This window comes from Malus domestica, chromosome 03 (assembly GCF_042453785.1).
Source record: "Malus domestica chromosome 03, GDT2T_hap1".
Classification (NCBI taxonomy): domain Eukaryota; kingdom Viridiplantae; phylum Streptophyta; class Magnoliopsida; order Rosales; family Rosaceae; genus Malus; species Malus domestica.
This window is the reverse complement of record NC_091663.1, coordinates 4,899,008-4,970,627: the sequence shown is the minus strand read 5'-3', so window position 1 is coordinate 4,970,627 and position 71,620 is coordinate 4,899,008. Positions and strand designations below refer to the sequence as shown.

Sequence of the window (71,620 nt, the reverse complement as noted above, 5' to 3'; positions counted from 1 at the left end):
CGTCAATATAAGACTAAAAAAAAAAATGTTTTCAAGTCTTTAAGGATATGTATAAGTAATGAATGAACACTAAATTAAACCTTTTGATGACACATAATATTATTTGCAAATTTGGCATTTAGTCTACGCGTTACTCTTTGTTGAAGATTAGACTTAAATTGGAATGGATATTTAAAAATAGCAACCCACATAGCTACTAGCTAGTAAATAAATTAACAACCAAACAAAAATTTATAAAAATTGAAAAAAAATAAACTTGCACATAGCATTTCAAACTTAGGACCTCTCGTTAATTTTAAACAACAAAAGCCATTGCTTCTAATTAAACTTCTTGATCATTTAGCCAAATTGTATAAATTTATACTGTTATGAAAAGAAATTTGTAAAAAATGGAATGTAAATAAGCACACATGGTGTTTTGAACTTAAGACCTCCTTATTAATTTTAAACAACAAAACCACCAGTTCTAATTAAATTTCTTTGTCACTAAACCAAATTTTATAAATTTATACTCTTATAAAAACATATATAAATATACCACCCTAATAATTTCGGTACCCCGAATTTTTTTGAGCCCCAAACGGTCGCCCTGCCCGCACTGAGCTTAGGCCGGGCCTGACTCTCTCACTCTCTGCCACCTCACAATTTTACGTAAATTTCTATGTCGACGTTATGAAATATTATAAAAAGAAGAAGAAGTTGCAGTCACACTTTTAAAAACCTCAAAGAATTTTTCTTCTTTATAAAACAAAAATATAAAAATATGTAAAGGACAGTTTTTCTTTTTTCATCACGGTAATGGACATTTTTTCATGACAAGAAATGCAGCTGATCAGAATCTTAATCCTAATCCAAGTGACAAGTCCATCACGAGAGAGTGATTGACACGATTCCTACAACCCACGAATACAATTCCCGCTGAAAAATAAGGTAAAATCTTATCAATCGAGTCATTTCATTTCAGGAGGTCATATCTGTCAATTTACCAGAGAGTGTATGTATATAGTAGGCACATTAAAACTCAAGCAAGACTTCCCTAATTTAGTATGCACATTTGCACACCCCTTGTTATATTCTGACAAAATTCAGGACCACTGCAACACAATATTTCCATAAAAGAAGCTGTTGGAAACATGATTTATGTGGATCAGATGGCCTTGATTGACATTGAACCTTAATTAATTAATAAATGAATAAATTTACTATTGGTTTCTAAAGATAAATTATATGGTACCCTTTACCGAGGATTACCGTTGTCCTTTGATTTGAAAAAAAATTACATTATAATCTTCAAAATTTATTGTTGAAAGTTACATAATTATAGATTTTACTGACATATATTGTTTATCAACGTTGATTATTAAACCATGAATGTCTTGTTACGATATAAATGTAAGTCATTATTAGTATCGTTATTTGCTCGTGGACTCCCTTCCTAGTAATAATGTTACAACATGAAGTCAGCATTCGACGTCTGAATTACAAGACTATCAATGTTACACTATAATTCTAAGAGTATTGTTAACAAGACAAAATGACATTTTATTACTACAATTGATTTTTACATTAAAGTCATACATTGTTAAGGTAAGATGTAATGCGTGGATGTGATTGCATTACAAAAATATGGTTCGATTAAAGGATATTTATACTCTCTTATTTTAGAAGGGTGGGGTAGACTAAGCATTTCTAATATACATATGTGTGAGTGTGTAATTTGAATATCATGAAACCATAAGTATGTTGAATGAAAAGAGAAGATCACAAAGAATACAAAAGTTGGTATAACTGCTACTAAATAATTTTATGGTAGTGGTAGTTATTTCCTTTTTACATTCAACCTAGTATTCATCATTTCTCCATCCTATCAATCATGATTCAACAATTAACTCTCCAAACCCATTATTAATAAAAAAAAATTTGTTAGGTTGTGTGAGAATTGGTAGCCTACAATTCTAATGGACCATTGTAACAAGCTAGGCAAAGTTGTGACTCTATAGAATATTTATCCTCTGAAGCGCTTGCACAAAATTGTTTTATTAGAAACACGTTAAAATAAGAAGCACTCTCAAGTTCTTTATAATCCTAAAGCACTTTTGAAATTTTCTTCCGCACTCAAATATATGGAGTAAAAAATATCATTAATTGTAAAAACACAATTTTAACCTTTAAAACAATCTCAAACATGCTCTTATTCATTTTGAGTACTCACTTTCTGTTGAGATTGAACATAATAATTCAAGGTATGTATTAATGTTTGAAAGCAGCTGCATGGATTATACTTTCACTCTTGAGTGAAGCAAAGATTAAGCACTTTCATGGGCAACCATATAAGCTCCTTAAGTGGGTTTTTCTTTTTTTTTCCCTTCCTGTCCTTATATGGCCTGAAGATGTTTGACCTTACCAAGACCCAATTCTTTGCCATCCACTTCAAGCCAATGCTTACCCTACGCACAAACATTTGATGTTGCAGACACGTAATCATATATATTCATGGAAATTTTAGTTTGTTTATGTTTTTATACTATAGCATTAGTATTTTACGTGCTTTATTACATTTCATTGGCCTTTTCCCCTAATCATAATGATGGAAAAACAGAAGTAGATGACGCTTGTAACATCCCACATCGTCCAGGGGAGTGGATCCTCTAAATCTTACATGTATATTCCTATCTCTACGTAGCATGAGGCCTTTTGGGAGCTTACTGGCTTCAGGTTCCATCGGAACTCTGAAGTTAAGCGAGTTCGTGCGAGAGCAATCCTAGGATGGATGACTCACTGAGAAGTTCTCGTGTGAGTTCCCAGATACAAAACCGTGAGGGCGTGGTCGGGGTCCAAAGCGGACAATATCGTGCTACGGCGAAGTTGAGCCCGAGATGTGGTGGGGGCTCGGGCTAGGATGTGACAATTTGGTATCAGAGCCAATCCCTGGGCGGAAGTGTGCCGACGAGGACGTCGGGCCCCTAAGCAGGGTGGATTGTAACATCCCACATCGCCCAGGGGAGTGGATCCTCTAAGTCTTATATGTATATTCCCATCTCTACCTAGCATGAGGCATTTTGAGAGCTTACTGGCTTCGGGTTCCATCATAACTCTGAAGTTAAGCGAGTTCGTGCGAGAGCAATCCTAGGATGGGTGACCCACTGGGAAGTTCTCGTGTGAGTTCTCAAAAATAAAACCGTGAAGGTGTGGTCGGACCCAAAACGGACAATATCGTGCTACAGTGGAGTCGAGCCCGGGATGTGGTGGGGGCCTGGGCCGGGATATGACAATGCTTCATTGTAGTGGTGAAAATTAATTTTGTGAATGTACCCCGGTGCGGGTCTAGTTCCTGATTCTCCTCTCTCGAATAACTAACTATCTAACTCACTAATGCTATTGCTCTACTTCAAAAAAAATTCTCAAATAAAAAATTATGATATTATGATATACAATAATAATATGAGTTTCAGCCGCATATCCATGATAACTTAACTTGAAATTCGATCGATGGTTTAGCTTTTAGGATTTATGCTTAGGCCATCTCCAACCCTTGCGTTAAAATATAAAATTTTGAACAAAAAAAAATTAGATTTTATTCCAGAAATAGTTTTTCTGCTTAAACCCTTATAGGTTAAATTTTTAGCCAAAGATTATTAAATAATGAATTTAGGCTAATTTTTTTAAAGTAACTTTTAAATAAAAAATTATTTAGGCTATCTTAATTTAATTTTATGAACATTTTAACCTAAAAAATTTAGATTCCAATAAATTTTTAGCCCGAGATTATTTACTGAGTTTTTACATGAATTTTGATTGAAATAGTTTTTTAAAATTATTTTAACAGTTGGATTTAAATTTGGGTTGCTAGATATTTTTTTTTACTATTAGATTTGATCATATCATATCTCAGTTGTTGGATTCAATGAATTTATAAATATAAAATTAAAAATTAACAAAATTTGAATCTGGACGGTAGGATGGAACAAATGGTCCATTGCTCCCCACCATTCGATGAAAGAAAGAGCCATTGGGCTCATATTGCTGGGCGACCCGAGTTGTTAGTGCCTTGCACGTTGAGGGTGTTGGGCGCGTCTGCGCTATGCATGTGTATCCTTCTAGGGAGCGTCCACGAGCAGTAGTGAACCAACCAACTAACCTAATGTTAAATCTTGATAGAAACTTGCCCCAAAAATGAGTTTTAACCCAAAACTCAGTTTTGGCCCAAGGGTTGGAGTAAGTCGGGGTGGGTTTAGAAGCTAAAATTTGAATTTTACTCCAATTGTTGGAGTATGACTTAAGGGCATAGATAAGTGAAACAATGGTAGAGATTGATTTCATGAATCGAGATTTGGTGGAATAGTGGAGAGGTTTCGAGAGTGGTGATTCTATCGGTGGTTTTTTTGGAGAATCTAAAGCGTGTCATATGGACACCACATATGCACTTTTAAATACGTGTCGGCATATTTGACAGCTTTTTGGACAAAATAGACAGAATCAAAGCAAAGTGGAGCAAATATTGAGTTTTAGAGAGTAATGTGAGAACTTTTGAGTTCTAGAAAAAAAAAAGTGAGATTAAAATCGAATATGCATGGTATGAAAAATATGGTAAATGTAGCATTATCTTTTATTGGTGACACATCATTTAATTTGCAAATTTAGTCTCCCTGACATTACCTCTTCTCTAATAGAGGTAGGGCCCCTAACACATGTGGGTTTCTGTTAAATGTCCCACATTGGTGGGTTTAAAGAAACCCAATGGGTTTAAAGAGGATTATCCTACTCTAACTAATACCGATGCCTTTTGTGGTAAAACCCTACACCTGACGGATTGGGCATGCGGTAAAGTTGGGGACAATATCGGTGTCGTTAGAATGGGGTGGGCCCAGCGATCCAAAAATCCAACATGGTATCAAAGCCCACTGTTTGGGCCCGTGCAAGCCAATGAGCTTGTGTGCAAGCCAACGAGCTTGTTACCCAAAAGGAAACAAGTTTGAACTCTTAATATAGAGACAACCGTTGAGTTCCATTGAAAACAAGTGGGCCTAATAGGAGTCGACTTCTGAGTTTCAATTACTGATATGGATCTCCACGTGTGAACCACTAAATGGGGTTACACGTGAATGAGAGTGTTAAAGTCCCACATCGGTGGGTGCAAGAAAACCAAAAGGGTTTAAATATGATGTTGGATTTTTGGATCGCCGAGCCCTCCCCATTTTAACGACACCGATACTGTCCCTAACTTTACCATATGCTCAATCCGTCAGGTGTGGGGTTTTACCACAAAAGACCTTGGTATTAATTAGAGTAAGATAATTATATTTAAACCCATTGGGTTTCTTTGAACCCACCGATGTGGGATATTTAACACTCTCTCGCCGGGCTCGCCCCACTCTAATGACACCGATATTGTCCCTACTTTTACCACTTGCCGAATCAGTCAAGTGTGGAGTTTTACCACAAAAGACATCGGTATTAGTTAGAGTAAGATAATCCTATTTAAACCCACCGATGTGGGACTTTAACACTCCCCCTCAAGTGTAACCCCATTTAGTGGTTCACACGTGGAGATCCACATTGATAATTGAAACTCAGAGGTCGGCTCACATTGGGGCCCATTTGTTTTCAAGGGAACTCAGTAACCGTCTCTATATTAAGAGTTCAGACTTGTTTCCTTAACTCGTTGGCTTGCACACAAGCTCATTGGCTTGCACCGGCCTGAACCGTGGGCTCTGATACCATGTTGGATTTTTGGATCGCCGAGGCAGCCCCACTCCAACGACACTGATACTGTCCCCAACTTTACCAACTGCCTAATCCGTTAGGTGTGGGGTTTTACCACAAAAAACTTCGATATTAGTTAGAGTAGGATAATCCTATTTAAAACCATTTGGTTTCTTTGAACCCACCGATGTGGGACATTTAACACTCCCTCATCGGGCCCCCCCCACTCTAACAACACCAATACTGTCCTCACTTTACCATCTGCCCAATCCGTCAGGTGTGGGGTTTTACCACAAAATGTCTCGGTATTAGTTAGAGTAGGATAATTCTATTTAAACCCATTGGGTTTCTTTGAACCCACCAATGTGGGCCCAATGGGAGCCGACCTGAGTTTCAATTACCGATGTGGATTTCCATGTATGAACCACTAAATGTGGTTACACGTGAGGGGGAGTGTTAAATGTCCCACATCGGTGGGTTCAAAGAAACCCAATGGGTTTAAATAGAATTATCTTACTCTAACTAATACCGATGTCTTTTGTGCTAAAACTCCACACCTGACGGATTGGGTAGGTGGTAAAGTTGAGAATAGTATCGGTGTCGTTAGAGTGGGACGGGCCCGGTGATCCAAATATCCAACAGGTTCTATATCTATTAGAAAGATGGTATAAATATAATAGAAAAAAAATATGGTAGGAGTAGTGTTTGGGTTTACAATCGCCCTGTATAAATGGTAAATTGTATTGGATTGGTCAAGATAGAGAGAGATGAATTAAGAGTGGAGCGGCCAGCAGAAGGCAGGAGGAAGGAATAGTAAACATGTCCTTCCAAAGGGGCCACCCCATGTGAAAATATTGTGAATTCTCCCTTCTGATTACTACAACCATACATACACACACACACATTACTACCGCCATACATACACACACACACACCCCATTTCTCCCTTCCTCTCTTCTTTCTATCTCCTACTCATCCATCCCTCTCATTCTCTCTCTTATTTTCTTGGGTGAGAGAGTGAGAGAGTCTAAATTCATATATTCATTCATCCATCCATCTTACGTCCCATCATCAAACGCTCCTCTCACTCTCTCTCTCCTAAAACCTTCTTCCCTTTCTCACTCATCCAAACAAAACCGAAAAAAAAAAAACCAACAAATTCCCGTGAAAAGAGATTCACAGTATACTCACACCTCCACTCTCTGAACCTGATCACCCCAAATATTCAACCCTCACATGGAGGAGGGTAGAGAGACAAGGACAGAAACAACCCAAAATTCAAAGCCTCAGCTTAGAAACTAGAGAGAGAGAGGAAGAAGTAAAAACCAAAAAAACCTGTCTATATATAAAATACCCAGTTGTAAAATACTTAGCAGAAGAGCCAAAACAATTAGACAAAGAGAGAGTACTTTTATTACACATGGATTCTGCTTCAGGTGGAGCCGGACCGCCCGACCCGAACGCCAGCAGCAGCGAGGGTCCGTCGTCTTCGTCAAGGTCCGCAGCCCCGGCGGCTACTCCTGTAGCGGCCGAGCCCTTGTCAGCATCTCCTGCTCCGCCGAGCCGCTACGAGTCGCAGAAGCGGCGGGACTGGAACACCTTCCTGCAGTACCTCAAGAACCACAAGCCTCCGCTCACGTTGGCCCGCTGCAGTGGGGCCCACGTCATCGAATTCCTTAAGTACCTCGACCAGTTTGGGAAGACTAAAGTCCACGCCGCCGGCTGCCCCTACTTCGGACACCAGAACCCTCCCGCCCCGTGCGCCTGCCCTCTCAAGCAGGCGTGGGGCAGCCTCGACGCGCTCATCGGACGACTGAGGGCGGCGTACGAGGAGAACGGGGGACGGCCAGAGTCAAACCCCTTTGGCGCTCGAGCGGTGAGGATTTATTTGAGGGAGGTGAGGGAGGGACAGGCTAAGGCAAGAGGAATTCCCTACGAGAAAAAGAAACGAAAACGGCCGACGGTCACTGCCACTGCGCTTGTCGGGAATATGTCGGTAGCGTCCACTCAAGGTGGCGGTGTTGATGGTGATGGCGGTGGCGGTGTTGATGGTGGCGGTTCAAGTAAAACCGTTGCTGCTGCTGCTGCTGCTACTAGTACTGCAGTATAGGTTTCTCTCATCACTAATTTCCACCTCTTTTTTTCTCAATTTTTAATTTTTAATCCTTCTATATATTTATATCATTATGAGCTATGTATATCAGGCGATTCTCTTATAATTGAATCGACCAACCCCATGAACAAAAAAATTAGGAATTTCTATCCCTTGCTAGTTAATTTCCAAGCATTTATTGATCTTCGTCGTCATCAGCAGAAAGTGTTATCCCACATGAGAAAGTAAAAGTACGCATACTCATAGTCGTCCTCATTTTAATTTATCTTGTTGAATCATGAACATATAGTCATAAAGAATTTGCAAACTATTCCAAACAAAAAAAATCTCAACTATTATTAATACTTAGATTGTATGATCATTTCTGTTTTGCAAATAATCGTAGTGATAAACAATTAACTAGCTAGTCCAATGTTTAACAATATTATTTATTTGGGTTCATTTGATCTTGTGGATATTTATGTTTGCTTTGATTAGAAACAAATACTACTAGTGTGAAGATCACAAGTCATGAATTTTTTTTAAACACCGGTGTATAGTATATATTGCGCTTTTTAGTCGTTGGATCTTCCCTTACTAAATTTCCGGCCACACATCCAGCTATCTGTCGCTTCGGTGCTTGCCATAACACCAGAGTACAGTCGAATTTTCTCACAAGTCATAGGGAAACCAGGTTACTGGCAATAGGGCAAAAGCATACTTAAAACAGAAACTTTGGCACAACTCTTCGTATCTGGTCCCGGCTTCTTTGCATTGATCCGCTGGGCTTCAAACCCAATCTATCGTTCTATGTATCTGTCCGTGTATATATCTGATATTCTGATTCTATGTGTCATCCTGCCCACGTGCGCTTCTGATTCACTCGGTTTTTGCACTTTCAGTTTCAGGTGTTTAGATTGGGATTTAACTCTCTCTCTCTCTCTCTCTCTCTCTCTCATATGAAAACATCATTTCTTTCTGTGATGAAAAGCAAACAACAAAATGATACAGGGTAAATACTTACAAGCATCAATAAGAAGAAGAAAAAATGGTAAATAAACAATACATTGTGATTGCTGCTCTTATTTTATTTGGAGTAACCTCCACCTCAGTGTGAAAACGACCATTGGCCAAACCCTTTTGCTTCTCATTTTATTTTATGTATAAACGTATACATATATCATATTATATCTCTTGCAAATTATATATATGTACCTATATTTTTATATTGGATTATTTTTTGTTCTAATAGCAGTAGACCACCAATCACTTAAAAACAAGTCCCATTTCTTATTTTCAAAATTAGACCCCCAATATCCAATGGCAATGTCATGATGCTACATGATTGTCCTATTGAAATGTGCTAAAATTATTTTCTATTGTTTTTAAAATTTGTTTGGTTCTCTTTTCCCTTGCTTTATTTTTTCTTATTTATAAACAAGATTGACCCTTAAGCACTCAGCAAAGTGCTTTTTACTTTCTGGCTTTTTGAAGAATTGCAATTGCGATTGTCCCTCTTCTTTCTTTTTCACTTTCTGTTTGCCCCTTTACTCACTCTTTTACTTCTCCTCTTCATATATGGAAGTAATTTGATCCATTTCTGGCAATGGAAAAAAAAATATAGATACACTCCTCACAATGATACAGATTGTATTTCAAGTAATGTTAAAGGAGTTACAATTTGTTTAATAACTAATCATACGGTAAATATAACAAGTACACGTAAACAATTACATGATATGATCGACTAAAATGAACAGGATATTATTTTTTTCATGTTTAGATTGGACTATTTTTCCCTTGCAACAACATTTGTTACTAATTGGACCATTTCATATTGGAGCACTTCGACTCCTAAAAAGCCGCCTTGGCAATAGGCAATTCAATCTTCCCAAATGAATATTAATTGATGAATAGCAAATGTCAAAGTGCATCTCTACCTCTAAACTAAATAGCTTAGACAATTCGTAATTAAAACATTTTTTAATAAAATAATAAAAAATAATTTTATTTTTAATTTCAGATAATAATAAAAGATTGGTTAAAAGTATTTGTAAATACTGAAATGCGGTGTAAGGCAGAAGAACATAGTTAGCTATTTATAGAATTTTTTTTATTTGTATTCTACAAAAAAATTTATGATTTTTTTTGGTATTTTTTATAATATTTAATTAATTTTTCATAATTTTTAATAGTGGCTAACGATACTGTGACGTAAATCTTGCGTCACTATCCCTGGGAGCTGGGTTAGTCAATTATCCACCGGATGAGCAACTGGGCTCCCAGGGAGCCTAGTGAATTGGACGGGCTGGAGTGGTTTTTTTTGTTTTTTTGTTTTTGGGGTGGGGATGGGGGTGGTGGTGTGGGGGGTGGAGGGGATCAGATCAACCATCCCCTAGTTGGAAGTGCTCCTACAAATATAACTTTACCCTAACAGTAGTTTTTTATTTATTGCCTTGAGCGTTGTCATGGCCAGGGGCGAATCTTATTATGGGCCAGAGGGAGCACATACCCCTCTCAAGTTTGTGGTTGGAAAAAAAATGGTCTGAATAGGAATCAGGGTTTCATTAAATCATAATTATTTTCAATCGCTCTATACGATGTTGAATAATAATTAACTCACCACTACCATCAATTTTATCACTCGTTCCTCATCCAAAACCATAAGGTGACAAATATGACACAAAAAAATTTAGTTGCTGAATTGGTTATTGGCAGCTTAGGATGAAGAAGAAGACGACATAGGGGAAAGTCTATAGGTTTTAAGGGTAACAACTTTGGGAAAAATAAAAAATTTAACGTTAGTCATTTTTTCTTAAAATAATAAAGGCTTATTAACCCTCCATCCTCCCATACGTCTTATGAATTTGACCTTCTAGTCCTAACATATGTGATTTATTTTTTAAAACAATATTGACCTAAAGATACATTTAAAATGACACAAATGGTGGGATGTCCGCTAAACACACAACGTGGATGGATTTGCCAAGTCCTCAATAAAATGCCTAGCATAAAAAAAATTGAAAAAAATTGGCGTTGTACGCACTATGTTTGGAATTTCATGAGGACTTACATCTGCCACTGCTCTGTTGTGCTCTCCGTGAACTAACTCTCTAGCTGGCTTCGTCCTGTGGTTTACAGATAAATATCTTTGGGATTTAAAATTGTAGACACACTTTTGTAATAGAAAACTAGGAGTAAAAAGAATGGAAATTAACTAAACATCTTGTTTTTGGCAAAAGTAAATAAAGAACTTGCTAAATCTCTTTCTTTTTCGATCGATCATCTATGTGTGTATTAGAATGCCATGTATATGCTACAGTACGTGGGGCAGAGAATTATGAGTGGAATTTAAGTGCAAAAGGAGAAATGTTCACAAGAATTCGATTGTAGAAAGAGAAAACTCTCTTGCCGTATGCAAGCTTCTGATGCTTTTCTTTCCTTATTTTGTCGTTATACCTAGCTGCCTTCCTTTAATTTTTGAGTGAGAGAGAGAGGTGGGGTTCCGACAGAGACTGAGAGGGCGGGCAATTGGCTTGGCATGGCATGGGAGGGTGAGTTTATTAAGCACCTGCACCGCAGGGTCTTGTCCATCACTACTGAGGGAGTCGGCAGTACTGTATAGTATACGTATTTATGTCAATACCACATATAAATACGCTTATCTGAGATATACATATATTTTGATCTCATAAGGGTTCCTGTGTGATGACATGAAGAAATATCTCGGCAAAATATTGAGAAGGTTTTTTTAGCTAAAATGATTCTTAAGATTTGCATAACTTCTCACTTTGGTCTCTGAGATTTGAAATCCATAGAAGTGTTTCCTGAGATTGTCCACCATCAATCATTTTGGTCATTGGGTGACAAATTATGTTAAATAAGGATCAAAATGACAAAATTACCCTCAATTTAATAAACAATAGGGCAAAATGATTTGACCAAAATTGAGAGTATTTTTATCATTTTATCCTTATTTTATGGAGATTTTTCATGAAAATGCACTACGCCACACTACATCTACCACGGCTAATTGACCACAGACGTATAAAGTCCGTTATAAAACGTCAAATTTAACCACGGACATTTGAAGTTTGTGGTAAATAATTATTATAACAACGGGCATAAACAAACCCGTGGTTGAATTGGTTAAAATAACAATGCGCGTTTAAAACCTGTTGTAATTTAGCTAAATATTACCACGAAGAAAGCCCGTGGTTGCAAAAAGTTTTAATAACATTGCCTTTTTAATTTACGACGAACTATAATTGTTATCTTTGTAATTTAAATTTTTTATTTTTTAATCAACTAGTATCTCTAATCTCTAATCTCTAATAATTAATGAAACCCTCTTTGTCAACCAAAAGAAGGTGAAAAGACTACTTAGTCTTCTATCACACAAAAAAATGATGGGCAATAATGTAATTTCACAATTCCAGATTTTACTGTTTTTCATTGAATCCTCACCTACATGTGATGTTAAAATACCTCCAATATTAAAAAAAAAAAAATAAATAAAAAACCTCCTACTCCCCCACGTTCTCTCTCTCCTTCTCATTTTCTAAAAATATGTGTTCATGCACAAAAAATGTATAGGCAAATGCTAGTATTAGAAAGCCAGAAGTGAGTTTTGGTGTTTCATGACTTCACAAAAAATAATTGGACTAAAACATCCCTCAAATAAAAAAACACTAAAACTGGCCGAAAACACTAAAAAAAATAAAAAGTGGCGTCAAAACCGAAACCACACAAAAAAACTGCCACAAAAAACTGAAATGTACAACATGAGAAGGGAGGATGAAAACGTGCTTTTCCATTGCAAAAAAAAAAAAAAAAAAAAAAAAAAATGATCGTGTTGCTCCAGACCTACAATCCACATACCAGTATTTAAAGAAGACGGGTCTGCGGTACATGCCCCGTCTTGAAGATAGTAACTAATTACTCCATCAATTTTCTTGGTATTTCTTCATTCATTTTTTTTTGCCACTTGACTAATTACTCCATCAAAATTATATTTAATTACTGTATGTATGTGTTTGTATATTTATTTAATTTTTATGTAATTTAATTTTGATTTTAGCATCAAAAGGAGGCTGTGACGAAGAGACTGATAACTCTACAAGATGTCGAAATGGCAGCTACCAATGCTGATGGTAACTCCTCCCAATCTCTCCGTTGAATTTGCTATTGCTATTGTATCTTTAATTGTGTACAACAATGCATTGTTTCTGGCTGAAGGCTTGCAAGTATCTAAAACTGATTCAATTTGTTTCTCTTAGACCGCAATGCAAGACTTCTCATGACTTTTTTTTTTCATGCAGAATTTCGTTTCTCATCAAATCAAGGTTTGATTTGATAGCAGGTGGAATCTTAGATAGGATAAATGTCAAAGCAATGTGGAAGGAGATGACAGGTTAATTCAAAAGTTTTTTGTATTTACATACCTTACTATACATTATGTTTTGTATTAAAGTTGTAGAGAGTTCACATTGTTTAATGCCTTGTGTTTGTAAACCTTGCTTAGAAGAAATCCCTTCATTTGAACTGACTTGCATTTTTTTCCTAACATTTAATTTCTTTTATTTTTTATTTTTCTTGGTACCAGAATTTTAATGACTTTGTGGATTTGAATTTTTCAATATATGGGCCCTGAGTGATGAGTTTTTATTTCTAAGCTTTATATTTTTCCTTGTTTGTCTCATAGGTGGTTAGTTGTACTAATTCATGAGGGATTATAACTCAAATATCAACTACATTTACAGCCACCTATAAATTTAAAGTGTGATTGGCTTGCAGGAGATGTGTGTCTTCTTGAAGAAACAATTGCAGAGAAGACGAATATCATTGGAGGACCAAGGTTGGAACTAGGACTTGAGTTTTGTTTTAGAGTGTGAAGCAAAGTCTCTACATATTTTGGTGATTTGGTATATTTCGTAATATAACTACTCATTTTGTTGTTAATTTTAGTGTAATATTTGAATATATGAATTTTAATAAAGTTAAATTTGCAATTTTGTATATAAATATCTTTATATATATATATATATTATTAAATAATTTTTTTTTTTTACTTTTGGAATTTTTTTTATAACGAGCATTAGCTGGGATCAATTTGTAATCCACAATGACCATAGCACGTGGTGTTAGATCCCAATCTACTACGGGAACAATTAGTGAGGTCATTCTTCTTATTATGCAGTTTAATTTTGGGTGGAATTTTAGTTTTTTAAATGATATCAAAACAAGTTAGTTTATGTCTAAAACCTAACGACCACACCCCCTCTACGTTACTCAATATGTGTTCTTCATGTATTTGCTTGAGTGCGCCATACATGAGTGAAAGGGAAGTAAGAAATCTAGTTATAAGGAGTTGTCGCTCATTCTTGTTGCCAATTAATTTTAGGGTGAAACTTTAACTGCATTCAATTCGATATCGATATCTTCGGTGTTTATTATTTTAAGGACTAAGTACATTTTACACCTTTTAGGTTTGAGGTGTTTTTCAAAATTTGTCATAAGGTTCTAATTTTCCCACATTGCATCTTGAGGTTTTGAAACTGTATCAATTTGTACCTTTTGTCTCTTTGAACATCTAATCTTCCATTAAATCAATGAGTTTTCTTTTGTCAATATAGTGCAAGTGCGGCTTACAATTAGCTCAGATAAAGGTCTCAAGCTCATTGCATCTTCAATTTAATGGATTCTGAAAAATCAATCAACCAATTTAATTTTAATACCTTACAACGCAAATTAAAATAAAAAAAATTAAATTGATCAAAATTTCATTTTAATTTAAAAGGTTTAAAATGTAGTTAACTCTCATTTTCTCCCTTCCAAATTGTCCGGTTATCGTAACTGATTGCAACGCAAGGAATCTGTAGTAATGTCGTATATATTTGGCTTTTAGTGTTATTAATGTTCTCTTCTTGATGAACGTATATAGACTGGGGCTTTTCTCCACAAGCAAGGGTACCCACATGCCTTTGTTTTGTAGGGTAGTCACAAAAACTATACGGACAATACGGTAACACGTGGGACGTTGTCCTAGCATTCACCAATTTGCAGCACCATGTACATGTTTTTATTATTTGGTGGGTGAACACTGAACATATACATCATATGCAGTACATTGCTATTATATTATGTGGTACACTTCTTCGTGATACGAGTACATACGAGATGTCCTCGGATGGTCTAGGGAGCCAAAATGAAAATGAAATAATTAAAGTTAGGGGCCATATGGTATATAAAATATTCAAAAATTTAGAAAGGATATAAATATGAATCGAATAGCTTTTGCTCTATATCTAATCGTAAAATAATGAACATGAGACAAGTGATAAACTCAAAATGAAAAAAAAAAACACTTTAAGTTATATTCTAAGTTATATTTTTCGAACCTCTAAGTTAATATTGCATAGCATGCCGTGACACCTTGTTTTCAATGAACAATTTCACATATTGAAGGTTTACGTAAGACTGCATCCGATGAGGAAGTAAATCGCCAGGGTTTTCTTTTTTATCACTTAAAAAAAAGCTTCCACAATGAAGATAAAACCCCCATTGGGGATGCTCTTAGAGTGCATAATATGATGTCAAACTTCCTTGGCAATTAGTACAGTGCAAAAGGAAAAGCTTGCTTCTAAGTCGGTGAAGACGGCTTTCTTTTTGGCAAATATATGACAAGACTTTCATCAAATTTTGGGGATTGAAGGACACACCCATTTTCCACATTTTCCATTAAAGGCTCTTAGGCTTTTTATTGGCTAATAATTTGTTAATGATATATGCGATCACGACAAACGGCAAATACTATACGACTCTGCACATACAGACAAAAAATTGGACAAATTGTAGAAATTCTATTCGTTTTTATTTTTTATTTTTTATAATCGATCGATATCATTACTTTTAAAATTTAATAAACTGAGGAGAAGTGACTTGAACACTAAAAATAATATGTTGAAATGAAAAACCATATGATAATAAGCCACCACTTCGAGTTAAACCTTGTTAAAATTAGTGAATATCTTCCAAATATAAATTAAATATCAAATCATAATTTGCTATTGTAGTATTTATCATTTTCTGGGGGCTTCTAACACTCATTTGGAGGAGTGCACTCCAAATAGTGCATAAAACTAATGAGTAAAAGTTTAGTACTATCTTATGTACAATGAGTTATTACTTTCTAAAATCCCAAAGAAAGCTGTACTGTTGATTATTTTGTTTGATGTATTTACCCTCTGAGACCGTTTTCTTGCGTAAACATATTAACATCGTATTGGGAAGGGCAAGGTTGGAAAGACAAAATTTTTAGATTAAATTTTGTAACTTATATGACGTTTGATGATTGAATTATTATTTAAGTGTTGATTAACGTGCTTCTTTTTATTGGCATTCATCACATGATTTGTAAATTTGATCTAAAAAATTAGTCTACCTAACATTACTTTAGCTTAATTATACTGTATATATTATGTTAGAAAAGTTTATCTGCAACTTATGCAATATCGTAGTGCAGAAGGTGGAATTAGTAAACACTATGCTGGGGGATTTGTCTGATCCTTTGCACTCCACATGAAATTTTGTCTAATTTAATTAGAATTTGTTTATCACTTAAGGCGTACGTAATCTTTGTCTGGTGACTCCAGTTTCATAACAGGAACTCTTTTTTTAATGGTCATGATCTCACAGATAGAATCCAGAAGTTTTTTTTAAGTATTTGAAGGATCGCATGCGCACACATATAAATCCTTATAAATAAATTAAAACCAACGAATTATGCATATTTTTTCGAATCATCTCAAAAATCAGAATCTACTCTCTCTTGTATTATTCAGGGTTTTCAATCTTATTTTTTCATATGTTCACTTTTATATTCAATCTTGTGATCTTAATCTTTACTATTCAGCAGCAACTACATCAAATGTAACACCTGTTAGGCTGTTTCCCCTCGAATATTCATCCTTATACTTTTCACTGATTTCTTTGTACTATGCGGACTATAACATGTGCTATTTCTCTCGTTCTAGTATTTTAACATGTGGTATTAACATTAGGTTACAATACTGAAAGATGAGTATAATATGGAACTCACGTAACACCAGCAAGGACCCTTATTTCGTATATAGACATAATTCTAATAGGATACGCCCATCATAAGCTTATTAGGATTAATCCTTATATATCTATATACTTCCCTAAATTAAGTCCAAATAGAATATGAAACCCCTTTTGCCCATATTACTCAAATTGATCACTAACCTTAGTGGGCACGTGATATGCTAAGTTAATATTCCAAAACGTAATTGGATTTCCAAGCAATCCATATAAGTGACTAGGAGACCACATTAGGCATCATTGGGATTTCTCCTAATACGTGCGACACATGAAGAAAATATTTCAACATTCTTCCATTTGGTCGAACTGGTCATTTGCTTTCATTAGTGGAAATCGAAATTAGAATTTAACTTAGTGACGTCAACAGGGAATATAAACCAACATGGTTTCCTAACATGTTCGGGCAAATAAGCATTCTCACAATGAACTAACAAACACATTATAGTTTCATAATCACAACTATGAACATACCTATCCACATGAACATCAAGACTTAAACAAAATATAAGTTAAGACATTAACCATAATAGTGATAGACAAATTTAAAATGTCTTTTAAAAAACTTGTGGTCCTTCCTTAGTGAGATTACAAATCTCCATTAGGCTTCTATTGAATCTCCATTAAGCTTCTATGGGTGCGACAAAGCGTGGTGGGCCCATAACCCATAGGTCTCAAGATCAAAATTAAATTCTAATACTATGGAGAAAGTTGATGTTCCGCCATAAAACCAGTTTGCAATATGAAGAATAGTCCAACTCCCGATAAGCCCTTGCAAGAAATGGATATCACCTATATAGGATTTTGTCCTTCACATTCTCACAGTTAATAGTCTTAAAAACAAAGAGAAAAGTTTAGAGTAGTGACCTTATTCCTTTTCCAAAAAATTAAACATGATATTAAAACTAATTAACATTTAATTAAGGTGCAAGGTAACAATTGGTGTTGACTATATATACGTGTTATGATTTGAATGAAGTAACATTATGGAATTGTGTTCATGATACATGAAAAAGTTACTCATACCATTCAACTCTCATCCAATGCACGAGTTTAAATAAGTAGGGTTAAAATTCCTTAAAAAAAACCAGGGTCAATCTAATCACAAACAATGTGATAACACAAATCTAATATAAAAAAACTGGAATAAAATGATCCCTTGCAATAAGTTTAAAAAGAAAATATAAGGGGGTTTGCTTTTCATTTTTCTTGTTCCTCCTTTTAGTTAAGTTGGTAGAGTAAAAATAATTGCATAATACTCGTATATATATACAAGGCATGTTAGAAATAAGGGAAAAACACAACAGTACATAAGATCACAGTTATAAGCATGAATGTATAAAACCATATAGTACTAACCTGAAGCAGCAGACATGATGCTAAGGTTATAGGGTAAGGAAGTTTTCTCCACACACAATCAGAATGTTCTTTACTGATGAATAGGGTAAACAGCACTAAAAGAAGAACGCATACTATGTGTGCAGAAACATCCATATTTATATAACTAGGGTTTCCTACTAATCTGCCTATCAACGAATAGTCAGGAATATCCCATAGCTTATGATATCAATTATGTTTCTTAACATGATATATAAGTCTTACCAAATGAGGCCTCCTAATTAGTTGCATGTGATTAAGACTTCAAATCTCATTCATATCAGGACTCCCACATATTTGGCCGAGAATCAACTTGTTACCAAGTTGATTGTCGTGTAAGTCAACGGATGGGATTTCATTGATACTCAAATAATCTTACAAGGCATCCTTTACAATCATCCCTAGCTTGCTAAAAATACCGATCAAATGAATCACATGACGAATGACTGTGAGAGAAACGTTGTATGCATATGTGACCAAACGCTATCGTTGCATCACACAGATTAATCACCATCATAGTATTCATTGTAATTCATAAGTTCATAATGTGAAACAAGAAAAGGAGTGATGCTTGCTTCTAACTTGTTTTGGGGCAAAATATTGACCGAAGGGCAAAGCTTTGTCATATACTGGTGCTTTCATTGTACAGAGTAGGGCCTTTCACTCTGAAGGAATTGTTGCGTTCACGCATTAGCAGGGTACCTAACCCACAGAAAAATCCAATGGCAGTAGAAGAAGAATAACAATTTGCAAAGATACGACTCTATAGTGATATATACTGATTTATATAATATGCATGCTGGGTCCCTCCCGACGTTTTTGACAAACTGTAGTTTGAGTCTCCGACAGGATATGAAGCGTAGATTTCTTCACAGACAGTGTCCAATCGTCTCTCAGCCTTGGATGCTCCCCAAAACAGCCATCGGAAAAGGAAAATGCTAGTTCCAGTCACGGGATGAGTGATTAATTTTTTGACCATAGATGTATTTGAATCTCCTGTCTATTTAGAGTTAGAATCACTCACGCATAAGTGGATGACTGTGGTCGTGGCAGTTCTCTCTTTTGCACAAAGCTAATCCAACAAGCGAAGTTTGATGCGTTGTAGCTATAGCTTACACTATGTTTGGATGAGGAAACTAAATTTAAATTTGAACAAAAGTCATAGTGTATAAATTGACATTCACCAATTCTTAAGTTTAAATTATGAGTAAACTGTAGTCATTTCAAAATTTTCATAAGTGAGAGTTCAAAAATAAAAAATAAAAAATAAAAAAAACAACTCAATCATGAGTGGCCACCACCACCACCACCACCACCACGCACCATCATCATCACCATCACCATCACACTTGTCGCCACCACCACATACAATTGTCTCACCAGCCATTGCCGCCGCCACCATCCACTGTCATTACCTCCGCCATCACCACCCACCATAATCACCGCCTCACCACCACTACTAGCACCTCTAAACTACTATCTCTCATTTTACATTAATAACTCTACACACACATTGAAAGTTTTATATTTAAATTTCATTATTCTTTTAAGTTAATCAAACAAACAAAATTCATCTATTTAAGAAGCCTTGGTTAAAGGACTGACATAATTGGCTTGATAATTTGTTGATACACATTCAATACTGGAGTAGATATTAACAATATCTTATTTATTCATAGTTTTATAACTTACGCCCCCATTCCTAATTTTTGGGCAACAACTTTGGCCAATGCAACTCCCTTAACAAATGCAGCTACCTTCACCAATTTGAACCACAACTCCAATTCCATATTAGCAAGTAGGAAAAGGATTCTCATATTTTACAAGAAATTTGGTGCCATCTATTTTTCAACCTTCACGTCATATTATTCTTGCAAACATCAATTTAATTTAAAATCAATTACCAATATGATTCTTGATTTCTCGTGATGAAATCTTTATGTTTGTTAAAATACTATCCAAAGGAAAAATGATTGAGGTACTATGCTATGAAACTAGAAAAATAGACAATTTTAATGGTTGAAATTTGAAGAACAAAATTTCATCATTTCAAATTATGTTATTAAGAATTCCATAATAATCTTAAATTTCCTCTTCTACACACAAAATCAACAAGAAATCAATGTGGTAGGACATGGGGTGGTAAGTGTTGGACCATTTGGTTTTGCTTTGGAGTCATGGACCCTAGTGAGTACCACAAGGGTCTGACCCGTGCATTACAAGACAAATTAAAGGAGCAAACTAGAGAGTGGTAAATGCGTTGCTCTAGGTTAATTGGATGAATGTATTATCATTGACCATTCATTCACTTGATGGGTGTGGGTAACTATATGATATGATGTTTCTTGATAGAGACTGAACCTGTAGTCCAGAGTCCCTAGCACCAGATCCTAGAGTGGGATCGGAGATATTGTACCGAGTAACCTGGACATCCTCTTGTATCGGAGATTCTGATTTTACTTTAGGTTCATTGAGGTTCATTGAGGTTTCACGTAATGAGAGTTGTAGATACGAAGAAATATATTTCAATTGTACGTAAGAATATCTTTTAAAGAGAAATGTCTTTGTGATTTGTCTTGAAAAAGGATTAATATAGATTAGTTAAGTTCACCTTAGTGCCAACAATCATGTTAAATGATGGGCCGTTTTTTTCGTATTTAGTAGTTTTCAATTTTTAGTTTTTGAAAACTAAAAACTCTTTCAAGAAAATGAAAAACTGATTATTGAAAGTTAAATTTTGAAAACTCAAAGAATGCAGTTTTCACTTCTTTTGTTTTCATTTTTTATTTTTATGAAAATTAAAAGTGGTTACTAAACGAGTTTTTCAATTGTTAAAAAGGTGAAAACAATAATTGAAAATTAAAAAATAAAATGATTATCAAACTGCTCTCGAGGGTATTATAATTGATTGAAATTTTACCCATTGCTTATCGGAGGAATCGATTTTGTAGACTCAAAACAGAAGATCATCCCCTCTCCCTTCACTTTTCTTTTCTTCTACTTTGCAATCAAGTCCTATCGAAAATCAAACGCCCAATCAGTCCATAACTTTTCATTCCTCCACGTTTCCTTCCTACCAAACATGGTTGTAGAAACGACTATGTGAGATGTAAGTTCTTACCAATTGTTTCTTAATGATTAAATTTTGTTGCTTCATATTTGGAAGATTTGAAGTGACCACTAGCTCAAAATCATTTCTTCTCATAAGATAAATATGGGATTAGATAATTTCTTTGCCAAATTTGAGGGGTTTGTATAGCAAATTATTGTGTAGGGACCCACTATAGCAAATTATTGAGGGCTGCTGCATGGAATATTCTTTTTTGGTCTCAGGATGTGATATGACAACTAGACGTGATAATTTTTTGCACGATCAATTTGTTAACCAATCGGGTTATTAAGAAGTCACTCATTAAAAACTCTTTATAATAACGTGTATGATAAGTAAACACGAAAACGGCCTGTTTACTAGGTCTAGACACTATGTAGTACCTGAAAGACAATGTGTTTTAATATTTATGTGGCAATATGATATTTAATATGTCGTTTTTCATTTAATTATTTATTAAATTACAATATCACAAGAAGAGTGACGTTCCAATTACTCCTTAAGTTTCTAGCCATCTGCAGTGAACCTACTAGCTTTTATTTTCCCAATTTTTAGGATTTTCTTGTAATCAGTTTAAGTGGTTTTAATCTTTTTTATTTCATGTTCATTGATCTATTGTAAATAGGAGTCTTTGTAATGGTTGCTATAATATGGTGAACCATAACATTTTTTATCATTGAGCTAGCATAACATTTTTTATCATTGAGCTAGCATCATTGGTTAATAGAGATGCAATGGGAAACATCTGGCTTCGTGTTTTTTGTGTTAGTGTAGTTTTTGTGTAATACCCATTATCTTAAATAGCGTGTCTTTCATGATTAATATATATTTTATAGGATTTGCACCAGGATTTTCAAAAGTGAAGGTTGCAGGAGAATAATTCTGTCCTGGGTCCAAAAGTTTTGACCCATTGATCAGTGTATTCCACTCTATATTATAGCAACTAGAGTAAAAGTACCATGTAACTAATAGATCAATGAACATGAAATAAAAAAGATTAATGAACATGAACTAAAAAAATGATATAAAAAAGACTCCTATTTATAATAGATCAATGATAAAAAATGTTATGGTTCACCATATTATAGCAACTAGAGTAAAAGTACCATGTAACTAATGCATGACATGAACACTGAAAAGTTTTTCCATACCAAAACCAACGATGCATGCTTAGCATAGTTTTGGGGAGTCTCTTAACTTTGAGCAACTCCAAGAGATTCTATAAAAGAATCAATATGAATTTAAACAAAATGAATAGTCACTCTTTAAATTTACAGAGTAATTATTCATCAACTAAATATTAAAAAAAATAATAAAACTCAAGGGTAGACCCTTGAGCAAGGAGAAAAAGAACAGAGAGAATGATGTTTTAGAAAATGTGTGGGTTGAGTTTGAATTGTTAATAATAAAATATTCGAAGTTTGTTAAAATAGAGAGTATTGTTTGAGATGAAAATTTAACTGATATCTAAATTTTTTTAACAATGTTCATTTACTAGTTTAACAAAAATTTAAAGCTTCTCTTAAAAATGCTCTTATGTAGCACCTGGGAATCCAATCCAGTTTTCAAGTAGGTTGGGAGTTTTTATGGAGCTACTGCGAGTCTGCGACCAGCCCATGAAACCCTATGGGTCCTTCAGTCCACCCAAATAAAGAAAGTGTTTGGCATTGAGGAGTAGATAGAAATATAGCACCACACTTTGAAATGGTAACTTTCTCTTGTCACAGTAGCTGTGAGGATATTCTCATGTTATCAGACATTTGCACCATACATGTACCTAAGCAATAATCAATCTGACACCATACATGGCAAATCTAAGAAATAATCAACTCTTATGAGAAATTTATATTTATAGTCCGGCAACATAAGCGTTACAATACTTAATTTCTTTACCACCTCACTCAAATAGCTAGTGATTTTAAGAGTTAATATGAAGATTTGATTGATACCAGACATCACCAATAACAAAGTACTCGTGACATACAAATTGCTCTCCAACTTTAAAAAAAAAATTCAATATTAAAATCTACTGTGTTATAAATTCAAATTAAATAAACAGACATTCTTTTACACTACATATTTCTATTCCTGTATATTAATTGAGAATAGTAATGCGAAAAACAAATTCCCGGCACAGTGTCTTAGTTCAGCACCAACCAACTCACAAGCATCTGCACTCCACTGGAAACGGGAAATATGAACAAGCTACATGAACTTCAAGCTATTACACCATAAACGTCCATATCAAAATTGCCAGGTTCATTTGACGGATCCACGATGTTATGGTCGATCCTATTCTTCCTCTTACTGCTGCCATATTTCCCTCGTTGTAGCCAACTGAACGCGTAGATTTCGAACTTTCCTTTTGGATGGTACTGAGGGAAAATCTACTGCAAGCCTTGAGCGCAGTGGTGCCGTTACAGGCATTGCAGACATAGCTCAGAAAGTTTTCGTAGTCCTACAACAGGAGAAGAATGTCATTTCCTGAAAATCCCGATAATAGAACGATAATCAAAATAACCATCAGTAGTGCAAATGAAAAAAAACCACATATGCATAACCCAAACTTGGTGACAATCGTAATAGCATTGAGCAATATGATCATGAGGAAGGAACAAACCTCAGAATTTGCACTGTCCTACTCAACAGAACACCATAGGTTGTTCCAAAAATGACATGATCAAGAATCAGTGAAACGTCAAAAAGAAGTTTCAGCGTGATCCCTCCTACGCTTCACCTCTACCTAACGCTGTTTTTGTGCACATGCCTGAATAATTAATGAGCTGAATACAAGAAGCAGAGAAAACTAACCTCTTTACCATGCATGTCCACTGCTGTAGCATTCAGTAATAGGTTTTGAATCCAAGCCCAGTTTCTCGTAACACGACTCCCACTGGGTCTACTTGTGCTCGTAAACCAAACACTTGGCGCAATTAACGAAAGGAAAAGATCATTCTGCACAACAGTGACAGTGAACCAGAAGTTAGCAATTTAAGCTTAAATATTACTTTCTGTTAAGTCCAACATAACTCCATAAATGGCATCCAAATTAAGATACATATCTGTAAAACCAACCGACAACCCTATGTAGTACGAACACTCAATAATCCAAGTTATTGAAACTGACCGGTTCTGAGCATGCTAGAGTTTAGTTGGGTCTATGTTGGAAGGTGTTCAAGGCACATCACAGCTCATCAAAGTTCAAGTTGCAATTTCAATTCTAGCCCTCATTCTTGGGTAGAGTTGCAGCTACTACTAAACCGTCACTTTTGTTACCAATTTGTTTTTTGTTCCAATCCCTTAATTCTAGGGTTAATGTCTTCTAGTATCTTAGTTCTAGATTTCTTGTAACTTGCAACTAGGGCTAGCCTTTTTTTTATCTTTTGGTTTCTTTCTTGTAGCTGTTTGTAATTGTTCAATGGGTTTTTTACCTTGCTCGGCCTCTCTATAAGAGCTCTCACTTGTATTACTACCACATGATGAAATACACAAACGTTTTGTTGAACTGAATTTCAATATCCCATCTCCAAAGCTTTAACCTATCAAAAACTGTTAACATCCTATGCAGCATTTCTCAATCAGTTGTCCACTAATGTTGAACCAAGGAACTTTAATGAAGCTGCTCACATTCAAGTGTGGTAGGAAGCAATGAAAGAAGAGCTCAAAGCACTGAATGACAACCAAACATGAAGTGTGGTTGACCTTCCAAAAGGAAAAAGGGCAGTAGGGAGTAGGTGGATATACAAGACAAAGTTCCATTCAAATGGCAGTATTGAAAGACACAAGGCTCGATTAGTAGCCCGGGGTTTCACACAAACTTATGGCATTGACTACAAGGAGACATTTGCTCCTGTAGCCAAAATGAGCATGGTACGAGTGTTTCTGTCTGTAGCAGTTAATCATGATTGGTCTCTATTTCAAATGGATGTGAAAAATGCATTCCTCACTTGAATAGGAGGTATACATGAAGCTTTGTCTCGGACATCCACAAGAGAATGAAACTAACAAAGTTTGCAAGCTTCACAAAGCTATATATGGACTTAAGCAATCCCCCCGAGCCTGGTACTCGAAGTTGAGCTCCGTCCTTGAAGTTTCAGGGTTCAAAAGGAGTCATGTCGATTATTCTTTGTTTGTTCGCACTGCTACAAGTGGTAAGCTCGTTATCCTTATATATGTTGATGATCTTATTATAATGGGAGATAACATACAAGAAATCAATGCCCTCAAATCCTCTCTTCATCAACAATTTGCTCTTAAGCATTTGGGAATCTTAAAGTACTTTTTTGGTATTGAAATGGCCACATCCTCCAAGGGTTTGTTCTTAAATCAAAGAAGATATGTACTTGACCTATTGGATGAAGCTCGCATGTTGGATTGCAAGCCAGCACGTACCCCTCTTATGAGCAAACTTCAATTAGATGTCCAAAGTAAACCATTGTCAAACCCTAGTGTCTATCAACATATGGTAGGAAAGCTGTTCTACCTCACAATTACATGACCTGATATTGCTTATTCAGTAAGCCTTGTCAGCCAATTTATGCACTCTCCCACACTGATTCACTGGGAGATTGTCAAAATGATACTTAGATACTTGAAGGGGTCAATTGGCAGAGGCTTGCTCATGAAGAAACATGGCTCAAATCACATTATGGCATACACATATGTTGATTGGGCAGGTAATGCCCTCGATCGCAAGTTTACCACTGGTTTCTGTACATTTGTTGGTGGTAATCTTGTGACATGGAAGAGTAAAAAACAAACGGTGATTGTGCGATCAAGTGCTGAGGCTAAGCAAAGAGCCATGGCAGCCACGGCTTGTGAATTAATTTGGTTAAAGAGTCTCCTAGCTGACCTTGGCTACATTGACAAGGAACCTATGTCTTTGTTTTGTGACAACCAAGCTGTCATGCACATAGCTTCGAACCCAAATTTTCACGAGAGAACAAAGCATATTGAGGTTGATTGTCATTAATCCGTGCTCAAGTCCAATCCAAAGTCATCAACACAGTGTACACTCGAAGTTATGATCAACTTGCTGACTTTTCACAAAAGCTCTCGACTCTACTCATTTCCAAAGATTACTGAGCAAGCTTGGATCAATTAACACTCTTGATCCAGCTTGAGAGGGAGTATTGAAACTGACCGGTTATGAGCATGCTAGAGTTTAGTTGGGTCTATGTTTGAAGGTGTTCAAGGCACATCACAGCTCATCAAAGTTCAAGTTGCAACTACAACTCTAGCCCTCATTCTCGGGTAGAGTTGCAGTTGCTACTAAACCGTCACTTTTGTTACCAACTTGTTTTTTGTTCCAATCCTTTAATTCTAAGGTTAATGTCTTCTAGTATCTCAGTTCTAGATTTCTTGTAACTTGCAACTAGGGATAGCCTTTTTTATCTTTTGGTTTCTTTCTTGTAACTGTTTGTAATTGTTCAATGGGTTTTTTACCTTGCTCGACCTCTCTATAAGAGCTCTCACTTGTATTACTAACATATGATGAAATACACAAACGTTTTGTTGAACTGAATTTCAATACAAGTAGATTGAAATACATAATGAATCTACGAAAATTTCTACAAAGAATTCATTAGATAAATCTAAACGGTTTAACTTAACCCCATAAACACCCAATAAGTTCTTCCCTTCTCTTATAAGCACATGCAAGATCCCTCATTTTACGAAGTGACGAATTTTCAAGGCTTACCAGTGCAGGCTAGATCTTTGTTGCACAGGCTTCCACAGTGTTCAATAAACATTCAAATGGACCATGCTGCAACCATCAGAAATAACTAAGTCAATAAATTGAATTAGAAATGCAAATGAAAACCCAAGAAAACAGTATTGGATGAGAGGACCTGGCAAGTGAATGTGTCATTGCTTCTGAGCTTGGCCTTACCCCAAAGAGAAACCTTGAGATCAACAATGGAGATAAACTCGTCTTTGAAGAGCTTGACAAGGTAATTCACAATGAAGTTGGCGCTGTAGGGGCAAAGAGACTCGTAATACAAAGCCAGTGAAACTTTACTAGAATCCGAAGGTGGGGTTCTGTCTGTAGAAGACGAAGGGGGTGTGAACACAGCAACCAAGAAGAGGCAAGACAAAAGAGAAAAAGAAAGGGTTCTACGTTCGAGCCGAGAGGAAGCCATTGGACTAGGAAAGCTGAAAGAGAAAAGGAGAGCTTATTAGGTGTTTATGGGCTGGTAAGTACGAAATCAGTTAATTTTGAACAACGACGAAAGTTTCCATGGCAATAGTATTAAAAACATTGATTTCGTCTTTACGAACAAACTACAAGTTGACACATATTCAAAAGTAATTTCTTCTCTTAGAGCAAAAGAAATTATTTTCACACACACTTCAAACTGTAATTTGTGTGCATAAACGAATTCGATGAGCCAAGTATGATCAGATAGAGAGAGACCTGGTAAGTGATGGTGCTGTTGGATCTAATCCTGGCATTGCCGAAGGGATAGAGCTTTAGATAGGTGATGAAGATGATTCCGGTTTGAAGAGCTTAATTAGATCATTGACAATGGCTGATAACTGTTGGGACACAGTGTTTCGTAGTAGAGCTCCACCATGACTTTGTTGCTACTGCTTTTGCTCTCCGAATAAGTGGCGGAAGTTGGAGAGAGTGAAACGGAGCAGAGGAGGAGGAGGAGGAGGTGGTGAAAGGGGTCACACAAAAATGACAGTTCAATAGAGTTGAAATACAACCATGCCTGGGAGATATTGCAAGTAATATAACCACAACCATTTAGTAGAAGACATACTTAGATCCCTGAGAAGTTTCGTGTCCCTACAGTTTCATTTACGCCCTCAGCAATATCCTTGATAATATGACGATTCGCCATTGACGGTATATTTAGAATCTTGATGTTTGGGATGTGAGAAATCTTGTGCCACTCCTCTCCACTGCCTTCTTTGCAATGTTCGGCAAGTTTCAGACACACAAAAATGGAAAGATTCTGCAGCGGTATTTTGCAGAGGAAGTCTGGCAGCGTTTCTAGCGCATAGCATTGCCCTATTTTTAAGGACGAAAGGCATGTCATGATTGTAATTTCAGAATCCACTTCGTTCCACCATTTCACACCTTCCCAGTCTTTCCAGGACTACATATTGTTAAAGTAGAGTAACTTCAGTTTCGGGAATAACATTGATGAGGATGATTTGAACGGGGAAGATGTTTGATCATCTTCTTCTACTCCCAAGAACTCACCACCAACCTTTCGTACACCCGACATCCCTCATACGTACAGTTTTTCGAAGAACGGCAATCTCCCAATAGGAGGCAATTCACAAGCCGAATTATCCTGCAGAGTAAGGAATCGAAGCTTGTTTAAAGACATCAACCAATTCGGCCAGGTGGAGCCAACGTACCCATAAATCACTAAAGATTCAAGATCATCATGCGGTCGTAAGGCATTCATTATTCTTACGCTGCTTTGTCCAAGCTCGTCGCGCCCTTCACCAAAAGAAAGTACGAGATGAAAAAGTGGCTTCTTGTCCCGCAAATGTGCTTCACTAACTTGGCTCCCATCTTTCACCTTCCCCAATATTCTTATTGTGAGGTTGCCGTGGAGCTGGTTCAAGGTTCTCAAATCCCCAGCTTGAAATGCTTCGCCGTTGTCAATAGAAACTAGAGGACACACGTCTAGTGTGTGCAAATTTGTTAAGCTCCCGATCCCTTTCGGCAAGTACTCCAAACCGCTCAACCCCACGTACAGATGCTTTAAGCTTGTCAACTTTCCCATGTTACCAGGCAATTTTTTAAGTGAATTGCATCTCCAAAGGTCTAAGGTATACAAATTGCATAAACCACAAATGGTGTCCGGTAATTTCCCCAAATTTTGACTCCTGGACAAATCAATATGTCTCAAATGTATTAATTCACCAATCTCCTCTGGGAGTTCTTTGATGGAACTCTGAGACAAATTTATTGTCCTAAGACATTTAAATTGTGAAATAGCGTACACTGTATCAACGTTCAAGTGAATTATTATGAGCGTACGCAGATTTTTGCAATATTCAAAAGTGATAGAACGTAAGGTTAGAATATCAACTACAGACGTTAAGGTCAAATGGCGAACCTTACTGCCCAATACCTCTATTTCACAATTAGCCCCCTTAGCCTTTGTAATCAAACATTCCTTCTTGGTGATAAATTGCATGTAGTCACTTACAATATCATGCATCTTGCAACGCATTACTGTAGCAGTGTTATGGTCTTTTACAAAATCTTGAAAAAAAGACCATGCAACCAAGTTATCAAAAAGTTTGACCCAATTTTTCCTTATCTTTATTCTCTTTTGAATTAAGATAATATTGTGCCATTCAAAGATTAATCAAATTATCCCTGATAAACTCATAATCTTTTGAAAAAATAGCACAACATAAAAGGCAACATCTATCTCTTGGGGCCAAATCATAATAACTTAGAAATAATGGTTGGAAAACTTCTTGCTCCACTTCTTTCCAATCCCATGTTTTAGTATTCAAAACGTTTAACCATTCCCACCTTTTTCTCTTCTTGCGCATCATACTACCTAAAGTCTTTGCAATAAGAGGCAAACCCTTGCACTTCTTTACAATTTCCTTATTGATATCTCCAAACACCTCATGTTGTACTACTTCCCTATTTGGAAATGTCATATGATTAAAGATTGACAAACAATTCTGTTCACTTAACTCTCCAAGATTAATCATGTGAGGAGTTGCTCTCATCATACAAGCAATACTTTGTTTTTGCGTGGTAACCAATATTCTACTATCCTCAGCACCATTTTGCATCAATGAAAAATTTAACTGGTCCCATTTTTTACGGTCTTCAGTCCACACATCATCCAACACAAGAAGAAACTTTTTCCCCTAATGGATTTAGACATGGATTGTAAGACACGATCCAACTCATTTGAACTTGGGGAGGCATCACCACTAATCGCTTTGGCAATCATTATCACATCAAAAGGTTCCGACACACAAACCCATATTCTCTCATGAAAATGGGCTTTAACATTGACATCGTTATAGGCTAGGTGAGCTAAAGTTGTCTTTCCCATACCTCCCATCCCTACAATAGGGATGATAAGGAGCCCCCTCCCTTCTTCACTAGTATCACTCACCAACTTCCTTATCAAACTCTCTTTTTCCTTTTCTCGACCAAATATCTCAGATACATCGACAAAAGACGAAGTTTGCTGTTTTTGAATGACTTTTTCAGCGAGTTGAAAATTATACATTTTTCTTTGCTTATAAATCTCAGCTAACATCTCATTTAGGTCTTTATCTTCACAGCAATTTCACGACGGTTAAGTGCCTCCCTGGCTTGGCCAAGACAAAAACAACGAGCGAAAATAGAGAAACATACCTTTCTCTGAGGAGCAATACGAGTTACACCTTCTCTTTCTTGTTTCTCAACCTGTTGTCTCAGAATCTCAGTATTCCACTCATCCAGCACGTCCACCATCTGGTACGATATTTCCTTTAGGTTGTCCAGCCAGTTTTGTACGTTGGCCTCCTTGATTTGCCTATGCTCTGCATCCTCAAGCACAGATTCAATAGCTTCCAGGTTGCTAGTGAACTCTTCAACTTCTTTCTTTAACGTTCAGAACGAGTTTCACCTCGTCCGCTACATATTGATAAGTTGTTGAAGCCAACTTTTCTAGCAGTGTGGAAACAAGCACATCAACCATTTTCAGGGTTCGAAACTTAGAAAACCAATTGAGAGCGGAGGAGAAGAAGAAATCGGGAAGGGAAGTATGTATGAAGAGGAAATGCAGGATGGTTCCCGTTTCCCTGTCGGCTTTATAAAACAAGATTCTTTGCTTTACCAAGATAGGGAATATGGTGACTTGTTACCATAAAGATTTTAGCTTTGATGCTACTGTTTAGTGTTTACTGTCTGTGGAGGGAAAGGAATAACGAACATTTTAGGAGCGAATGTGAATGCCTAATCCAGCAAGCAACTTAATTTCTTTAGAGCCTAAACATTCTTCTCAGAATCTGAATGTCTTCCTTGGGTGTAGACTTCCTACCGGAAATGAAACCTTTCGTTTGGGTGGCCGTTTGTTAGACTATGAATCTAAATCATTGATCATGTTGATTCTTATCTAAAACTTCGGAGAAGATTCTGACATGAAATAAAACCGTCTACAACTGGAGTTATAAACCCCGCGGCCGTTCATAAATAAATACATAAAGGTCGTACCCAGTGCACAAGGCTCCCGCTTTACGCAGGGTCTGGGAGAGGTGAATGTCGGCTAGCCTTACCCCCATTTATGGAGAGGCTGCTCCCAAGTCTCGAACTTGAGACCTACCGCTCATGGACGAAGGCACTTGCCATAGCACCAAGTGCGACCTCTTCATAAATAAATACATAATACAAAAAATTTAGATTTGTATGTTCGCCAGAATCCCTTGATAAATTTCGGATAAATTATTGGCTGAAGTTGAACCTAAAGCAAAAGCATTTGTATCACCGCAGGGCTCTTCTACTGAATTGTCATATTTCTAGTGTCTGCAAAACTGGGGCAGCACAGGCAACGCGCTCAAACTCAATCATGTCTATCCAAAAACTTCTCTATCAGCACCGAAAATGCAGCAAAGCCGGCACAACCAACACAGGCCGCTTGTGGACCAGCTACAACAGGACAACATGAGGAGGTGTAAGAGTAATCTTAACATGCATGAAAACAAATTATGCAGATTGCAGGACTATAATGAGAATAACACCAACAAGGCCAGTACTTGTCTGATCTACTCATTCTTTTACCCGTGTTATATCACATATATTTCAGGGAGGCTTACTCGATGACTGCCTTCTATACCCAAGTGAAGGCTAGGGCAAGGGAGTGTTCCATCAAAGGAAGTTACCAACATTCTACATAACTAGAGTCATGGGGTCTGGATTCCTGTTTTGACCTCATAAGGAGCGAAAAAATCAGAACCTATGGCTGAACTCAGTTACAGAGTGTTGAACCTCTGATTTTAACTATGATACCAGATTAAGTAAATAGGCATATGCAACCACTTAATATTTTAGGTTATCGTGATGTATTAATAAGTACAACAAAGAATCAACCTATAATTACTTGATTCAAAACGAATCCTTGGACAAGAGAAGAAACCATGTAGCTTCTGCAAGTTAACGTCAAAGATCAGCTCAATATCGATCTAAAACTAAGCACTAACCCCTTAGGCATATGGTTTTAGTTTCAAAAGTTTGCGTTAGGAGGTTTTAGATTATTAATAACACCATTCATCAGCTATGCCAAGCATATTACTTATCTTCCCCACCCCTTGTCTCAATAAAATCAGTTCAAACCAGCAGCTCAAACGAAAATATATTTTCAAACACTGTTAAACAAAAAAATGGACTTTCCAAAGGAGAAGATAGGGAACGCAATAGTCCAAATAGAATCATTATGGTGATATGCCTCAATGCGGAGTTGATAATGCTCATTATATAGACTACGTAAGGCCCTAGATTTACGGATTTCATTTAAAGTATTAGATCTCTATGTCAGTTTAAAGCCTTGTAAATCAACGATGAAAAAATGTAAACTGATGGAAAATTGGTTACCTTTGGCTGAGAGTGCACCACCAGTTACACATCCAGCAACAACTGTATTTGTTGTGTCATGTTTAGCTCGTGCCTGAAAACAATAATCCAGAATTAGTCCCTACATCAAAGAAATTAAACCTCAATGGTCGCATAAAAATTAAGATCATGAATTTTGACATATTCCAAAATACCTTTTCAACAACACACTCAGCTGCTGAGAAAACAAATCCCATAACTGCAAATGCTTTTGCAGAACTCCAACTCCTCCGGCCCATCGACTTTGCTTGATAAATGAATTGCTGTTTACCAGTCATTTCGTCTTGCATTATAGGGTTGTCTAACGCTCCGAGAAGCAAACCCATCATCAACCCAAGCCCACCACCTATAAAATTCCCAAAGCTTAAAGAATTAACGATCAACATAAGTAGATTTTAAGACCCTAAAAGTCTTGGAGAAGTACTGCTCGCAAAGTACATCCGTTTACTATTAATTTCTATACACAAGTAAAAGGAAAAACTCTAGTTGATAAACTTAAAAGCTCTTCTTGGTCATAGAAGCACTTCTTCAGGAAGCACTTCCAAGTGATTCTGGGCCAAAATCAAACTACAATGTCAATGTAACCTTCTGGTAGAGTTTGCTCCACTGAGCAAACCACAATACTCACTTTAAAATAAAGAAATTTAGACCTTTTTCGATACATTCAAACCCCAACAGTAACAAATTGATGTGAACAACTAAATCTATCACATCCTTACTGATACACCACTCTTCTCCACATTCTGAAACCCACAAAAATATAATTCGAGACAACAGACAAACAAAAAGACAGTATCTTTCCCACGTTTTCTCGGCAGCCAAACAGAGATAAAGGAAAAAAAATAAACCCAACAGAAAAAAGGCAGAAACTTTCCCACATTTTCTCAGCAACCAAACAGAGAAAGACGATAAAAGAATCAAAACCCATGTCAGAAAATCCAAAAATTAAGCCGAAGGAATGAGCTTTAGCCATACCCATAACTCCACTAACAACGCTGCGTACGGCGCAGTTGTTCCAAATGTCTTGGCCGCGCATCTCCTCCACCATGGGCAGCCGTATGGGCTCAATCGGTGGCTTCTCGACCTCTCTCGAGGCCGTAGGTTCGTTCTCCGGATTCGAGGCCATTGCTGTAAAGCTTGAATCGGCAGCCAAATCAGCAACAACCCATAAAATTCTCAGTTGATCTGGGAGTCGGACAAGGTGAAAATTTTGGATCGGTTAAAAAGGGTGGGGTTTTGGGTTCGCCGCCGTAGACGTTTTGAGAGAAGTCTGAAACTTATTCGTGCGTGAAAAGAAATTGTAACCTTGATAAGAGCCGTGGTCAACAATTTACCCGCGTTCGGTGCTTTGACTCTGCTTTGTGGTGCTTTGACTATGTTTTTCTTTGGTTTTGGAGTAATCCGACGGTCATGATCTTTTATTCCTTTGGTTGGGGAGTAATCCGACGGTGGTTCTTACTTCCCTCTCCCAGTGGTAACAAAAAGAATGACTGAAGACCTGGTTAGAAACTCTCTAAACTTAGAAACTATAGTAACTCTCCTGGAGAGAGTATGTCTATGCGAATAAGAATTATTGTTTTTCGTTACTGTAACAAAGCATCTTTTAAACTTCTAATGTTTTCTATTAACTTTTGCACAAAATATTGATGTGGTATCTTAAATTTTTTATGTACTTTCACGTAATAATTTATGACAGTGCGTTATCGATTTACTAATCTATAATAAGTTGAAAAAATATAATTTCGCTATATTGATGACACATGGAAAACTTAATTATAACTCTTTTGTTTTGATTCTGATTACGAATTAGTAAACATATTATTAGCAAAAAAAGTGTGACGTAATATTTTTGTTGATGAGGAAAGGAAACAAATGAGTGGCTAGACTACTGGGGTCCCACACCCACAACTAATCAGATCCCCCCAAAGTCCCCGCCTATTCTGAGCTCGACCACACTAAATCTCACTCTCCAATTCCCCAACCCTAAAACCCCATCTCATTTTTCACTCGCCCATATAAATCTTAAGCCTCTCCGCCGTTTCGTCCCTCTGTATCCTCCTCCTCGCCTAGGGTTTCTGCATCCCACTCTGCAAACATGGTACTCTCTCTGTCTATCTCTATCGCTCTCCTCTTCTTTCTCTCTCTAGAGATCTCTGTTGTGTGTATAACTGTTGGTTTTATGTTGTATTTTACAGGCTAGAGGACTGAAGAAGCATTTGAAGAGGCTCAATGCCCCAAAGCATTGGATGCTCGACAAGCTTGGTGGTGCTTTTGTAAGTAAAACCCTAAAACCCTCTTCCTCAAATTTAAAAAAATGAAGAAACTTTCATTAAACCTGCAGTCTCGTCCCTCATTGTGATTTGGGATTAATTTAAATTTTAGTCTCAAATGTGTTTTTTTTAGGCTCCCAGATGAGAAAAAAAAATGAAATTTTTTCCGTTATATCTATAATTTTTGCTTCATTTTGGCTTGGGTTTAATGTGAAATTTGGTTTTAAATGTGTTTATTTGGGACCCCAACTGAAAAAAAATGAAGAATTTCTTCAGTAAATCTACAATATTTGCCTTATTTTGATTTGGGTTTGATGGAAATTTGGTTTCAAATGTGTTTGTTAGGCCCCCAAGCCATCATCTGGTCCCCACAAAGCCAGGGAGTGCCTTCCCCTGGTTCTTATTCTGAGGAACAGGTTGAAGTATGCACTCACATACCGTGAGGTTGTTTCAATTCTCATGCAGCGCCATATTTTGGTTGACGGAAAGGTTAGGACTGACAAGACTTACCCTTCTGGCTTCATGGGTACGTTCTCAACAATTTCATTAAATTTTGTACCAATTCCTTATTTTTCTGGATGATTGTTTTTGCATTGTATCTGTGATGCTTAGAAATGTGCTTAAAGTTATGTTATTTGTCTTCAGATGTTGTTTCGATCCCAAAAACAAATGAGAATTTCCGTCTGCTCTTTGACACCAAGGGTCGGTTTAGGCTCCACTCAATTAGAGATGAGGAGGCCAAGGTTGGTTCTTATGCTCATTGCTTTCTAGTTTTGTGAATGTAATTTTGTTATTACTTGTGTGGAATGTTGCAATTGTGCATCAGGTTTTATTACTGTAGTGTCATTTTGTTAATTAACAGATCTTACGTAACATGTTTCTCCGAAATGTTACATCTTATGTGCAATAAAAAAGATCTTAGATTTTAACAGGAAAAGAACTTCATATGACTTTTCTTGTATTTTTGTTAGATTGGTAGATCATATTGCTACAAAGTGTATTAGTGTTTCAGTTAGCTTACACCGAATAAGAAGTTTTTGATCTTCTGTTTTAATCTTGTGTTTTTTTTTTTTTTTGGAAACGTTTTAATCTTGTTTTTTGTTTTAAATGTTTCTTGAAACCTAGGTTCTTTTAGTTTTATGGTTATTCTGCTTTTGCAATGTTGACATTGTTAATGGCTCAGAGTACATTCTGAAATATTTCTAGCTTAGTTTTGTCGTCTACTTTTGGCAAGATAATTAACTATTTGACTTGGTATTATAAATTCCCTGAGCAGTTCAAGCTCTGCAAGGTTCGATCAGTGCAGTTTGGGCAGAAGGGCATCCCCTATCTTAACACTTTTGATGGACGCACTATTCGCTACCCTGACCCGCTCATCAAGGCCAATGACACTATCAAGCTGGACTTAGAGGCCAACAAGATCACTGACTTCATTAAGTTTGATGTTGGTAATGTTGTCATGGTTACTGGCGGAAGGAATAGGGGGCGTGTTGGAGTCATTAAGAACAGGGAGAAGCATAAGGGAAGCTTTGAAACTATCCACGTACAGGATGCCCTCGGACATGAGTTTGCAACCCGTCTTGGTAATGTGTTCACCATCGGCAAGGGTACAAAGCCATGGGTGTCTCTTCCCAAGGGCAAGGGTATCAAGCTAAGCATCATTGAAGAGGCAAAGAAGCGACAAGCGGCCGCCCAAACAGCTGCTACTGCTTAAACAATATGGCGGCAACTATATATTGTTGTTCCTATAGTTTTAGAATGGTACTTAGTTAAGCAGTTCGACTCTTTTCAGCTTATGCTCGAGGGATTTTATTTTCTTTTGTTTTGTGGCCTGCGTTACGTTATGGATTATGAGATGCTGTACTGGCTTGAATCTTGTTATGTTTTGTGCTGGAATGAGATGTGTATTGAACCATTTTTAATCAGCTTGCTGCCTATATTATGCGGATGTTTGCGTTATCAACTTATCACGTTGTTTGAACAATTTGGCCCTAAAATTTTACCATTTTTATCTATTTTCAAAATAATTTGAACAGTATTGTCTATCGTTAAACATTTTATTTATTCTGTGAAAATTTTCATTAAATTGAAGAAAACACTAGTGTAAGGGGTGAAAATTTTCATTAAATTGAAGAAAACACTAGTGTAAGGGAAGAGGTTGATTTAACAAAATTACTCTTAATATAACAGAGATTTCTCATGATCAAAACGATTGACGGAATGATATTGGGAAAACTAAACGTTTAGAAAATAGCCAAGAAACCAACATTTCCAATGAACATTATTAAGATTAGGAAAAAGACTAAAAAAATGGGAGAATTGTGAAAAGCACACTTGATCTGTTCATTGATGGCAGCTTTTGATTGGGCAGAGTATTTTTGGCGAGAGAGAGATTTTTTTTTTTTTTTTTTTTGTGTTTTTATCTCACTTTGTGTATTTAACCTATTACTCGGCAGTTCAAATAGTGTCATTGGTGTCTTCTTCTAGCTACATAACTTCATTATCGTAGACGATCTCCCAAATATCTTAGCCTTGTAAGACTACATGGATTTTGCCCATATGTATTGTAATTTTGTTGTTGAGCTTCTTGATTCGTCCAACGACTTGAAGATCACTTGTCGTGTAGTGCGATTAAAATGACTCAAATTTTGAGTTATATTGAATCTTGTAAAAATCCTTAAAATTGTCACATCCCAGTTCCGGTTCCATCGTAGCACGATATTGTTTACTTTGGGCTTACCATTCCCTCACGGTTTTGTTTCTGAAAACTCACACGAGAACTTCCCAGTGGATCACCCATCTTAGGAATGCTCTCGCCCGAACTCGCTTAACTTCAGAATTCTAATGGAACCCGAAGCTAGTGAGTTCCCAAAAGGCCTCGTGCTATAGGAGGTGTGCCCCGACCATGCCCTCACGGTTTAGTAGATGTGCTTACGTGTATACGAGGATTTTGGCAAATCTTAGGAGATGGTTACCTTCAGTGGTATAACTCTTATCCTATTCACTATTGTTTGTACCATACTTGGCCAATCCCGAAACTACTGAGCACCAGTCAACGTTATACCGTCAAGGACCCAGAAGAGTTTCCCTCTAACCAGGAGGCCAATCACAGCGCAACACGTGTCGACATCAGAAGCCAATCATAGTGTGACACGTTCAACATCAGAAGCCAATCACAACACGACACGTGTCAATGTCAGAATGAAACTAGAAACTCTCTTCTATAAATAGAGATCATTCTCTCACAATATTTCCTAATGTCATTTGTACTAAATCATTCACTTGTACTCACTAAAGGAGAGCTTGGACCTATGTACTTATGTAAACCCTTCATAATTAATGAGAACTCCTTTACTCCGTGGACGTAGCCAATCTGGGTGAACCACGTACATCTTGTGTTTGCTTCCCTGTCCCTATCCATTTACATACTTATCCACACTAGTGACCGGAGCAATCTAGCGAAGGTCACAAACTTAACACTTTCTGTTGTACCAAAGTCCTCACTGATTTTGTGCATTGACATTTGGCGCCGTCTGTGGGAACGACACTTATTCCCATTCTCTTCAGCTTTGTTAAGCTGGTTTCCATCATTCGTACACTCTCTTTTGACTAGACATCTCTCTCCAACATAGGGAGCGAAGGAAGCCACAACACACAGAATGACACCCCTCTTGCACCTAGTGCGAAGCAACGAAAGAAGGAAGGAAAAAGGGTTGCTCTTCAAGCTAAAGTCGATGAGCTAGAATCTCAAAACAACAAGATAGCAATGAAGAATGAGGTCCTCCAGGAACAATATGAAAAGCTCTTTGAGATGCTCCACGAAACTAGGCGTACTCAAACACGTGAACTCGTTCCCCCTGTGGATATCAACCATCATCTGGATGCCTCCCAACAAGGAGGGTCACCTTCCTTCGACATGGGTATCCCTGATGAGGAGCGAGCTAATCATCAAAACATTGATCAACATGAGACTTCTCTCAACCCAGCTGCTTCGACCCGAAGTAGGAGAAGTGGAGGAAAACACCTCCTTGCAGAAGGGTTGGAAGGATCAAAAGCCGTTTATCGTGATTGCCGAGACTTCCTAAAGCAACGTCGAGAGAATCCCTTCCACATATGCTCGAAGATCAATGACCCAAAGGTTTCTGAAAGACTCGGTCCTCTCCCACGACCCAGGCCAGCTACCAATCTAGGGAAGGAACGACATGTCCTAGAGGAACATGAAGGTACATGGGACTCTGAGGTATTCCGACAGACTCGCCCTAGAAGTCAGTACTACGAGTCCAAGGAAAAATCCACGCCCTTGCTCAAACTTTCCTACTTCCAAGAGGCGATGGAGACTTACGAAAGAAAATCCCAATGGTACATGACTCCACTCAAGACCCCCTTGTCCTACAGCTCATTGAGGAAGTAAACAAGTTGAAGGTCAAATGTTAGGCCGGATACCTGACTGGAACCAACCTAGGCCTGGCCCTCTCACAAGGAGGATCCTCGACACCCCCCTTCAAGCAAAGACAAAACAAAAGCTTGGTTTACAACTCTATACTAGAAGGGAAGACCCAATTGAACACCTTAACCTCTTTGAGTCCACCATGGCATATCGGATGCACACCGACGAAGAACGATGTCTTCTCTTCCCCTTCACCCTCTCTGGCGGAGCTCTAAACTGGTATTGCCGTCTTCCACTCGACAGTAGACTCATTTGAGAAACTGAGGAAACTGTTTGTCTCTCAACACATCTTCCAGACCAATCGCTTACATTCTGCAGATGACTTGTACACTATTCGCCAGAAGCCGGACGAGTCACTACGAGAGTATGCTGGTCGTTTCAGCCTCAAGGCCTTCACGGCAGGCCTACGTGATTGTTTCTTCAAGTACATGATCAATGCCAACACTTGGAAGACTTACTCTGAGGTGATGGCACAGGCGTACAACCATGCCTCCGCCGAGGCCAGGACATATCAAGGGAAACCCCCCACAACCACCCCTTATCAGTAAGTAGGAAGTGGAAGCCAGATCCAACCAAATGAGAAAACTTCGACCTTCTAAACGGCAGCGGTACCTCCCCCTGCCTTACTTAATACTTTGCCAAGTTAACAAACATATCAATCTCAAGGCAAAAGGAAAAATTTCCATCCTCACCAGTCTCATTTTAGTAAAAAGAGTAAGGGACACTACCGCGATAACCAAGGGTATCGCTATGATAATCCCCGACCCCAGGCAGTCAACACAGTGGGTCAAGCACGTGTCAGGACAGCCCCTACCCCGAGGTATAAGGCATACACACCTTTGAACACCATATGCGTGGCCATTTACCCCAGCATAGCACACCTGATACCGAAGCCAAAGCTGAGGCACCCGGATTACAAGCCCACGAAGAATACGGGCACGTTTTGCTGCTACCACGAGCATAATGGCCATGACGGCGAGAAGTGTATCACCCTTCGTGATCATGTTGAAGCTTTGGCACGTGAAGGAAAAATTGATCAATTCCTCTTTCACCCTCCAATGGGTAACCGTAACTAACGCCATGTGAATATGATATATTCCATAAGTGGTGACACACCCATATCTAAATCTTCCAACAAGGCCATGAAAAATAGTGAACGAGCTTTAAGGTCTGGCCACCAAGTGTTTCACGTGGAAGACATCAGGGGAGGTAAGTATCAAAAGCCTAACTGGGATCCAATATGTTTCTACCCTGAGGAAGAAAGAGGTATCATCTACCCTCACAACGACCCACTGATCGTGGAAGCTCACATATCCAATTTTGAAGTACGACGAATCCTGGTAGACACGGGGGCTTCGGTCAATATCATGTTTGCTGAAGCTTTCAGGGCACTTAATGTAGCTGAACACTTACTCGATCGCTCGATTTCCCCTCTGATAAGCTTCTCCGATGATATCGTGCAACCTTTGGGGAGCATACACTTACGTTTCACCATTGGTACATGCCCTTACACAGCTACCATTACCACTAACTTTCTGGTGGTTGATTGCCCAACGGCATACAATGTCATCTTCGGACGCACAGGCATCAATGATCTCAAGGCCATGGTATCCACACATATGTTGTTAATGAAATTTCCAACCCCCTATCGCAATGGTTACATCAGAGGAGATCAACTTAGTGCACGATCATGTTACAACACTTCGGTTAAGCAACAACACATGTCTATGCCCAAGGAAACCCTTTCTATACACGACCAAGTCATAAAGACCAGCCCAGATGAAGCCAACTTGGATCTTCACGGTGGCAATAGTTAACCCGACGATCCTCGAGATGACTCTTTCACCCAGCAAGCACAACCCGCTGAAGAGTTGGAGAAAGTCTCTATCTCAAAAGATTATCCGGATCGCATGGTGAAGATTGGCACCACCTTGTCACCACCCATTCGGTTGGCATTGATTTCTTTTTTGCAAGAGAACACTGAGGTCTTCGCCTGGTCATACGAGGACATGCCAAGCATCTCTCCCGATATCATCTGTCATCGTTTAAGTATTGGCCCCAAGACCAAGCCAATGAGACAGAAGCGAAGATCTTATGACGCTGAACGGTACGAGGCAATGAAGGCAGAAGTTGAAAAACTCAAAGGCATAGGCTTCGTCCGTGAAGTTAATTATCCAACGTGGGTAGCAAATGTTGTCCTTGTTAAGAAGAATCCGACCAAGAAAAGTCTCCTGCTCCAAAAGGTCTTGTGGAGAATGTGTGTCGATTACACCGACCTAAACAAAGGATGCCCGAAGGATAGTTTTCCTCTTCATCTCATAGACAGACTTATAGACTCTACGGCAGGGTGTGAACTTCTGAGCTTCATGGATGCTTACTCAGGATACAACCAAATCCTCATGAACCCTCCGGACCAAGAACACACAGCCTTCACTACTGACAGGGGACTATATTGCTATAAAGTCATGCCTTTCGGCCTAAAGAATGCAGGAGCAACTTATCAGAGACTGGTCAATTCAATGTTCGCCAAACAAATAGGGAAGAGCATGAAAGTTTACGTTGATGATATGCTAGTCAAAAGCAAACATGCTAACCAACACATCACCAACCTATCTGAAACTTTCACCATTCTAAAGAGGTATCGAATGAGGTTGAACCTCAACAAATGTGCCTTCGGCGTAGGCTCTAGCAAATTCTTAGGCTTCATGATAAGCCAACGAGACATTGAGGCTAATCCCGAGAAGATCAAAGCAATCCTCGGCATGAAGGAACCGATAACTTCAAAAGACATCCAGAGCCTTACTGGCAAGGTGGCAGCCTTAACTAGGTTCATCTCTAAGGCTACAGACAGATGTGCTCATTTCTTCAAAGCACTTAAGGGAAGTAAGAAGTACATTACATGGACTGATGAATGTGCTGAGGCATTCAAGAACCTTAAAGACTACATGAGTAAAGCCCCATTTGCTCTCCAAACCTGAGGTTGGTGACACTCTCATTATCTATTTGTCGGTATCGGCTTCAGCAGTAAGTCCCGTTCTCATTCGAATGGATGGTAATGTCGAACGGCCTGTCTACTACGCTAGCAAGGCCTTACAAAATGCAGAGACACGATACTCCAACATTGAGAAATTTGCTCTAACATTGGTCATGTCCGCTCGAAAACTTCGCCCTTACTTCCAAGCACACTCCATCATCGTGCTTACCAATCATCCTCTTCGACAGATACTCCAAAGTCCTGACACTTCTGGGTGAATGATCAAATGGGCAATAACATTGGGTGAGTTTGACATCTCCTACCAACCAAAGCCAGCTGATAAGGGCCAAGCAGTGGTAGACTTCATCGCTGACTTCACATATCCTGTTGACATTGTTTCTACACCTAAAGAAGTGGTTTTATTACCCTCGGAAGCTCAGAAAATAGAACCAACAGCCCCAGCATGGAGTCTATATGTTGATGGCTCGTCCAACCAACACGGTTGTGGAGCAGGACTAGTCCTTACGACCCTTGACAACGTGGCAATGGAGTATGCTCTTTGTTTCAAATTCAAGGCGTTGAACAATGAGGCCGAATATGAAGCCTTCCTAGCAGGCTTACGTTTGGCCAAACACCTTGGGGTTAAACGAATTGATATCTTCAGTGACTCCCAATTTGTGGTTAACCAGGTCACCAACACCTTTGACGCTAAGGATAGCTCCATGGCTGCATATCTGACACAAACACAATTGTTGCTTAAGCACTTCCACTACCAGATCACCCAAATTCCTCGAGCGATCACCCAAATTTCTCGAGCGGTAAACAGTCATGCAGATGCTTTGGCTCACCTCGCCTCAGCGGTGGAAGACAAGATTGGGAGAAAAATTCAGGTCAAATTGTTGGTAGCACCAAACACCATGGTTGCGGAAGTATGCAACTTACAACAGGGGAATAGTTGGATTACCCCAATTTATAGATTCCTTGCTCATGGCACCCTTCCAAATGACAAAGTCCAAGCTAAGCAGATTCGATACAAGGCTACCCGTTACTTGATCATTAATGACCAACTTTACAAGCGGGGTTTTAACCTACCATACCTAAGATGCCTTACGCTCGTAGAGGCGGAAACTGTCATTCGGGAAATACATGAAGGAGTCTGTGGAGATCATGCTAGATCTCGATCCCTAGCACACAAGGCTTTTTGCCAAGGATATTACTGGCCAACACTCCACCAAAATGCCATTAGAATATCCCGCTCATGTGATAAGTGTCAACGCTACGCAACTATTCTTCACTTCCCTTCCGAGCCGTTCACTCCTATGATCAGCCCTTGGCCCTTGGCCCAATGGGGACTTGATTTGATCGGCCCAATGCCTGCAGGGAAGGGCAAGGTTTGCTATGCAATCGTTGCAGTTGACTACTTCACAAAGTGGGCCGAAGTAAAACCCTTGGCAACCATTACTGAGGCAAAAATAGAAGACTTCATATGGAAGAACATCCTTTGCAGATTCGACATTCCTAATGCGATAGTCACTGACAACGGGCGACAGTTCGACAACAATAAGTTCAGGATGTTCTGCTCTAAGTTCAACATCAACTTATGTTTTGTCTCCCTAGCTCATCCCCAGTCTAATGGACAAGTTGAAGCCATCAACAAAATAATCAAGCGAACTTTGAAAACCAGCTTGGACAAGGCTAAAGGTTGTTGGCTAGAATTTGTACCCCAAGTTCTTTGGTCATACCGCACTTCGTATCGGACATCAACAGGAGAAACCCCATTCTCACTTGCCTTTGGTACAGAGGCAGTTGTCCCAGTTGAGCTTGAGCAAACAACGTTCCGAGTCCAGAACTACGTGCAAAGCGAAAATGACAAACAACTTACCCTCAACTTAGATCTAGTCGAGGAACACAGATACCAAGCTCACTTGAGGAATGTCGCCTACAAGCAGCGCATCTCCAACTACTATGACTCAAGGGTTAAACCTCGTTCTTTCAAAGTGGGGGACTGGGTATTGAAGAAAAGATTACTTTGTGACAGAGTCCCGAGTGAATGAACACTTAGTCCAAACTGGGATGGACCATTTGAAGTTGTTGGCATCAGTCGCCCTGACTCCTACAAGTTTAGAAACTCCGATGGCAAGACCTTTGGCCATCCATAGAACACTGATCACTTGAAGTACTATTACAAGTAAACTCACATTGTACAAGTGTTAAGCTTCAGCCGTTCGGCATCCTATGTAACGAAAACTATTTGGCCTGAATTCAATAAAGAGGTGATTGAGACCACTCTGTCCTAATCCTCTTACATTCCTAGCAATGAAACACTCAGGTTCAAAGCTTCAACATGAATGCTTCAAACAAGAAATCAAGTCTAAGTATATGTCAACAAGACTATGCAAATAAACAAACAGTACTGGACAGAATTAGTACATCCAAGTTATGGCTTATATCTAAACAAAGGATTTGCTCAAACATAGCCAGGCATTCATCAATGATAGTGCAAATACTTGGTAATTAACAACAAACTAGTACATCCAGAGTACATGGCACAAGCCACACAAACAACAAACTAGTACATCCAGAGTACATGGCATAAGCCGCACAAACAACAAACTAGTACATCCAGAGTACATGGCACATGCCACACAAACAACAAACTAGTACATCCAGAGTACATGGCACATGCCACATAAACAATAAACTCGTACATCCAGAGTACATGGCACATGCCACACAAACAACAAACTCGTAAATCCAGAGTACATGCAGAAAAAGAGGGCACTACGAGTCATCCTCATCTGAGGTCGAACCCCTGACAATATCACTCTGCATTTTAACCCCATCGCCATCACCACCTTCCTCAGCATCACCAGGACCATCCTCACTCTTCTGAGACTGCTCACTGATACTAGCCTCATTATCAGATTCATCATCACTACTAGGATCAACTGCGAGGACGAAGGTTTCACCTTTTTGTCGGTACTCATCCATCTCATCATGGTACTTTCGAATAATGCTTCCATTGTCGTAACGCTCAAGGACGGCCATCCATTTCCTTTTCTCAAAATTAACCGCTCGGATGCAGTGAGGTCTAAAAGCATCGTGAAAGGCCTGGGAACCTAAGAACTCCTGCACAGCAGCATCCCTCTCAGTTAGGATACTCCTCTTCAGCCCAAAAACCTCAACCAAGGCACTATCTAACTCCCCTTTAACCTTGGAAACCTCAAAGATGGTTGTCTCCAACTGTTCCTTAGTCGCTTCCAATTGTTTCTTGAGCCTCACGTTCTCACCATTCCGCCTCTTCAAACTCTCAAAGTTTTCATCCTTAAGGCGGATGGCATCAGCCAAAGCTTTGCTCGTTTTTCTAGCGTAATTCACAAACTGCTTATTCTCTTTAAACTTTGCCTTGTACTGCTCGACTTCTCGCAATCTGTCATCGTACTCGGTCATGACCTACATGACAAGATAATCTTCACTACTAGGAAAAAGAGGAGAGAAAGCAGACAAATGAAAAGGTAACACTTACATAAGAAGATAGCCTCATCATCCGGTCACGATCTGATTCGTTCTCATCTAGCGGCTCGCCAAGCTCATCAACAGTGGATCGACGTCCTGCCAGGCAATTATTGACATACCTAAAACTACTTGGCTGCATGGCAATCTTCAAGTCCTTCCAATGAATGATGCCAACCTCTTCCTTGTACTTTCTCTTACGACTACAGCTAGAGCCACATTCTTGGTCAGCAGACTCTATGGTTGGAGGAAATATGGGATTGATGGTAGGAATAGGAGGCACCAGTCGTCTCTCTTCCCCTGCAACTATGGCAGCAGCATACCCGATGGCCTCAGCTTCAGCCTTCTTTGAGGTAGCAATCTTGAGGACCTCATTTTACGACTTAGGTTTAGGGGTTGGCCTCACCCGGTGCTTACGAGCTCCCTTGTGAAACAAAATGTCGTCTACAGGAACTAACATGGGTGTTTTCCCTTTCTTGGTGTTAGTCTCCCCTTTCTTGCCCACTTTCTCCACTGAATAAGAAAAATCAAAGTAAGGAATGCAACTTTGTAAAAGTTGCAGGGGGCGAAATGAAAGACACAACTTACTTGCTCGTCTCTGGCACTCCGGCACTAGGGACTGGAAACCGTACTTTCGAAATAAGGGTCATAGCTTGCCCAAATGTCTATCCTCTTTGGGCACCTTCAACACCTTCTCTATGTCAGCTAGCTCTCGTCCAGACAGCTTGATGGTCCCTCGCGTCACTGCACGAAGAAAAATGTTAGAAGCAAGAGAAAATCCCAACAAATAGCAAATAATGCAAACAATGGATACATTACAACCTACAGTCTGGAAGTGAGTAAGAACACGTCGCTCAGGCGTGACACCTTTAGCATACTCCCAATCATTATAAAGAAAGCACCAACGGTTTTTCCAAGTGTAGTACGCCTTTTTCTTACCAAAGACAATACACTCTCTCTCACTACGACATGCACACTCGGCATACCCAGTGCATGCTTTCACCGGACACATCTTATAACAGTAGCGCCATTGATGAAAGAAAGGCTCACCTAACCCACATTCCATCCAAAAAATATAAAACCCGATCAAGGTATCCCAAAAACCAGGGTAGAGTTGCCCATGCGCATATCCAATGAAAGACAGCATCCGTTGCAACCACGGGTGCAAAGGCAGCTTCACCCCTAAAGTTAATAATATCTGGGTATAGAACATAACATGACCCTTGGGTGGTTTAGAGGAAAATTCTTCATGATGCACCAAACGCATTCCTACACTACGGGGGATACTGCATGATTGCCTTAGGGCCTCAAGCTGCTTTTCGCTATCTAACAAGTTTTACACTAAATGGTCTGCTGTGAACTCAGAGCGAAATATGGGTATGGCGTCACAAACAACCCCCTCACCCACTGACATGAATGAGCAAAAAACCAATATTGGCTAAGGCTTGACAATTGCGAAGATCACCCAATCTTGAATTTTTTGTACAAGACTCCAACAAAGGCCCTGAAGACTCCAACATTGCAAGCTCAAACCTAGAGTTAGAGTTAGGGGAGCCCCCATCACTAGGACTTCCAAACTCTGACATCTACAACAAACAAAAACAAACTCTATCACCACATGAAAGATCGAAACATAAGGAAGTTCCTAGGGCGTGGAGAAAAGCTCAATCAGTTCATTATGTTCTCAACCAAATACATGAACACTTAAACAATTCAACAAGAATGAAAGCATGTGATCTAGTGGAGAAGACTACCAACCTGAAGATGGTGCAAAGTAATGCCGGAATCCCTGTCAACTATAAGAGCACTCTATCTCCAAAAATCACTACAAAATGAGCAAATGAAGACAATGAAAAGAATGGAAACTTCTCATTCTTATAGGGTTCAACATGGCCAAAGAAATTCAAAATTCAAAATTCAAAGCATGAGAAAACCCCATAGGGAAAGTCTTAAACTTCCACACAAGCTAAGGAGTTTTCAAATTTCAAACTTGCAGCACCTTCTCTCCCCCTCAAAAAAAAAAATTAGAAAATGGGGGGAAGAGGTGAACACATTAGCTTCATCAATTTATGGTGCCAACAAGAGTTTCATCAATGAAGGGCAACCACAATTTTCAAAAACTTCACACACTCTTGATCAAGACAGTGTGAAGCAAAACCAATTTATGGTGCCAACAAGCTCTTAATCAATGGAGGGCAACCACAATTCTCAAAAGCTTCACACACTCTTGATCAAGACAGTGTGAAGCAAAACCAATTTATGGTGCCAACAAGAGCTTCATCAAAGGAGTTCAACCACAATTCTCAAAAACTTCACACACTCTTGATCAAGACAGTGTGAAGCAAAACCAATTTATGATGCCAACAAGAGCTTCATCAAAGGAGAGCAACCACAATTCTCAAAAGCTTCACACACTCTTGATCAAGACAGTGTGAAGCAAAACCAATTTATGGTACCAACAAGAGCTTTATCAATGGAGGGCAACCACAATTCTCAAAAGCTTCACATACTCTTGATCAAGACAGTGTGAAGCAAAACCAATTTATGGTGCCAACAAGAGCTTCATCAATGAAGGACAACTACAAATTCTCCCATATTTACAAATTTCTAGTTTCCCCAAAAAAAAAAAGCGAAATTCAACAAAATCTTCAACTCCAAAGCTTCAACAAAAGCTTCATCAATGGAGGACAACTACAAATTCTGAAAAGCTTCACACTATCTTGATCAAGATAGTGTGAAGCAAAATCAATTCATGGTACCCAACAAAAGCTTCACCTACAAAAGCTTGACCCACAAAAGCTTCACCTACAAAGCTTTAACACAAAAGCTTCACCTACAAAAGCTTCACACTATCTTGATCAAGATAGTGTGAAGCACAATCAATTCATGGTGCCCAACAAAGCTTCAACTCCAAAGCTTCACCTACAAAGCTTCACCTACAAAAGCTTCACCCACAAAAGCTTCACCTATAAAAGCTTGACCCACAAAAGCTTGACCTACAAAAGCTTGACCTACAAAAGCTTCACCCATAAAAGCTTCACCCATAAAAGCTGACCCACAAAAGCTTGATCCACAAAAACTTCACCTACAAAAGCTTCACACTATCTTGATCACGATAGTGTGAAGCAAAATCAATTCATGGTGCCCAACAAAGCTTTAACCTCAAAGCTTCACCTACAAAGCTTCAACACCAAAGCTTCACCTACAAAACTTAAAAAAATATATATATATATATATATGTATATATATATATATATATATTCATTATTTTTAATTTTTAATTTTTTTTTTCAGAAATTCGAAAATTCGAAAATTCAAAAATTCGGAAATTCGAAGAAGAAAAAAATTCGAAAAAAAAAAATAAAATTGCCTAGGCCTCATCTTCTTTGGGCCTAACAACTTTCATAACAAATATATATGAAGAATGAGTTTTGGGCTACCACTTAGAAAGGAAATGCATCATTCGTCAACTCCCTCGACCGGAGACTTGGGGAACTCCTACCATATGCTACTGCACCTTGATACTCGGAAGTCTCACGACCACTCAGTGACTTGGATTTTTCAAGTCTCCAAACGAGAAGTTTTCCTCACTCGGGAAATTAAGGGAGCACTACCTCAACCTACATGCTTCACTCACAAAGTTTCAACATACAAGCTTTAACAAAAGGAAAAATTCAAAGAACTTAGTTAAGAAGGTCTTGGTGTATTTAACACAATACGTTGAAATGAAGCAAATCTTTTTTATTGAAATCTCCGATAAGTTACAAATATGTACATATACATGAATCAAAATAAACAAACAAGAGGGAGTCTTCACAAAGGTTGCTCAGGAGAAGTCTCAACAGTCGGTAGAGCCCCAGAAAGAGGAGGCACCAAAGGGTGATTATTCGGAGCCTCAGTGCTAGGCAGAACCCCAGAAGGAGGAGGCACCGAAGGTTGATCATTTGGAGCTTCATTACGCGGTACAACCCCAGAAGACGAAGGCAATAAATGCCTTTGGAACAAACCCACAAACCTCTGATGATCAAGTAAAATCTGACAATCAGATTCCTATAGCTGGTCGAGCTTTCTCTTCATGTTTGTAGCATAGTCATGTGCGAGCCTGTGCAACTGTTTATTCTCATGCTTGAGCCCTTTGATCTCCTGTTTGAGACTTATCACTTCAGCCGCCAATGATTCAACTTGGCGGGTTCGAGCAAATAGGCGTTGGGCCATATTAGACACAGAACCTGCATACTGAACACTGAGAGCCAGAGAATCCTTAACAGCCAACTCATCAGACCGTTTGGAAAGTAGTCTGTTATCTTTGGGAGTGAGAAGGTTCATGGCTACCACCGCAGCGGTCATATCATTCTTCATCACAGAGTCCCCAACGGTAAGAGGACCAGTAGGGGATAAGAAGGATGGGCGCCATATGTTGTCTTGAGAAGACATGGCTGCCTCTTCACCAAAGTTCAAGTCAAAACGACAGTCGGATGGGCTAGACATTCTCAGAAATGATGAAGGAGAAATGAGGTGCAATAAATCTCTGAAGTAAGGGGAAAATTCCTACAAGCAATAACTCTCTGAATGTACTCCTTGCACATAATTGGTGCCCTTATAAAAGAAAGGGCAATAGGGCCATTGGTTCAAAAATCGAAGATGCACCACTCTCCAGATTCCCAAGAGGCACCACTATCCGGACTTCGAAAAGGCACCACTTTCCACACGCAACATCAGCTCCTTGGGTACCACAGATAACTTTGCCAAAGATTTCTGACAAAGTTTAGACACATAAATTTTGAAGGTCCAGCTACCCTACTATTACCCACAAGGGTAAAGGAACAGCACCACTGCTTGATAACTAGAAAGTCCCAATGTGTGTCAACCTCCGTGCTCCGTGGCAAGGCAGACTGGCAAAAATGCCCAACCTTTACTCACATTCGAGAAAACACTCCCAACAAGATTGCTTGCTCAAAAATCGAAGAGGAACCACTCTCCGAATCTCGAGAGCCAGACTCCCAACAAGATTAATTTCTTAAAAATCGAAGAGACACTGCTCTCCGAATCTCAAGAGTCAGACTCCCAACATGATTGCTTTCTTAAAAATCGAAGAGGCACCGTTATCTAAATCTTGAGAGCCAGATCCCCGATAGGATTGCTTGTTCGAAAACCGAAGAGGCATCGCTCTCCGAACTTCGAGAGCCAGATTTCCTTGGATAAAGCTTGTCTGCAATCTTCACACGCAACATCAACTTTCCAGATACCATATACCACCTTTTCAAAGCGCTCTGACAAAGTTAAAACATGTGAAGCTTGCAGCTCCCACTACATTGCTATGACCAAGAAGGGTAAAGGAATAGCATTATTACTTGCTCAAAAATCGAAGAGGCATCGCCCTCCGAATCTCGAAAGCCAGACTCCCAACAGCATTATTACTTTCTCAAAAGTCGAAGAGGCACCGCTCTCCGAATCTTAAGAGCCAGACTCCTAACAGGATTGCTTTCTCAAAAATCAAAGAGGCACCGCTCTCCGAATCTCGAGAGCCAGATCCCCGACAGGATTGCTTGTTCAAAAACCGAAGAGGCATCGCTCTCTGAACTTTGAGAGCCAGATTTCCTTGGATAAAGCTTGTCTGCAATCTTCACACGCAACATCAGCTTTCCAGATACCACATACCATTTTTTCAAAATGCTCTGACAAAGTTAAAACACGTGAAGTTTGCAGCTCCTACTACATTGCTACGACCAAAAAGGGTAAAGGAATAGCACTACTACTTGTTATTAGGGAGATTCCTATATATGTTGACCTCCATCCTCCACAACCAGGCAAACCTGCAAATAAAAAAAATGCTCAACTTTTCTTCACATCCTAGAGGGCACTCTCAGCAGAGTCTCTCAAAATACTCAGCTTCTTTTTCTCCCGATAATACCTCTGCAAACAAGCCACACCAGAGCAAGAGTATCTCATATCATCAGGGTTAAAAGCAAGAGTATCCCATATTATGTTTTTTCCCTGTCTTTTCCTTTGGCCTTGTTCTTACCTGCAAGACAAGGAGAAAGAGAGCAATCAGTCAGCATTTGGAATCAAGCTTCTAGTCAGGAACTGACTGCCTGGAACCCCTTGCCTAATTACTTACCTGGCATTGCTCTCGAGTACTCATCTTCAACATCTTATGCTTCCAGGGAAGATACCACATCTGCCTGAGGAACAGATAGGGCAAATGAGAAGGATACAAGGAAGCATGTGGAGACAAGCGTAACAGAACACGTGCCGATACATCCACTACTTTGTAAACAGCAAAAGTATCCCATATCATCAAGGTCGAACGTACTCTAGATTTGATGGACTTGTTTTGACCCTCAAATTCTTGAGTCGGCCTTATACTCTGGAGGGAACCAGAAAACCCTCCAGCCTAGTTCAAGAATAAGCCTGTGGAAAGTTACTTCTTCAAAAGCAAAAGTATCTCATATCATCTCTTCTCCATTTGCTTATCCTTATCCTTGGTGCTATTTACGACACAAGGAGAAGGAGAACAATCAACCGGAAGCCGAAGTCGAACCTTCGATCCAGGTTGCTTGCTTGGAAGTCTGATTGCTTACCTTGTCTGTTACCTCATTCGGCAAATCTCCTAGCTCGGTGACTTTGGGGACTCCTACGATAGGGTTTGTATCGCACTTGACCAAGCCTGAAACTACAAGTAAGCTTCAAGTGAAATTGATACATTACCTTGTGCATCTTCATCGGTTAAAGATACTACCCCTGGATGGAGGAAAATTACTTCCAGAGAAGATGCTACATCTACATATGAGACAGATAAGGCAAGTGAAAATGATACCACACTTCGGTACTTAGAAGTTTCGTGATTACTCAATGCCTTGGATCTTGCAAGTCCCCAACCGAGGAGTTTCCCTCACTCGGGGACTTAGGGGAGCACTGTTTATACCATACTTGACCAATCCCGAAACTACTGAGCACCAGTCAACGTTATACCGTCAAGGACCCATAAGAGTTTCCCTCCAACCAGGAGGTCAATCACAGCGCGACACGTGTCAACATCAGAAGCCAATCATAGCGCGACACGTGTCAACATCAGAAGCCAATCACAACACGACATGTGTCAATGTCAGAATGAAACTAGAAACTTTCTTCTATAAATAGAGATCATTCTCTCACAATATTTCCTAATGTCATTTGTACTAAATCATTCACTTGTACTCACTAAAGGAGAGCTTGGACCTATGTACTTGTGTAAACCCTTCACAATTAATGAGAACTCCTCTACTCCGTGGACGTAGCCAATCTGGGTGAACCACGTACATCTTGTGTTTGCTTCCTTGTCCCTATCCATTTACATAATTATCCACACTAGTGACCGGAGCAATCTAGCGAAGGTCACAAACTTAACACTTTCTGTTGTACCAAAGTCCTCACTGATTTTGTACATCAACAACTATAATGTCTTATGCTCTAACATCACGTGTGAAAATGGTTCAATCCCGCTCACCTACGCACTATTTTGTTTAGGCATTTTTAGGTTTAAATTTATTCACATTCTTCTTCCACTACACTACACTTTATGGTTTAGTTACCTTTCAGGTGTCGGTTAGCACAACTCGAATCGGAATCCAAGTGGACTTTCCAGGTCGGGATGTGTCAATTTTGTATCAGAGCCACTCTTGTCACTCCCCGATCCGGACATACGTCTAGGATCAACACGTGACGTTACCAAATACTCGTATATCTCACATACTCCATCTCCGGAATATGGCAAATCACAACTCGAGAATCAAATTGCAAACGTTTACTTTATGTTTGCTTCTAACCTCCTCGTTAGACTACCAACGTACCCTCAATAGGGATCAAGCCATTCGTAGTTCACTTATCACAAAATCACTTTTATTCCACTAAGTTCAAGCAAAAAAGCATAGCATTTCTCAATCATTTATTATAACATGACAACATATAATTCCTGGACTCAGGCTACATAACCAACCCCCACGAAAACATGATTTCTTTCCTATCCAACATATAAATCATTATGTCTCATCATGATATCGCAATTCACAACATACATCATATTTAAGAACCGACGAAACACAAAACCATTCTCTAGCCGCATTAATAAATTAATTTGATCAAAGTAACAACAATTATTTCCATATTTTCTAAATTCATACCTTATGGAATCATAATCGAATCGTAGAAAATCCCGAAATAGTCACTCAGAAGTCCAACATCTTTTCTAACTCAATTAACAAGATTCTTAAAACCATTGACACAATCATATTCACTAGTCATAAAGTTCAACGAGTCTAATCATAATTACCATAACCATAACCAACATCATTCCATAATCACATCAATCAATAATGCCAACCATCACATCATCAATAACACATACAACACGTCGAAATGCGGGGCTAGAGCGACACAGCTCGGCCGAAGACTACATCTCTGAAAAATGGGATTTTGAACCACCCAACGGAACCAAGGCACCAAAGGGGATTCCGGACCATCACTCAACGAAATCTAAATCAGGATACGATTTCGGACCATCACTCAACGGAATCGCGGAGTATAAGGGATTCCGGACCACCACTTAACGGAATCCAAATCAGGATATGATTTTGGACCATCACTCAACGGAATCACGGAGTAAAAGGGATTTCAGACCACTACTCAACGGAATCCAACAACATCGGGTTCCAGACTACTCAACAAAACCAAAATATCAAACGGTTTCTCATAATTTACTTAGACCTGTCGCATATGAAATAAGTGCCTACATCATGGAAATGGTGCATCAGGCAAACAACAACCCAGATAATCTGCGAAGCTTGTGTGAGCAACAATAATATAAAGTATGTGACAATAATGATAAAACTAACCATCAATCACAGTTTATAAACTTTGAATATAAATAATTCATAAGAAATTAATACCAAACCTTTGCAACTCCAACGGAGTCACACGGACATCCAACGACTTTTCTAAATCAAACTCAAAGTTCTCGAAGCCAAAATTCACGGATACACTCAAAACTAGAGCTAGAGAGACTCCATTCAGCTGAAGCCTACGCAAGTAACCAAATAGGAAGTGGCCCCCCAAAGCGGATCAACCAAGCAGAGTCACTCCTACAACTATTGGGAAGTGATCACCCAATGCGGATTAACCAAGCATGATCACCCCTAAATGTGTATGGCCATACCTAGGATATAAGGATCGCCCAACGCGGATTAACCAAGCACGATCCACAAATAGTATGGTCCCCTAACACGGATTAACCAAGCAGGATCATCCATGTACCATTGCCACGTGGTGCAATAAATTCAACACACAACTCAACCCCTATGAGTTTCAGCGTAGTCACCTACACCATCAACTTCTCATGGCTACCAACTAATATGTCACACAAGCATATAAGTCCTACATAATACAACCAATAAGATTCTAGGATCACATTGTCATAACAACAATCATACACATCATACTAATCATACATATCTAACCACTTTTCATAAACGTTTCCAAACTACAGTCGATTCATAATTAATAAACATAGATTGATGCTAAAAATAAAAATAACAATTCAAAAGAAAACACATTTAATAAACAAGTATAACTCAATATGGTGCCACTAATACATATATTGAGACACACGTCAACTGGGAATGACACATCATCGTGATAAGCCAACTAAGCTCCATCAAGCCTTAACAACAAACTAGAGGTAAATGACACTTTAGAGTATAACACGTTGACTAGAACGTCAACCGTCGATAAGGTAGGTCCATTAAGATCAACAATCTAAGGTTATTCAATTTGGAAGATCCGCACATCGGATTTTCGATCCGTAAGTTCTCAAAGGTCCAACAACTGATAACTAGGGTGTTCACAAAATTGTACGACGATCCAACGATCAGATTGTCGTCAATCATACAAACAAGTGGTGGTCCAATTTGATCACCACACCAAACAATAGAATTTCGGGAAACCGAGCTAGACATAAGTTCATAGGGTCACTATAAGGTATTTGGTACTTAGACAACACTCATGGACAGTCCCACACACCGCCACACCCAGTGGTAGCCAAGGTGGTGGGTTTTGAAAACCCGAATTTTCAACATTAACTAAATGAGTTCAAATTTACGTGGTAGCTAGAGCTCAACAAGGGAAACACTTTTCACAACTAGGTCGACATTAAATTCTAACCGGAAACCGTCCAAATTCATCGAAGAAAACCGGATTTCTAGGGTTCTAAACACCAACTCTAAAATGAATACGAAAGCACGAACCAAGCATACCAACTTGAAGATTATGAAGAGTAGATGAAGTTTCATACCTCATTCGAAGGAAATGGTTGCCGGAATCACCGGAAAAATGATAAAACCGCCGGAAAAGTTGTGGGTTTTATGGCTTCGAACTGCAAATATGGAAAATAAAATTGGAAATATAACACTACAGAGTTGTAGGGCTCGTCAAGAGTTTTCCATGGACACCAAGATCACCCAAAATGGAGATCGGATGAAGGAGATACAAGTGGGTCAAGTTTGTGGGTTAACGAGTCCAATTCACCCTCAAAATGGGTTAGCAGCAGCCCCTCTCCCCTTCCTCTTTTTTTTTTTATTTTTTTTTAGAAACCTTCCCCTTTTTAAACTAACTTAACCTTTAACCCACATGTGGGAATTAAATAATTCCCACAATCTATAGTTCACAACTTCAAACGTCCGTAACTATACCATTATAACTCGGACTCGCAAACGGCTTTCGCCTATGCGTTCGTGGGTTCAAGATCTATTTAAAAACACTAGTTAAAACTTCAAAAATTCGACGAAAGATAAAGATTGATTACGAAAATTTAAACCCGATAACTATTCGATTTAATTCCCAAAATTTACGGAATTAAAATTAAGTAATAAAAATGACGTAAACGTGAAATACGAACTTAAATTACGAGATACATACTGAATAGTGAAATTCCGGGGACGGGATTTCACAACTCTACCGTTCAGTGCGAGTGTACCGACGAGGACGTCAGGCCCCTAAGCGGGGTGGATTGTAACATCCCATATCGACCAACGGAAAGGGGGTGATATGCCTTATATGTACATGCCTACCTCCTATAGCACGAGGCATTTTAGGGACTCATTGGCTTCATATTCCATCGGAACTCTGAAGTTAAGTGAGTTCGGGCAAGAGCAATCTTAGAATAGGTGACCCACTGGGAAGTTCTCGTGTGAGTTTCTAGAAACAAAACTGTGAGGTAATGGTAAGCTCAAAGCTGACAATATCATATTACAGTGGAGACGGGACTGAGATGTGACAAAACGGTATCAAAGCCACTCTACCGTGTGGTGCGAGTGTGTCGACGAGGACGTCGGGCCTCTAAAGGGGGTGGATTGTAACATCCCCCATCGACCAACGGAGAGGGGGTGATGTGCCCTATATGTACATGCCCACCTCCTATAGCACGAGGCCTTTTGGAAACTCACTGGCTTCAGGTTCGGGTGAGAGCAATCCTAGGATGGGTGACCCATTGGGAAGTTCTCGTGTGAGTTCCCATAAACAAAGCCGTGAGGGAATGGTAAGCTTAAAGCGAACAATATCGTGCTACGGAGGAGCCGGGACTGAGATGTGACAAAAACTCATTGGAAAACGTGGGTAACTCACTGTTGTGAAAAAAATTGAAATTTTTAGTTTCATAAATATTTTGTGTATGAGTTAACGAAATTGCCGCAAAACCTTTGGATGTAATGCTACCATTTATTAAGTCTCAAAATGTTGATTTTTAAAGTTGAAAAAAGTAGAAAAATAATATAAACAAATAGCAAGGCCCCCAAAGAGATTTGTAGGTGTTGAAAATCTTTGGAATGTTCTAAATTAATTTCAAAAACATGTGGTGCGACTAGAATGACTCAAATTTTGGCTTATAATGAATCTTGTAAAAGTTCTCAAAATGGATTAGAAAACGTGAGTTATATATAACTCACAATTTTTGTGAAAAATTTGAAATTTTTAGTTTTAGAAAATACTTTGCGTGGGAATTAACAAAAATTTTGCAAGACCTTTGGATGTGATTTTATCCTTTATTAGGTCCCGCAAGCTATTTTTCATTGATTTTTAAAGTTGAAAAATAGAGAAAATAATGAAAACTAATAGCAGCTCCCCCAAAGAGAATTGTAGGTGTCCGAAATCTTGGGAATTTCCTAAATTAATTTTAGAAAACATATGATTCGATTATAATAACTCTAGCTTTAGCTTATAATGTGTGTTATAAAAGTTCTCAAAATTGATTAGAAAATTGTGGTTATAAATAACAGTTTTTGAGAAAAAATTGAAATTTTTGGCCTTAGAAAATATTTTGCGTTGGAGTTAAGGAAATTATTGCAAGACTTTTGGACGTGATCCTACCATTTATTAGGTCCTGAAACTATTTTTTATTGATTTCTAAAGTTAAAAATAGAAAAATATCTTTAAATTTATGTTTTATATCGTTGATTTCAAGTGTTTAAATATGAATTATAATAAAATTTGCACAATTTTTATTTTTTTGAAGAACATAAATATGATAGTTTGTTGCTGTAGGAAGAGAAATAAAAAAAAAGAATTGGAAGGAGGAATCGGTACAAATGTAGCGAATCGTTCTGGGATATGTCGCTAGCTTCATAACCATCTTTTCTGAAGATAATCGGTGTCAAACTACCGATTGTATCTTTTTAATTTTTTTATAATTTTTTTTCTCCTTTCTCCTTTTTTCTTTTTTTTTTCATTGAATTTTTTTCCTCCCTACGTTACTTTAATTAGATTCAAATACCCTTAGATTATTATCCTTGTTTTCGAATTTTTTGACATAAATTATAAGAAAATTTTCACAAAAAATACATTTTGTAGAACATAAAGATGATAATTTGGTTTTGTGTATGAAAGAAAACGAAAATTTAACAAAAATAAAGTATAAAATAAATAAAACTAATGATTTAGGATTCTAGATTTAAGTAGAAACTAGCTTCTTCTGCACCACCAACTTTATCTTTGCATGTATCTTGATTGTTTTAGATTACTGTAGAAATTGGTTATTATTAACGAACTTCTAGAGTTACGTAGGAATTTCTCCACAAATAGTACATTAGGCTTGATTAAATATGGGCTCTTTGGGCTGCTGTTGATCCTCAACAGCCTCCTGTCTCGTCCTCCTCCTCCTTGCCTAGGGTTTCTGCGTCTCACTCTGCAAACATGGTACTCTCTTTCTCGCTCTCTATCTCTATCGCTCTCCTCTACTTTACCTTTCTAGGGATCTCTTTTGTGTGCCTAACTGTTGGTTTTATGTTGTATTTTGCAGGCTAGAGGACTGAAGAAGCATTTGAAGCGGCTCAATGCCCCAAAGCATTGGATGCTCGACAAGCTTGGTGGTGCTTTTGTAAGTAAAACCCTCTTCCGCAAATTTTTAAAAAATGAAGAAATTTTCATTTTTTTCATTAAATCTAGAATTTTTGCCTTATTTTGATTGGGGTTTAATGGAACTTTGGTTTCAAATGTACGTGTTTAGGCCCCCAAGCCATCATCTGGGCCCCCACAAAGCCAAGGAGTGCCTTCCCCTAGCTCTTATTCTGAGGAACAGGTTGAAGTATGCACTCACATACCATGAAGTCGTTTTGATTCTCATGCAGCGCCATGTTTTGGTTGACGGAAAGGTCAGGACTGACAAGACTTACCTTCTGGGTTCATGGGTACGTTCTAAAAAATTTCACTAAATTTAGTTCCAATTCCTTATTTTTCTGAATGATTTTTTTTGCAAGGTATCTGTGATGCTTAGAAATGCTTAAAGCTATGTTACTTGTCTTCAGATGTTGTTTCGATCCCAAAAACAAATGAGAATTTCCGTATGCTCTTTGACACCAAGGGTCGGTTTAGGCTCCGCTCGATTAGAGATGAGGAGGCAAAGGTTGGTTCTTTTACATCATTGCTTTCTAGTTTTGTGAATGTACTTTTGTTAGTATTTGTGTAGAATGTTGCCATTGTGCATCGCGTTTTTATACTATAGTGTCATTTTGTTAATTAACAGATCTCACCTAACATGTTTGTCCGAAATGTTTTGTAGGTAACTTAGTTTTGGATATATTGCTGGTAAAATGACATGTTACAGCTTACATCTTGTGTGCAATAGAAAACATCTTAGATTTTAGCAGGAAGAGAACTTCATATGACCCTTTTTGTATTTTTGTTAGTCTATTCAGCTTTAATATTCATTTCTCGTAATATCATAATGCTATAAAGTGTACTAATTTCGGTTAGTTTAAACTACGAATAAGAATTATTTTATTTTTCGTTTTAAATGGTCCTTGTGATCTAGGTTTTTAGTTTTATGTTTATTGAAAGTAGAAAGACTCATGTACATCTTCCAATTAGAATCACTCCAAAATTCATCTGTTTGATCATATTTTGCTGAGAAAGTCGAATGTCCTACATTGAACATATAATTTAAAGTATCAAAATTCTCACAAAATAACCACTAAATTATAACTAAGATTAGGGTAAAATATATAGTATACTATTGACTTATCATTTATTCTGCTTTCGAGATGTTACAGTGTTTGTGGCTAAGAGCACTTTCTGAAATATTTCTAGCTCAGTTTCGTCGTCTACTTTTGTCTAGATAATTAACTATTTGACATGGTATTATAAATTCCCTGAGAAGTTCAAGCTCTGCAAGGTTCGATCAGTGCAGTTTGGGAAGAAGGGCATCCCCTATCTTAACACTTTTGATGGACGCACTATTCGCTACCCTGACCCCCTCATCAAGGCCAATGACACTATCAAGCTGGACTTAGAGACCTACAAAATCACTGACTTCATTAAGTTTGATGTTGGTAATGTTCTCATGGTTACTGGCGGAAGGAATAGGGGGCGTGTTGGAGTCATTAAGAAGAGGGTGAAGCATGAGGGAAGCTTTGAAACTATCCACGTGCAGGATATGCCCTCGGTCATGAGTTTGCAACCCGTCTTGGTAATGTGTTCACCATCGGCAAGGGTACAAAGCCGTGGGTGTCGCTTCCCAAGGACAAGGGTATCAAGCTAAGCATCATTGAAGAGGCAAAGAAGCGACGAGCGGCCACCCAAACAGCTGCTACTGCATAAACAATATGGCAACTATAGATTGTTTTTCCTATAGTTTTAGAATGGTACTTAGTTAAGCAGTTCGACTCCTTTCAGCTTATGCTCGGGATTTTATTTTCTTTCGTTTTGCGGCCGTGTGTTATGGCTATTATCCATTACATAGTTTTTGAGATTGTTACGTTAGATAATAAGATACTTATGTTGTTAGATTATGAACATAAATTCATAGATTTTTGAAGGGTTGTGATTTTCACACACCCTTAACTACTTTTCCCACACCCCTCCCTATTTTTTAGTACTTAATTGGTATCCTACTAATTATTCTTCCATATATACCCTCACCCTATTTAATCTTTCATTAATTACCATAAAAAAGTAGGAAGGGTATATATGGAAGATTAAATAGTAGGAAACCAATTAACTATTAAAAAATAGGGAGGGGTGTGGGAAAAGTAGTTAAGGGTGTGTGAAAATCACAACCCTTTTTGAAAGGTCTAAAACGAAAGTGGAAGATCCATCCTAAAATAGTACTCTCAGTGAGGAGAATTTGTGAAGTACAAAGAGAAGATGAGGTGCAATATTTGGCATAAAATCTCTATAGAGAGAAACAACTGTTGTGCCTTGGCCCGTTTATCAGTGCGGAAATGAGATTCAGATTACAACCTCACCAAATCACACTCAGTTGAACAGAATAAAATACAAGAAATAAAGACACCGAGAAATTTACGAGGTTCGGCAAAAAACTGCCTATGTCCTCCGAGAGATGTTGCTCTTCACTATGAGAATAACTAGTACAAGATACACTTGAGTTAAATCGACATAACCCAAACCCCAATCCCTTTGTACCCTCACAGAATTTTACTAAGAGGCTCACTCTCCCCAAGAGTTTCTCACTCTCACTCTATATTTTTCTACCACACGTTCTCATCCGAATGCACTCTCAATATAAGGTCACTCACACTCATATTTTATTCCCAACATCATGATGTCTTGAATAATCAATAAAGAAAAAGCACCACATTTTCTCTTTTCTTACAATGATGATGTCTTTACTCATGATGATGTCCACCAAACTTTTGCTTTTACTTTGTCTGCAACTTTCATGCAACCCACACCATGTGATATTTCCACCGAAAGCAAACATAGGTCACTTCATTGTTGTTAACACATGACTCATAATTACTCACAAATGTATGAGCCAAACACAACAACAACGTCGTGCTTCTTTTGTCATGCAGCATTGCCATTGAGGAGCATCTGATCAAAGTGCCGAACACCTGCAAATTAACAAAACAATAAGCCACTTGGAGTTCATTGCAAAATTTGTTCATATGTCGTAAAATTTTCTCAATATCTGCTGTTAATCGATCAGCCATTACCATGTCCGGTGACGATCCTTCTCAATTGAGCTACATACTTGGACATTTTATATATGGCTTCCACCTAAATTACCCGAATTCAGTTCTTCGATCTTCGTCAAAATCTTGCCAAGAATAATGAGAAAAGAAAACGAAAGATATCGTATGGAAGTTGCATACCTGCTCAGTCAAATAGTTACTCTCCACAAAATCCACCAGTTGCACATCATTGTTTTCGTTTGCTATCTGTAATATTATTTAACAGTTTCACATAGTCTTAATTTGAATTGATCGACAGATAAAGCAGCTAATTTGGAAAAAAAAAATATGTACTTTAAAGTTTAAACAAAAGAATAATGGAGTTTAAAGTAAAATGAAATAGCAAAGTTATTTACTGTGTAAATTTAGAAGCTTCTCATTGTTCAGCTTTTCCAAGGCCAGTGCAAGCTCTATTGCTGGGTAAAACAAGGGAAGACATGCTAAGAAGTGATAAAGGGAAGTGATTTCCGAACTCCCCTTTTTTCGTGCTCATTCTTGTTTCTTCCTAGCAGTTGGATTGAATAAAATAAAGTAAAATTACGGACGGAAACAAGAGGAGTACTTAAAGAGAAAATGAGAGAGTGAAACATTACTAAACTTGAAAAGAACTTACCACACAATGCATCACCCTTTTTGACATGACCAAACTCGGAGACGGGCATTCGCATGGACTGTAGCTTAACTTTCCCTCCGCGTTTGTTCTGATCCTCATCGGAATACAGACTTAGAGATCGATATACAGAACCAATGGAAACAGAAGAAAATGATATTGGATTCTCAAATGGAGAAAGTATGAAATTTATAGCAGAAAACCTGGTATTCCATAAGTTTTTCAGCATGCTGCCTTTCTACTTCACTTGATTCTTTGAAAAATCTGCATGTTTTCGTGAACTTAAACAACGAATAGATCCGAAAATATCATCAGATTTCGGAAAAAAAAATCAGGTTTAGAAAGACTAATTACTTGGCAAGTCCCTTGAGAGCAACATTGTCTCTGTCAAAGTAGGCATACATGGAGTGGTACACATAGGAGACATTGTATTCCACAGTAATTCAGAGAACAAAATTTTGGTATGAAACTGGTCAGAACTTTGCATACATAGTTGGATCTACTAACCAAAATCAAACTAAAACAAAAGTAGAATTGATATAAATTTTATATATGAGAAAGACTGAAAATGATATATGCACAAATCGAACCGATCAGAAATTCTTAGTCAAACATAAAATAGGTGACATTAAATGGACAATAAATAAGGGCTCTAATTGTGGCTTATTTTATGTACAGTTATTGTGTGTTTAGTGTTCTCTAGTTCTATTGTGACTTAAAAAATTTCACCGTTACGCAAACATGGGCTAGACCGATTAGTTAGGGTAGTGTACCGCTTCACATATGCACCTAAGTTTGAATCCTTCTCTTCTAAATTATTGTAGTTAATAACTAGTTCTATTTGTGCATATTTCGTCATTCGAAAAACCTCAATCTTTTGTGAAAACAAAGGGGTTTGATTATAGTCAAGAAACCAACATTTCTAATGAATATTAAGATTGAAAAAAAGACTAAAAAATTGGAAGAATTTTGAAAACACACTTGATCTGTTCATTGATGGCAGCTTCTGATTTGTCAGAATATTTTTGGCGAGCAAGAGAAGCATGAGGGATAGTGGGGACTAGAAGGAGCTCCTTCTTGACCTCCTCCAATGGATCAAACACCACCTCCAATGTGGGTCTGTTATCAGCCTCTTTTTTTGCAAATATTACCAACCGACCTGAACCATGCACATGTCAGCCTGAGACCGCCAAAAGGCTCGGCCTGTTCGTGATTGTTGGTGAAGAAGAAAGGCTTGATGGTAAAGGCATTGTGTAGAAATTGAGAGAGAGAGAGAGAGAGAGAGAGAGAGAGATTGTGTATTTAACCTAATACTCTGCAGTGCAAATAGATACGTTGTCAATCTTGTTTTTTCAAAAGATGAGAATGATAACCTTTTCCTCCTGATTTTAAAATATACCTTGTTTCGAATGTCAAGAATATCCTTTGTGTAACAATATTTTCATTTTAAAATCAATTTTGGATATGTAAACATATTACAAGCACCTCAAAAATTTTAAATAGAAATGATGTGTGCTTTTACGGAAGCAGGCATCAAGTGTTTTTTAAACATGATAAAAAAACGTTTTGAGTTATCTAAAAGCCTTTTTAATTATTTTGAATATACTTCCAAGATGGCTCTTAGAATAGTTCTACGCATTATAATTTGTTCTTGAATATCATTTTTTTTTCGGTTGAATTTTGGGATGCGTATACTTTCAATTTTCAGTTTTTGCCCTTTCCTTGAAGGGTAAGAAGTTTTAGAGACTAAGGCTTATATACTGTCATTGTGACATTTAGTGCCATGCAAATTGCCCTCACCCTGGAGGGTCAAGAAACTCCTCACAAAGTTACAATAATATAGTACTACGGTTTAGTGGTATTCCTCTTTACTTGTAAGTGAAAAGTCATAAATTCGATTCTCCCCAAATGCGAGTTGGAACCACGTTATTACTAGCCCATTGCGAGGCTAAATCCACCCCCTCCCCTTGTAGATAATATTGTTTGTTTAAAAAAAAAAATTGTTTAATAGCTTAGAAGATTTTGAAAAACTAGTGTAATTAAAAATAGAGTGTTTCTCATAATAAAAGTAGTGAAACTTACATAGAAGAAATCAGGCTTGCAACCTACTAAAGTCTGTGTTACTAAAAAAATTGGGGGGACAAAAGAATGGTAATACATAATCTGCAGGGGTGGGCCGGTATGGCTGCGAGTAATGTACTCCGGGAGTCGGTATGGCACCAAAACCGGCACCGGAATAAGCACCAATTTCACGGTTGTCGGTAGCCATACCAAACTGCCCATGGTGCTGCCAAGATGACGGCGGCCTTGGCTGCGGAAAGCCTGGGTTAAAATTTTGTACTGGATAGGGTGGAACAGCTGATTCGGATGTCCGAGGATACTTATTTTCGCGCTGTTGTTGCGGTTGAAACCCCGGGTCATAAGTAGGGGTACTTCGTTTCTGACCTCTACCATCCCAATTGATGCTGGGTTGATTACTTGCAAAAGAAGGAACAACGACATTGTTGGCAGGGATACAATCTAATTTCTGCATCTTCGCTTGAGAATGAGGAATACTGTAATTCTCCTTTGATTGCAGGTTTTTTATGTGTTCCTCAGTAGATTTTTTGTTGGAATCAAACTCTTTCCGCTTCAATTCAAGCTCTTTGGCTTGAAATTCAAGTTGCCTCTCTTTTGATTTCAGCTTTTGAGCTTGTTCTTCAAGCGATTTTTTCATCAAATTAAATTCTTTCTGCTTCGATTTAAGATCTCTGGCCTTGTCTTCAATCTGGCTCTCTTTCGATTTCAGATTTTTGGTGTCTTCGTCAACCTTGGATAGTGCTACACGTCTCCGATTCTCTTTTAGATTTTCCAGTGAAGCTATTCGCGATTCGATACACCTGGAAGGGTACATGGCCTCTAGGTCGCAATCTTTGATGCATTCAATCACTGCTCTAAGATCAGCTATCTGGTCATTGATAACCTTATCCTTTTCGTCGAGTGATTTCTTTCTCTTGCCAACTTTCCTGCAAAACCTCTTCGTATTCTCCACAAATTCTTCCAATAGCGGTACTGGGGGGAACTTGTCAGTTAACTCGAACATACAAATCCATCTAACAGCTTCAATGAATAGCTTCTTTTCGATAAGCCTTTGAATCAAATCAGGGATAAGACTATGAAGCTCCTTTGTATCATAAGAAGAGGTGATTTCGTATGCAGTAACGAGCCTCATAAAACCCAAAACCTCCAAGCAATTCTCTGCCCCCTTTGCCGCTCTCGCCTTCCACTCACCAGCCAACTTAATTGCTTCTTCTCTCACCTGAGGGCTAATATGTGGTGAGATGCTCTTCAAATTCTCTAACAAATGAATACAACTCCTCCTAATCACAGTCAAATCACAACCAGACTCGCTGTTGTCCACATTCGATTTTGAAGGGTAAAACCCTTGCAATGCATCCAAAACAAATTGTGCTGGGTCCGATGACGCATGAAGAATGGCTGAGATGTCACTACCCACTAAATCGTATCTCTTCAAATGATCATTCAACTGCAATCCTCTAACATCCCTATCGATGCTCCATTGATTACTTGCAGAAGAAGGAACAATGGCATTGTTGACAGAGAGATGTTCCAATTGTTCAATCTTCACTTGACAATGAAGAACGCCAGTGTTCTCTTTCGAGTTCAGGTTTTCCAGGTGTTCTTCGGTGGATTTTGTGATCGAATCAAATTCTTTCTGCTTCAATCCAAGCTCGTTGGCCTGCTCTTCAAGTTGCCTCTCTTTCAATTTCAGATTTAGGGCCTGTTCTTCAATGGATTTTTCGATCGTCTCTATTTTTTGCTGCTTCAATTTAAGCTCTTTGGACTGCTCTTCAAGTTGTCTCTCTTTCGATTTCAGATTTTCAGTGTTTTCTTTTCTAATCCAATCAAATTCTTTCTGCTTCAATTCAAGCTCTTTGATCTGGCCTTCAAGAAGTTGCCTCTCTTTCGATTTCAGTTTCTGGTTATATTCTTCGGTGGATTTTCTGATCGAATAAAATTTGTTTTGCTTCAACTCAAGCTCTTTGGCCTGATCTTCAAGTCGCCTCTCTTTCGATTTCAGGTATTGAGTCCGCTCTTCAGTGGATTTTTTTATCGAATCCAATTCCTTCTGCTTCAATTCAAGCTCTTTGGCCTGGTTTTCAAGTCGCCTCTCCTCCAATTTCAGGTTTTGGGTATGTTCTTCAGTTGATCTTTTGATCGAAATCAATTCTCTTCGCTTTAATTCAATCTCTCTGTCCTGGTATCGAAGTTTGTTCTCTTTCGCTTGAAGTCCCCGAGAGAGTGTATCCAAATGCTTTTCTCCTTCTTCTTTCGATTCTTTGACCTGTTTTTCTTTCAATTCAATCTCCTTCTCTTTCAATTCAAGCTTACATGACCACTCCACCATTGACTTCCGGCGCAAGCAGATATCTTGTTCCTCCATACAAAGTTTCTCCGCTTTCACCTTCAACTCCTTGTCACATTCTTGAATCGCCATTTTCTCCGATTTCAATGCCTCTTCTCTCAAATCGAACTCCGCCTTACGGGCCACCTTTCTCAATTCCCTCTCTTTTAACGCCATGTCCTCCACACTTCTCTCAACCGAATTCAATTTTTTCGTCCTTTGTTCGACTCGCCTCTTGATCAAATCGCCCTCCCTCTCCTTCTCCCTCACAAAACCCTCAACTTCCACCAATCTCTTCTCTTGAACAATCACCGCATTGCTGTGTTCTCGAATCAAGGACTGAAGCGAAAGCAAGTGGTTCTTTTTTTCGTCGACCAATTTCTGAAGTACCTGCAAACTGTTGGATTTCGACTCCATCTCCGAGCTGACCTTCGACTCTTGGATTTCCAACTGCTCGGTTTTGGCTCGGACTTCCTCCTCGCGGTGCTTGAGTTCCCGGAGTCGGGCCTCGATTGAGAGACGCGTGGACTCGAATTGGTCTTCGAGGTCCTTCCACTGTACGGAAAACACAGCGAGGGAGGTTGCATGGGCGTGAAGGCAGTCGTACGCCTTGCGCAGAGTCGACTGCTTCAACTCTGATTCTTTCAAATCGGACTCTATGTTCTCCATTGTCTCCGCAGCATAAACCCTAAGCGAAAACGACGTCGCGGTGGTGGGGAATCGTCTGCTCAAAACCCTAGACACGGAGGATGAAAACGAACGAAAAGAATGCGGTTGTGGTTTGTTTCTCTTGTTAAAGCAACTTCACGTATTGGTTTAAGTAGAAAGGGCAGAGAAGGGAGGGGAGTCCTATTTCCGTAGGGAAAGAGGAGTAGGAGAAAACAAAGGAAACTGGTGTTCCAAGAGCATCTAGGGAAAATAATCCCTTACAAAAAAGGTAACTTATGCCCAATAAAGGTATTTGGGTCAACCACTAAACTACACAATGAGTCTGTTATAATAATATGATGTCGAAATCACTATCTACAAAGTTAAACTTAAAACTTTCACTTACAAATAAAGAAGAATAATAATTGGCATCTACAACTTTTTTTTTTTAAAATAAAAAAATTGTTATATGACAAGCACAATGTCTTGGCCAATTAGCCTAAGCATCTATACTGAAAAATCAAATATGTGGATCTATTTATCAATGCTATAATCTTGTTTTGGACAAATCAACCTTGCATCCATACATAATAACACGTGACATGGAACGTTATCCAGCATTGCATTGATACACTCAATAATTTCTCAATCGAAGTCAACCCCGAAAGAGAGAAGACTGTGGTGGCACTAAGTAATTTCTCAGTGTAATCGTTTGAACATGATGTGGTAATTCACTTATGTACTAATAATTAAAGTGTATCTACTTATCAGTATTGTAATCTAGTAGAGGACAAATCAACCTTGTGTCCACACACACTAACACGTGATGCGACATTGCACTGATACACACAAATTTCTCAATCGAAGTCCAACCCGAAAGAGAAAAGATTGTGGTGGCATTAAGTAATTTTTTGGTGTAATCGTCAAAGCATGACGTGATATTCACGTATATACTGATATATTTATCAATACTATAATCTAGTTAAAGACAAATCACGTATTCTAGACTACTTTGCCTTATGGAAACAGGATCGAAGCTAACACAGCTCCCTGATTAATTAGCCTAACCTACATATGGATTTCTAATTGCGTTGAATATCACTTCTCACCGATTTAAGTGCGATCGGGCTTCAGTTTTCTTTGCTGAATTTTGATGATGAGCATGCTTTCAATCTTGGTTTTGTTGAGTTTACTAATTTCAAGAATAAAATCACTTTAAAATTGTATAAAAGGATTGAAGGCTTATCAAATGCTTTCTGGATTCGAATATAATCATGTTCACAATTCTGTGTGTTTCAATGTCTAACTTGAGGTATATTCATTGCTCAGACAAAATTTGAACTTTGACGATAACATACAGGATGCTAACTCTGTTGTGCGGAAGCGTCAAATATGAAACCAATAAGCTACAACTGAAAAATATGATAAGACAAATAATCCAAAATGACACAAGGATTTATACTGGTTCGGCGTAAGTCTACATCCAATTCAAAGACGGCGAGGAAATGCCACTAATATCAAAATGGAAATTACAAATAGAGTTGAACTCTCAAACCCAATATCCCATATACACCCAATAGCTCTCACTCATACAAAGAACAAATGGAGAAGAAGAAACACATATCAAATTTTTCTCTCCCAGAAGCCACAAAATGTAGCACAATATCTTAGAATGAATGATAGCACAAATGGAAGATAGAAAACAACAACCCACCTCTTCTTCTCTCTAATCTGCCGTTCCCAACCCCCAAAACCAAAGACATAACCAAATGCCTTAATATAAACAAAAGGAACAAACATCATAATTGCCACTCATGTGACCACATCAAAAAGGAAAACCTCCTAATAATGTTCCCACATCATTATGTCCTTCATTCTTTTGGTTTGTTTAATAGCCGAAAGGTGATTTGGCTTGTTGTCCACTTGGCCACTAATTTGGCCATTATCCAACAAACTCCACTACTATAACATGATATATCCTGGTTGTACTACAACATGATATATCCCGGTTGTACGTAAGAATCTCACCTGAACTTGCACCGAAACCATGTCAATGGGTAATGTATTCCAGGATTCGGTATGGCACAGTAAGATCCACCAAAACTGTCACCAAAATCACAGCTGTGGCAGCTGTACCAAAGTGCCCGCAGTTTCCATAATTTTCGTACTGCCAGGATGATGGGTTTGGCCACGGATAGACTGGGGTGAAATTTGGCGCTGGAAAAGGTGTAGCAGCTGATTCGGATGTCCGAGGGTACTTGCTTTCATGCTGTTGTTGCTGTTGATACCAGCTGGGGTCAAAGTGGCAGTACTACGCTTCCCACCTCTACCATCCCAGTTGATGCTGGATTGATTTACTTTGTTCCAATTCTTTTCTGTTTCATTAATGCAAGCTCTTTCGCCCGGTGATCAAGTTGCCTATATATCGATGCCAGGATTTGGGTCCGTTATTGAGTGTTTTTTTATTGAATCAATTTCTTTCTGCTTCAATGCAAGCTCTTTGGCCTGATCTTCAAGTTGCCTCTCTTTTTTGTTCACGTATTGGGTACGTTCTATATGTAAATCTCAAAAGTCGTTGAATTTTTTTGCTTTTTCGGTTAAAATTTTGGATAAAAGGAGTTTAGGGCTTAACATCTCCACCATAGCTCGAAAATCAGTGTATCAGATGAGATGCCAAATTTTTTGAAGAAAAACTTGACCTCTCGCACCGGGTTCATGAGCACTCGTGTCAGGTTCGGTTTTAGTTAACCAAACTGTGCAGAGTTTCTTCGTCATCGACAACTGTACACACCTTTAAGTTCATTTGGTCGACCCCTACAGAACACTACGAGTGATATTTGGTTGTAAACTACCAAACCCTTTCGATTACATGTTGATATATCCTCAGTCACATGAAAGAACCTCTCCTAAATCCACGTTATTATTTTTTCTACATCAAGGTTGAAAATACCTTTCAAACTATTCAAACTATGTCAAGAGCATTTACAACAAAGTCAGATCAAACTAGGATAGCGTACAGCAGGAGGAGGAGGAGGAGGAGGAGGGCCGGGAAAGTATGGATGCGGCCGGTAATGTATTCCCAGATATGGACGAAAATTAGCCTTACCAAACTGCCCAAGGTGTCCATTTTCGTAATGCCAAGACGGTGGTGGCGGACCTGACTGTGGATAGCCTACTGGAGTGTAGTTTGGGACTTGATAATGTGTCGCAGATGATTTAGATGGCGGATGATAGACTGGGTTGTAAGATGGCACTGTATAGGG

General features: G+C 38.5%; 6 protein-coding genes, 2 long non-coding RNA genes and 1 pseudogene across 8 annotated transcripts; 4 read left to right on the top strand and 5 right to left on the bottom strand.

Moving 5' to 3' along the window:
• Window positions 1-6,590: 6,590 nt before the first annotated feature.
• Window positions 6,591-7,965, top strand: LOC103418748 (protein LIGHT-DEPENDENT SHORT HYPOCOTYLS 6-like). The gene has a single exon (XM_008356855.4). It carries the CDS (start codon window positions 7,124-7,126, stop codon window positions 7,811-7,813), a length of 690 nt encoding a protein of 229 aa, XP_008355077.3. The 5' UTR covers window positions 6,591-7,123; the 3' UTR covers window positions 7,814-7,965.
• Window positions 7,966-12,630: 4,665 nt separating this feature from the next.
• Window positions 12,631-13,813, top strand: LOC103418747 (uncharacterized). Its single transcript, XR_526817.4, has 4 exons — window positions 12,631-12,753; window positions 12,876-12,948; window positions 13,117-13,208; window positions 13,592-13,813. It is a non-coding gene; the product is annotated as an uncharacterized lncRNA (long non-coding RNA).
• Window positions 13,814-23,413: 9,600 nt separating this feature from the next.
• On the bottom strand, window positions 23,414-30,977 carry LOC103418513 (uncharacterized). The gene is made up of 3 exons (XM_029099602.2): window positions 30,766-30,977; window positions 24,213-24,356; window positions 23,414-23,859 (listed from the first exon to the last, which is right to left on the bottom strand). Exons 1-3 carry the CDS (start codon window positions 30,862-30,864, stop codon window positions 23,626-23,628), a joined length of 477 nt encoding a protein of 158 aa, XP_028955435.2. The 5' UTR covers window positions 30,865-30,977; the 3' UTR covers window positions 23,414-23,625.
• On the bottom strand, window positions 29,733-30,637 carry LOC139194305 (putative disease resistance protein RGA3). The gene is made up of 2 exons (XM_070818612.1): window positions 30,383-30,637; window positions 29,733-30,266 (listed from the first exon to the last, which is right to left on the bottom strand). The coding sequence occupies exons 1-2, from the start codon at window positions 30,635-30,637 to the stop codon at window positions 29,733-29,735; spliced, it is 789 nt and encodes a 262-aa protein (XP_070674713.1).
• A 503-nt stretch (window positions 30,978-31,480) lies between the features above and the next one.
• LOC103419928 (mitochondrial import inner membrane translocase subunit TIM22-4-like) lies at window positions 31,481-34,339 on the bottom strand. Its single transcript, XM_029099603.2, has 4 exons — window positions 33,973-34,339; window positions 33,153-33,343; window positions 32,980-33,052; window positions 31,481-32,037 (listed from the first exon to the last, which is right to left on the bottom strand). Exons 1-4 carry the CDS (start codon window positions 34,121-34,123, stop codon window positions 31,952-31,954), a joined length of 501 nt encoding a protein of 166 aa, XP_028955436.2. The 5' UTR covers window positions 34,124-34,339; the 3' UTR covers window positions 31,481-31,951.
• Window positions 34,340-34,909: 570 nt separating this feature from the next.
• Window positions 34,910-37,192, top strand: LOC103419916 (small ribosomal subunit protein eS4x). Its single transcript, XM_017327346.3, has 5 exons — window positions 34,910-35,095; window positions 35,193-35,270; window positions 35,613-35,793; window positions 35,913-36,010; window positions 36,544-37,192. The coding sequence occupies exons 1-5, from the start codon at window positions 35,093-35,095 to the stop codon at window positions 36,979-36,981; spliced, it is 798 nt and encodes a 265-aa protein (XP_017182835.3). The 5' UTR covers window positions 34,910-35,092; the 3' UTR covers window positions 36,982-37,192.
• Window positions 37,193-59,278: 22,086 nt separating this feature from the next.
• Window positions 59,279-61,323, top strand: LOC103418502 (small ribosomal subunit protein eS4-like; annotated as a pseudogene).
• A 1,031-nt stretch (window positions 61,324-62,354) lies between these two features.
• On the bottom strand, window positions 62,355-63,199 carry LOC103419906 (uncharacterized). Its single transcript, XR_011578940.1, has 4 exons — window positions 63,051-63,199; window positions 62,836-62,901; window positions 62,677-62,740; window positions 62,355-62,574 (listed from the first exon to the last, which is right to left on the bottom strand). It is a non-coding gene; the product is annotated as an uncharacterized lncRNA (long non-coding RNA).
• Window positions 63,200-65,396: 2,197 nt separating this feature from the next.
• LOC103419895 (FRIGIDA-like protein 5) lies at window positions 65,397-68,378 on the bottom strand. Its single transcript, XM_008357988.4, has one exon. The coding sequence runs from the start codon at window positions 68,376-68,378 to the stop codon at window positions 65,397-65,399; it is 2,982 nt and encodes a 993-aa protein (XP_008356210.3).
• Between the last annotated feature and the right edge of the window lie 3,242 nt (window positions 68,379-71,620).

What these genes read in the sequence shown, in the direction of transcription:
- LOC103419928 (XM_029099603.2), bottom strand. Translation starts at nt 34,123, where the DNA reads ATGGCCTCGAATCCGGAGAACGAACCTACGGCCTCGAGAGAGGTCGAG. An exon ending in CTGAGTGTGTTGTTGAAAAG is followed by an intron (nt 33,053 to 33,152) that starts GTATTTTGGAAT and finishes TATTGTTTTCAG; the next exon opens with GCACGAGCTAAACATGACAC. An exon ending in TGGTGCACTCTCAGCCAAAG is followed by an intron (nt 32,038 to 32,979) that starts GTAACCAATTTT and finishes GTCCTGTTGTAG; the next exon opens with CTGGTCCACAAGCGGCCTGT.
- LOC103418513 (XM_029099602.2), bottom strand. Translation starts at nt 30,864, where the DNA reads ATGGTGGACGTGCTGGATGAGTGGAATACTGAGATTCTGAGACAACAG. An exon ending in GTATTGCTCCTCAGAGAAAG is followed by an intron (nt 24,357 to 30,765) that starts GTATGTTTCTCT and finishes ACTGTTGTGCAG; the next exon opens with AATGATCTTTTCCTTTCGTT. An exon ending in TGGACATGCATGGTAAAGAG is followed by an intron (nt 23,860 to 24,212) that starts GTTAGTTTTCTC and finishes CTCCTGTTGTAG; the next exon opens with GACTACGAAAACTTTCTGAG.
- LOC103418748 (XM_008356855.4), top strand. Translation starts at nt 7,124, where the DNA reads ATGGATTCTGCTTCAGGTGGAGCCGGACCGCCCGACCCGAACGCCAGC.
- LOC103419895 (XM_008357988.4), bottom strand. Translation starts at nt 68,378, where the DNA reads ATGGAGAACATAGAGTCCGATTTGAAAGAATCAGAGTTGAAGCAGTCG.
- LOC139194305 (XM_070818612.1), bottom strand. Translation starts at nt 30,637, where the DNA reads ATGTATAATTTTCAACTCGCTGAAAAAGTCATTCAAAAACAGCAAACT. An exon ending in ATTTTCATGAGAGAATATGG is followed by an intron (nt 30,267 to 30,382) that starts GTTTGTGTGTCG and finishes TAAATCCATTAG; the next exon opens with GGGAAAAAGTTTCTTCTTGT.
- LOC103419916 (XM_017327346.3), top strand. An exon ending in TTACCCTTCTGGCTTCATGG is followed by an intron (nt 35,794 to 35,912) that starts GTACGTTCTCAA and finishes ATTTGTCTTCAG; the next exon opens with ATGTTGTTTCGATCCCAAAA. An exon ending in TTAGAGATGAGGAGGCCAAG is followed by an intron (nt 36,011 to 36,543) that starts GTTGGTTCTTAT and finishes TTCCCTGAGCAG; the next exon opens with TTCAAGCTCTGCAAGGTTCG.